The sequence below is a fragment of the Triticum dicoccoides genome, chromosome 7B (genome assembly GCF_002162155.2).
Source record: "Triticum dicoccoides isolate Atlit2015 ecotype Zavitan chromosome 7B, WEW_v2.0, whole genome shotgun sequence".
Taxonomy (NCBI): domain Eukaryota; kingdom Viridiplantae; phylum Streptophyta; class Magnoliopsida; order Poales; family Poaceae; genus Triticum; species Triticum dicoccoides.
Genome location: NC_041393.1, coordinates 286,247,148 through 286,319,236, shown reverse-complemented (window position 1 = coordinate 286,319,236; position 72,089 = coordinate 286,247,148).

Genomic DNA, 72,089 nt, shown 5'->3' with positions numbered 1-72,089 from the left:
TTTATCCTGCCGATTAGGGAGCAGGATAGGCCTGGGACTATGCCATGAAAAACAGTCCAACTTTGCTGGAGTTGCTTGGCCTTGATGCCCAGTCGGTCCATGGTCTCCTTGTAGAGGATATTGATGCTACTCATCTACCAGCACTCGGCTGGAATGGAAGTTCCGCCTCTCTGTCACAAAGGTCGCCTCTAGCACCAGGGCATATGAACCCGGATTGGGCATCACAGCCGGGTGGTCAGCTTGGCTCCAAGTGATAGGCTTCTCGGACCAGTGCATGTGGGTCGGGGCTTCTGTACTGATAGCATTGACCTCTCTATGCTGCTGCCGCCTGCTATACATGTCGCCGGCTTGGCTTGTGAAGACGAAGTAGGCAGTGTGCTCTTCAGGGAACTTGTCTTGAACGGTGCCGACTGTTCGGGCTGCCGGCTGCTGACCGGATGGAGCTAGAGGGCTGGCTGGCGATGGAGGCGGGAGGGCCTCGCCCTTGGCGATCCGAGCTAGTCAGTTGCACTTCCAAGTGGTGTGGTTGGACGGCTTCGTGCCACTGTGGAACTAGCATGGGGCATTAAGGCCTTGCTCAAAGGAAAGGGCGGGCAACCATGCTCCCTTGCTAATTTTCTGCCGCTTGGTGTTGGGCTGACCAGTCGGCTGCTGATCTTCAATTGCTGCTGCCTGCCGGCTGTTGGAAGCCAGCTGCTGGGCCTTGTGCTTGTTGTCATTTTGCTGGCGCCGGCTGGCGTCATCAGCCGGTGTTAGGGAAGCCGGAGGGAGCACCTTTTTGGTCGCGTCCACTCAGAGCTCCGACTTCATGGAGGAGTCAGCTGTGGCGTACTTGTCCGCTATGACTAGTAGTTCGTCTATATTGGCTAGCTTGTCGCAGAGAAGCTTGTGCTTGAGCAAGGTACCCTCTCGACACCCGGTCGTGAAATACTCTATGGCCTGCACCTCGTGCACCCCTTCGCAAGAGTTGTGCAACTCGCCCCGGAGTGTCAGATAGCCACGGGTGGACTCAGTTGGGCCTTGGATGCACAAGGAGAGTTGGAGAGGCTTGGGCGGCCTCTTGTAGGTGTTGTTGAATTTGCGTATGAAGACGTCAGCGAAGTCTAGCCAGCTATTGATGATGTGCGGCTTGAGGCTGTTCAGCCATATCCGGGCTGTGCCTTGGAGCATGAGTGGAACGTACTTCACGGCAACACGCTTGTTGCCATTTGCTATGTTGCTGGCGGTGGAGTAGATGGCCAGCCAATCTTCCATCTTCATGGAGCTGTTGTACTTGGGAGTATCTTGTGGTAATGAGAATCCTTTGGGGAAGGGCTCGTTTCTGATGCGGGGGCGAAGCAAGGCGGGCTGACCATATCTTCTTCTTCTTCCGCCAGGGACAGAACAAGTCGGTCGATCCGGTGGTGGGCATCATTCTCTCCAATTCCCTCACGGTGACCCACCCGGTCTCTAAGAGAGGGGTGCCCAATAGGCAGTGGGGAAGTGCGCCTCTCCTTGCATGGGGGAAGCGGGTAGTCATTGCGCCGTTCTACTGCTCTTGGGAGGCCGTCGATGTCGCGCCCGATCAAGATGTGTGTGCGCCGACTGTGGCTAGCAGACGGCTCTAGGTTGGCCCGGCCTCCTGTCGGGGACCGGGAGGTCGCGCCATGCTCGCGGTGATGAAGGCGGGTCTCATCTGGCCTACCGGGTTCTGCCGTGCAGCGGGCGGCTTCTTGCTGGATGGCGGCCGTGTCGAGGAGCCACTACAAGCGCTCCTTCATGAGGCGCCTCTCCTCGCCCTCTAACTTGTCCAACTCGTATGCTGCCGCCTGGGTGGCGCGCAAGTTCTTGGAGGGCATGGGGTAGACAGGGTGGTCGACCCCAAAGATGTTGGCGATGGTGTCACCGCGTTGCCGGACAACGCCCAACCGGTTGGGATCTCCAGCAGCCGGAGTGCCGCCTGCAGCATGGTCGAGCTCGCCTGATAGGCCTTGGTGAGGTGCTGCACAGCAGCCAGCTACTGGGCGCTGTCGAGGAGCGAAACACGGTGTGACTCTAGGGTTATGCCGTCTGCGCTGCCATCGAGCCCATTGGCAAGGGCTCGAAGGGTCAAACGGATCGGATCCTGGTCCGCTCCGGCCTAGTCTTCATCCTGGCTGATGACCAGCACCTCCGTGATAGTGCTGGTGCTGGTGATGCTGTCCGTGCGGGGGAGCGGATCGTCGATGACCTCTACGTGGCCGGGGTAGACATCTGCTGCATCGGAGTCGATGATCATCTCGACGGGCGGGTCGGTGGAGCTAGCAGACTCCAAGTCGAAGGCAGGCTCGTTAGCGATGTGGATCTTGTCAAGGAGGTGGACAAGGCAGCTCTTGGTGCAAGCTAAACCCGCGTCGGGGGCGGGCTCGTCGGTGAGGTGGACGCCCCCGAGGAGATCAGCGAGGGAGCTCATGGTGCAGGCGGCCTCCACGCCGCGCAGATCATCAGTGCAGACGCTAGTGGGCGAGCGGGGCTGGCTGCGCTCACGGGGAAGGAAACGGTTTCCCGTTCAGAATGTGTCTTCGGACAACGGTGCACCTTGCCCCATGGTGGGCGCCAAATGTCGTGGTATTTCCTCTACATATGCCAACGGTGGCTAATCATATATGGAGTCAATAGAATGTTGCCAGGCTCTAGAAGCAGGAGTAGGCCAGACCGTAAACGACGTCGGGTCTTACCTAGGTTCGGGGCTCTCCATGGAGATAACACCCCTAATCCTGCTTTACGGGCTCTCCGCATCACTATGATCAATAGCTAGTACAAGGGTGCTCCTTCAGCTGTTTGGGCTAGACGAGGAAGAAGGTTGCTTGCTCTACTAGTCTCTAGCTATGGGTGTGTGCGTGTGATCTAAGAAGGCTCAGCCCTTTGCATGGCTGACCCTGGGGGTTTATATAGGCCTACCCCCAGGGGTACAATGGTAATCCAGCTGGTCCTGGGACCTGGCCATTAGTATCTCTGGGCTAAGGCTTCTCCGCCGGCTGCTGGGGCCCGCCGCCTGCCGCTTGCTCCATCGACAAGTAGGGCCCACCGCCTGCGGGCCAGGGGGAGCGGGCTGCACTATAGCCTTACCCTGATGATGATGGCTTGGCCGGGGGCGCATTGCTACAGTGTCGCCACCTGGCGAGCGATCACTATAGCCACACCCCGTCACCTCTGGTTAATTGCGCACAGACTCCAATGGGAGGGGTGGCCGCCTGCTAGGAGCCGGCCTCCTCTCAAGTCCCCCTACTCAGACCTTGCCGTCTTTTGGTGCTTGCGAACAGGTAGGGCCCGTCGTTTGCGGGCTATACCGACCGACCATCGTGGGGGCATGGCCTTGCCTGACGTAGGCACCGTCACGGGCCGTGTGGCTACAGTGTCGTGCCGGGCGGAGGGTGTTCGCCTCGTACATCCACATTGTAGCCACGCTCCCTCCGGGATTCGGGAGTGGCAGGGGCACTGTTGCCACACCCGGTCTTGTCGTAGCAGGTGGGTGCACACTTTGAGGCGGTGTTGGGCCGCCTGCTAGGAGTCGACCCATGCTCTCGCCGCGTTCTAGGAGGCAGCCGATTGGCTCCAGCCGGCCACGGAAGCCGGCCTGGCGACCAGTCGAGATGAGGGGCTAGGCTAGCCCCGATGTCTTCAAATCTGCTAAGGCGTGGATGAGGCTACCCAGGGTCCATTCCCCCGTCACTTTCTATGATTTTACCAAAACCACTATTTTGACCCCTTCCACTATTCTCCATGAGCTCAAGTTTTTACCACAGTAGACCGTGATCATCTTCTACCTCCAGTAATTTTTGCAAGGTCATGGACCAATAATTGGTGGGTGAAAACCCCACTTTCTCTCTCTGTACCCTTCCCTCACTCTAGAGGTCTCCTAGAGCATCCAATACCATTTATCACTTGTTTACAATCCCCAAGAGCTTCTGGACACAAGTGGTCGTGCTCATTACACCTAGGGCATGCCATGGTGCTCTCTCGAGCATGCTACAGTGCACCCATGCACTGTAGATCACCCATTCCGAGGGCATGCAACAACCATGGGCGTCGGAATGAAGTCTCCTAAGGTCGCCTCAACGTGCTCTACACGCCTAGCTGTTGGGCCCTTCCTCCCTCGGCCTCCTCTACCCCTTGTTGAGCTCACCCGAGCACCGCCCGAGCTCACCAGTTGATGCACTCATGCGGGATCACCTTGAGCTCGCTCTACTTCATGTCTCCCCTCCCTGAACCCTACTCCATCCCCACCAACTCTACAGAGGGATCCAGGACCCCTCCCCCGACCACCATGGCGATTTCTGCGGGCACCCGTGAGCTCAGCTCATGGTGCACCTTGGCCTCGCCATATGGAGCCTCCCCGGGCCTCTCCCTCATCTCCATTTACTCCCTCTCCCTCCCCTGGTCCTCCTGGAACGGCTCCCTCTCGCTCTCGCGCCCTCTATCCACTAGCACGTCCAAAGCACCGCTGCCGGCCGCCACCAAAATTTGCGCCACCGAGAGCCCCTCCTCTCCACCTCTTAACTCCGGAGAACCACCACGACAGCCACGCAGCTCCCCTGTTCTCCAGTTGCTCTTCCTGACGGCCGTAGCATCGATATCGTCCTTGCTAGTGCTCCGGCCACTGTGCCTCGACGTTTCTCCCCTTCCTGAGCTTCTTCGCAGGCACGGAGCACATGGGCGGGCGCGGCTCGCTGAGCTGAACAATCTCTTGTGTAGAACGCCACCGGGGACAACCTGGGTCGCTAACACGGTTGGTGGCTGACCCCCTCTGTCTCTGCTCCTGTCGCGGGAGGGTGGAGGGAGACAACCCTACGGGTGGACCCCATAGGTTAGCGACCCTGCCAGCGGACCCCGCCCGTTTAAGTGGAGGCATACCCACAAAAATACGCCTCCCCCAGGCGAAAGTGTACTCGATGGGAGGTGCCATGGACGTGGCCTCCAGCACGCTCATGGCCGTGCAACTGGGTTGGCCGAGTCGCTGTGGCGCTATACTGCGCTCAGGAGGCAGTATAGTTGATGAAGTAGACGGAATACTCGGAGATGAACTAGAATATTTGAAGACTTTGCTGAGCCAGGAAGGCAAACCTTTGACCATGATACCCCTCTCTTGTTCATCGGTAATTTTCTGTATGCATGATGATGAGCTTGTTATACCAATGCATTGATGCCTACCTGTTGATACTTGCATGTTCGTAGCTCTACCTTGTGCCTAGAGATACGATGAATACATGATGTTGACGCATGATGTTGCATCTATGCCATGATCATCACTTGGTTACAATCTTTTGAAAACCCCATCGAGCGCCCCTAATGCCCATGGGTGATGTTGGACTAGGTAACCGCTTGATGAAGAAGTGGTGTAAAGAAGAAGCTTTATGTGTAAAAGATGGATTAGATTTAAGGTGTGTCAACCGTCCCAACCAAACTCGTACGACCACACTACCCCTTATCGGACGGGACGTTATTGATTACCTGGTCCGATACTAGCATTCTCCCCACATTACTAGTGACGGGGGCGACGTGAGTTCACTCTCGAGACGAGGTCATGCTTGGATAGATGGCCATGACTGTTTTTATAGGGCACCGGACACAACATTGGTCCCTTCATGTAGTTGTGACCATAAAAGGGCAGAGACCCAAGATCTTTATGATTATACACGAGGGTTGTGTACCAACGAGTGGCCTCTATGTTAGTGTCACCTAGGGAAATATAGTGATCGGATGCTTACCCCGGGTACTTGAGGTACCGCGGGTCATGGATGACACGTAAGTTTCCCGGATCTTGTGAGTAAAGTGTACAACCTCTACAGAGTGTCAAACTATTCAAATATCTGTGTCCACAGTGAAGGACAATTGGGTGGTGCTACTTAAACTATGTCCAGTGTTTTAAAAACACGGTGTGTGTGTGTGTGTGTGAGAGAGAGAGAGAGAGAGAGAGAGAACTACTTGAGTCAAGACGAATGACTTGAAATGTTGATTAAGCTAGAGTTGATCTAAACTCTGTTTATGTTGATATTTGTAACCTGTTCACATGGATTTTCTGAATTCTTGATGCATGCTTTACAAAGTTGTTAGGACATGTCATTGCACTCAAAATAGCTTTAAAAAAACATTTCCTACTTAGTGCTATATCATGCAATGTCATACCTCATTCCAAAACATGGGTAGCTTGCGAGTACATTCAAAGTACTCATTTGCTTGCCACTGGATATTTTATTGTCCAGCCATGAAAGAACAGGATATAATGAAGAGTACTTTGGAGACGAACATGCGAGCTAGGACACTTCCTAGTCAGAATGCATGTATGGTTAAGGCATATGGTATGGGTTCACGTCATTGTTGAAGATTTGTGCTGCGAGTTTATGAATACGTGGCCATAAAGGTCATATTTGTGTAAAACAATATGTACTGGATGTAAGACTCTTGTTATTCAGTTTCTGTGTGTTCGGTGAGCATTGATCTCTGGGATCATTGTACACGTGCATTCGATGATCACGACTTATGAGTCGGGGTCCCCACAGAGCTGGTATCAGAGCCATCCTGACTGTAGGAAGCCTTAGTTAGCCTAGTCGTTAGTCAGGGTAAAACTGCTTTGAAAACTACCACTAATTTTCAAAAATTATCTATACTTCTCTTCCCTGTTGAGTTTTTCCAAAAACTAAGGTATATTTTCCTTATTGATATCTTCCCCTTCAAAACTTTTGTAAATGGCGCTAGAACCCTTATGCCCCTGACCACTGGATTCCTTGTAATCCTCGTGGGTTACCAAGAAGGAAGACGCCTTGCTAGACATTCGCCCACAAATTTTGAACACAAGTTGCCGACACCACAACAAGACGATACCTTCTCGAGGAATGAGGACATCACGACCCAGAAGATGGTGACACCCTCGAACTACCCAAGGATGATACAACCTTGGCCTACAATGATCCGTGCAAAAGATGTGCAAGATCATGATATACTTCGTTAATAGAGCAACCATGTCCTTACAGTTATTGTATCGACAACCATTGGTGGTTGAGAACCTCGACATTTGGTCCGCCTTACTATAGTGAGTAGGGAAACGGTTCTCTTCATCCACCGCTCTTGGTGTCGACGTTGTCATCAACATAACCGATGGTTTGGACCTCAACCATGCCTTGTCAATGTTATTTCATAAAGGATTACCTACCTGAAACACTCGATGCCTTAGAAGAAAAGAAGGCATTGTCATGATTACAGAGATAATCGAAGACCCAGACAATAGGACCCACGAGGAACCACCTTCGCCCCGTTAGCTTACCATATGAGAAGATGTCCAAGATTCTTCACGCCCAACCCGGACCGTTTTGTCGAACAACTACAAGAGATGTAACGACACCTGAGGGAGACCCAGAAAACTGCAATCCTTTTCTCTGAGACATGAAGCAAATTATGACAACTGAGTCTTAGATCCCCTAGGGTAGGATGAGTCATGTATCCCTTATGTGAAGTCGAGTCCATGTGATGATTCAAAAGGAACCATGTTCTGTGTTGATTGTTTTTATTTGGTTGCGTTTTGACAAAAGTCGCACTTTTGCCTTAGGCAACAAGTACGTGACTATATCACCTACCTTATCTTGTTGTTGTGTTTGGCCCTTTCGACACTTGTCTGATTGCACTTGCACTATTGAACCCCCCTTTAGAAACCTCCTCTATGCTACTCTTATTTCTCACCCTTCGCATCAACTAAAGACCGGCTAGAGTTGCACGACGGATCTACCTCGACAAACAACTAGTACTAAAGACTTTGACTATGACCTACTCAACTAGATGCAACCCCGTAGAGTGGTTCTCTCCCTCAAGATTGGAAACCCTTCCCTAGATAAACCTAGAGCTCATGAGTTACCCCAACCCAAACCTTTAACCAGGTGCTTAACCTATGGATTTGCAAGAGAACCTGTTGGCTTTAACAATCTTTGCTTAGCACTGCATTCAATATGGAACTGGTGGTCATAGTGAACAAACACACCACATCCTTAAGCTAGCACTTGATCTGATGATTCCATGGGGAAGATCATTTTGAGGATATATGTATGATTTGACGAGGCTATAATAGACAACTTGGAGAACTAGATGAGGCTCTTCGGTGGATTACGAGACTTTCATGATGGTAGATAAACTTGATGGATCAAGTTGATAGAGTAGATCACTTACTTATCCCTTGAGTAAATTGGATTTATTAGGACAATTATGATCACAAGATGAGATTCTTGGAGGAATAAGAATTTGACTTGATTAGATGATATTGATAGGAGATAGTTAACATTATGATAATGACTTGGGGTAAACATGTAGGAATTCTCGTAGGACATGAGATTTGGATTAAATAGGTGATCCTAGTGGAGTATAGACGCTGAGTAAGTCAACATGTTTGGAGTAAATTGGATTTAGACTGATGATATCGATTATGATACCATGTTTCTCGATGGACGATAAACTAGGAGATTGGATTAATTGTCAGAGTTGATTTAGGGATCTATATAAGCTTGACGTTGGAGGGTACTTGACCCCAATAATGAAAATTGGTGGACTGACTATGGTAAGGATAGACCTTTCAAGGATTTGGGAGTTATAGGTACTTTAGAAGATCATGTGGGATGCCATAGATGTTGGATTTGTAGAATTAATGGGTCATGTAATGATTGGTGTAGTAGATGGGCCGTTGGAGTTGATTCGTATGAAGGAAACATGATCTTGGCATGGTATAAGACGTGTTTCCTTAGGACAGGGATGCACTATCATGGACCTTGGAAGAATAGGATGAGCACTTAGATTTGTAGTGTTTCATTCAAGCTTAGTAGCTTGTATGCTCCACCCGAGGATTTTACATAAGGATACTAGCGAGATGGTTATTGATGACACATCTGATATCTTCTAGTCCTTCTCTCGATAATAAGGTAGGTATGAGTAGCATGAATGAGATTTGGAGATGAATTATATGAGGCAATGCTTTCGATGGTGTAAGGTGATTTTGTTTGGAAGAGTATATAGAACAATTGGTATCTCAGAATTTGTGCTCAAGGATAACATGATAAACGTTCACTCGCACTCTAGAATCGTTGAAACCCTTAAGCCCTACCAGGCCACAACATGGTCGGATCATGACCTTGGGCCTTGACTCTAGATCAAGAAGACCTTGGCCAGCACTCAACTGTGACAACCACCAATGCCCCAGCCTACCTTATGTACCTTGTGAACAAAGTCTTCATGGAGTACTTGGACAAGTTGGGTGTGATCATTACTTGGGGACCTGCACGTCTACCCCAAGACAGAAGGAGAGTCATTTAGATAGTTAGAGAACATCTGAAGGCCATCATGTCAAGGAGGGAGAACTATACCAACCACCATCGCCAAGAAGTAAACTTCCTCGTCGAAGACCATGTGTATCTACGAGCCACTCCTCTCAAAGGAACCCATCATTTCCATGTCAAGGGAAAACACACACCAAGATTTATCAACCCCCTCCAGGGATCACTACACGACAAAGAGAAGACGGTTACCAGCTGGAGTTGCAACCTGAGTAACCCGATGTGCAAAACTTTCCACACGTCACAACTCCGGAAAAAATTTCAGCTTCATAACTAGCCCGATCTCTACAAGGACATCGATCATCGAGCCATTCACCTCCAGCCTGACCTGACCTACGCGAGATACCCATTTGCAACATGGATCAAGCAGAACGTCATACACGAAGCCGCACCATCAAGTACTTCAAGGTTCAGTGGAGCTACAACACGGAAGCAGAAGCAGCATGAGGACGTGAAGACTACCCAGATCCAAATTTCTGTATTACTTTTCGCGCCTAGTTTGGGAATCTCAGGGATGTGATTCTTGTAAGGGGGGCAGCTCTGTCACACCCTGGTTTTCATACCACAACACTTAAGCTAATAAATCATGATAAAATGTGGTTTGACAAAAACTTTTGTGTTGATCTGGTCTCTGCTTTGATTTGGATTTTTGTTTGTTGTTTGCAAGTGCTCTAAAAATAAAATAAATCCTCCAACTCGTATACTCGTTCTCCTTGATCCAAAACTTTGCCTAATGATCATGCCATGTGTATAGGGAAGAATATTATTTTCTGGCCCAATAATTTGGCCAAAAATTATTTTCTAAATTAGGTTTTTCAAAAACCCATGACTTCAGGCTTCAACTAAAAGTACTTAATTTAGGGCATGAAAAAACTTTAAAATAGTATATTTGAATCCTATTAGATATAGGACTCCCTAAAATGACAAATATATAAGTTTAAAAGTTATTTTTCTATTTTATTTAAAGGATTTTTCTTTAGTCCGGAAATGGTCTTTAATAGGTAAAAATTATTTTAATGTTTCTAAAATATTTGAGAAAATTTAGGGAAGCTCTGTGACATATATTATCCATATATATGAGTTTCAAAACATGGTCATGACCAAATAATTGGACAAAACCCTCCAAAACCATTTCTTCATATTTCATGCATTTGAAATAATTCTGTAAGAAATATTGTAAAATAAATCCAGGAAAATTTTAGCAACTCACATTTTCCTAAAGTGATGATCTTGCAAAGTTCCATTCCAATCAAAGTATGTTTGGTTCACAAAAGTGCCCCAAAATCATTCCTGCCCAGATCCAAATTTGAGCATCTCTACATTACCAACTGTTTCCTTTTGATCCCAATTTTTGTGTACATGCTCAAATACTCAAATGATGAAACTATACCATGTGGTTCATCAACGAGAATAGATCTACATGACTAAATCTTGGGTAACCCATCTCTGCTGATTTCTAGGGTTTGCCAAAGTTACATTTACAAATTTCTCCAAATGGACTCAAACTTGGCGATCAACCTCATTTTCATATGGCATTTGATCCTATTATATCTCATGTCAAGAAGAATTCATTTAATTTCCAAAAACATCATCAAACACATTCTGTGATTTTACCAAAACCATTGTTTTGACCCCTTCCACTATTCTCCATGAGCTCAAGTTTTTACCACAGCTGACCCAAATCATCTTTTACCTCCAGTAATTCTTGCAAGGTCATGGACCAGTAATTGGTGGGTGAAAACCCCACTTTCTCTCTCTGTACAACATATTTTTCTCTCTCTACCCCTCTCTCGCTCCAGTGGTCTCTTAGAGTATCCAATACCATTTATCACTTTTTTACAATCCCCTAGAGCTTCTGGACACAAGTGGTCGTGCTCATTGCACCCAGCGCAAGCCATGGCATGCCAATGGCGTGCTCTGGAGCATGCTATAGTGCACCCATGCATTGTAGCTCACACCATTCCAAGGGCATGCGGCAACCTTGGGCGTTGAGATGAAGTCTCCCGAGGTTGCCTCAACGTCCTCTACACGCCCAGTTGTTGGGCCCTTCCTCCATTGGCCTTCTCTGCCCCCTGTCGAGCAAACCCGAGCGCCGCCCGAGCTCACTAGTTGCTGCACTCGTGCGAGACCTCCTCGATCTCGCTATACTTCATCTGTCCCCTCCCTGAACTCTACTCCATCCCCACCAGTGCCATAGAGGGATCCAGGACCCATCCCCTGACGGCCATGGCGATTTCAATGGGCACCCGTGGGCTTGGCTCATGGTGCACTGTGGCCTCACCATATGGAGCCTCCCGGGCCTCTCCGTCGTCTCCATTTACTCCCTCTCCCTCCCCTAGTCCTCCTGGAATGGCTCTCTCTCGCTCTCGCGCCCTCTATCGACCAGCACGGCCAAAGCACCGCCGGCGGCCGCTGCCCAAATTTGCGCCACCGAGAGCCCCTCCACTCCACCTCTTAACTCTGGAGAATCACTACGACAGCCGCGGACCTCCCCTGCTCTCCAGTTGCTCTTCCCGATGGCTGTAGCATCAATCTCGTCCTTGCTAGCACTCCGGTCGTTGCTCCCCAATGTTTCTCCCCTTCCTAAGCTTCTCCGCAGTTGTGGAGCACATGGGCGAGCGTGGCTCAACGCGCGAAAAACTCCGGTGTGCAGAACGCCGCCGGGGACAACCTGGGTCGCAGCATGGTTAACGGCGGATCCCCTCTGTCTCTGCTCCTATCACGGGCGGGAGGAGGTAGACGACCCCGCAGGTCAGCGACTCTGCCAACGGACCCCGCCAATTTAAGTGGATGGGTACCCATAAAAATTCGCCTCCCCTAGGCAAAAGTGTACTCGATAGAAGGCGCAATCGACGTGGCCTCCAGCATGCTCGTGGCCGTGCAACTGAGTCGGCCGAGTGCGCCATGGCGCTATACTGTGCTCAGGATGTAGTATAGTTGATGAAGTAGACGGAATACTTGGAGATGAACCAGAAGGGTTGAAGACTTTTGTCAGATTTCGGGCTCGGCAGATCCAAGAAAGGTTCGAACTCAGGGGCGTGTGCGAAGAACTCAACCTCTCAAGCCGCTCGATTCGCTGCTCTCAAGACCTAGCTCGATGAACAAGAAGGACAAGTACATGGCAGTTTACCCAGGTTCGGGCCACCTTACGGTGTAAAACCCTACTCCTGCTTTGTGGTGGATTAGCCTCGCAGGGGGCTGAGGATGAACTAGTACAAGTGGAAGTACAGCCTCAGGAGGCTTTCTCTTGTGATGAGCTCTAAGGTATTCGATGAGCTGATCACTCGATGCTTTCTACGGTGGTGGCTAGGCTATATTTATAGTGGCCTTGGTCCTCTTCCCTCAAAACTTAGACGGGAAGGGACCCCACAATGGTCAAATTTGAAAGGGGACAAATAGTACATCTGATCCTGATGAAAGCTGGTCTGCACCTGCAAATATTCTGATCATGAAGTTGTGGTGGGTTTGGCGATGACATACTTCCTGCCGTTCTGGCGGTCCTAGTCTCGTTGCACGCAAATGGCAACCTTTGGCTAATTACTTGGGACTCCACACCTGCGCTTGCCTACATTGCACCGAAGAGAAAACCCGCTGCTCTGCGCCTGCTGGCACGCGCCTGGCCTCGGTCGTCATGGTTGATGTCATTTCAACCTCACAAAGCTGGGTCTTGCATTGATATCTCTGCTCCGTCAGGAGGCTACCTGAGGAGGCCGCTCCCTTAGGAGGTCTTGATGTCGTTCGCCTTGCGAGGCTTAGCCCCTCGCGAGGGTCATGTCTTGCCGTAGTCGAAGATGGGTCGTACCAGGCCGTCGATGGAGTCATGCTATGGGCCGCAGGCAGGCAAGTCTGGGTACCCTGGTTCCTAGAACGGCAACAGAAGCCCACAGGCCCAATGCACGCTCGCACTTGGCTTCGAGGCGAAGCCAAAGGGCAAGTGAGGTGCACCGCAGGCCCCAATCGCCTGCAGAATGGGTCGACGCATGGCGCTTGATGGGAGGTTGGCGTATTTGCTTCCCCATGTTGCCTCGGCAACTGGCGAAGCCTGGCAAGAAAGGCCAACTCCCGCTGCCGAGGCTTCATTGCCTTCCCTTCGCCTTGCCCTAGATCTCATCCATCTCCTACCAAAGGCGCCTCCAGATGCACCAAGCCCTCGCTCCTGAGCATCGCGCCAATGACGGGGAAGAAGGCGAAGCTTGCCGGCACGGCCGCGCTCTCTACTCCTGCCGTCGTAGCGGCCCTCAGCCCATCGTCCACAACCAAAGTCGAGCATCTCACTGACGTGCTCCCGCTGACGCCAGGCAATGAGAACAAGGGGGGAGTGACCGAGATTCGGGTTGGCGCCGCCGAGCTGGGAGCCTTGGCGGGTACGTCCTTCACTTTCTTCCTCCATAGCCTCTTTGCGGGGCTTGTCCCGCCTTTCTCCAAGTTCTTCTTCGCCATCCTCGACCACTACCAGATACACGTGCTTCATCTCTAGCCCAACTCCGTCCTCCTCCTGTTGATCTTTGCCTTCTACTGCAAGGCCTTCATGGGGGTGATGCCCTCAGTCACATTGTTCTGTCATTTATTCTCGATCTGGACGGATTGCTCAAACCAACACTCCGAATGTGTCTGCTTTGTTGTGCTCCATGATAGTAATGTGGTCATGAAGGCAGGGAAGAAGGTGGATGACTTCCGGTGCATGTGGATCTACCTGGACGCCCGGAGCCATCACGCTCGGCTGGAGCTGTCGACTGGGCTGCTGGCGAAGCTGGCTCAGTGGTCTCACGAGAAGCTCACCGACCCATGGGCGGCGCCGGTCTTGAAGAATATGCAGGCAGATATGGGCTCCGTGGAGCTGACGGGGGCCATGATTGTCCGTGAGTTCCTGACACAGTGCCTGACCCCCCTCCAAGCTCACTCGCACCCCATGTGGGACCTCAAGGACGTAGAATATGACCTCCAGCTTCACCAAGGGAATCTGATAGACGAGGAGCTGGGCAAGGTTTTGTAGGTCTTGCTCAGGAAGGATCCAGCTACCTTCCGGCGGACCACCTTCCGCTGTATCACCGTGACGATGGGGCGGCGCTGGCCGTCTCCATGCCACTCTTCAACGAGGGCTCGTACTGCTCGGGTCTCCTGACTCCACAGTGCCGGTGAGCACTCCGCGGAGGAGGAGGAGGTGGAGGGAGACTCGGAGGCAACCCATGTAGGGATGGGGGAGACTTCTCCTCCGCTGTAGAGCAAGCTCCTCCTGGGTCTTCCTAATGACGATGACATTGGGGAAGGCTCGGGCGGTGGGTCCTCATGTCCCGCCGGGGTCGTCATGAGGTCTGGGGGGACCCACCTACGAAGGCTGATCCATGGGGGCCTGAAAGGGGAAACGACGCCGGCACACCCTCAGGGCGGCACCCTCGCCTCGTCACCCGCTGCCGCCGCACCGGAGTCTCGTGTCGCCCGGTCGGCCGGCCTCCAACTGTGGTGAGGCCCTTGCTGCAGAAGCTTGGGGGCACCACCGTCCTTGGCAAGAAAAGAGCATACATTGTTGTAGACGAGTAAGCATCTTACTTCACTCTTACCTTCTGTCGTGTCACCATGCTCATGATGTCATTCTCCTGTTGACCAGGTTGGCCCCTGAGGTGAAGAAGAAGAAGAAGGATGCTGCTCTAGAGACGCAGCGGACTCCGGGGTGCCAGTTCCCGACGAACCCACGGAGGGCGCGAAGGCCACGGGGCCCCCTGCCTCCACTGCCATCGTGACAACGCCAGTCCAGGTGCCGGTGCCATCTCCTCCCCGGGCTCTTGTGCTGGTGGGCCAAGGCTCCTTCGCCAGACCCGGTGCTCTTGAGGAGGCCTACGCCGCACGGGACCGACTCCGGGATGATCTTCAAGGTGCTGACAGCCGTGCGGCGACGGGGCGCCTGGAGCTGATCTCGGTGTGGCTCCAAGCTGACTTGACCGTTAGGACAGCTTGGAGCTAGGCTAAGGCTGGCGTCGCGGATGCCAAGCAGCAGGCCACGGAGGCCACAGCGGCTTGCGATGCTGCGCTGGACGACGCCGCGTCCGCCAGAAGCCACTGCCGCGAGGTGGATCGCGAGCTAAAGACGCTTCACAAGGATTGGACCTCCCAGGCCCGCGGGCTCCATACACGGGAGGAGGAGCTCAGGGACTGAGAGTCCACGCTTGCCGAGCGTGATGCCGAGCTGGAACCGGTAGCCCAAGAGCTGGGTGTGGAGCGTAGCCTGATAATCTCCAAGTGCAGGGAATCATCATAGCAATTCCCAAAGGTGGAAAGGATAAGTACGAAGTGTTTAACCCACAAGGAGCTAAAGGTAAGATCAATATTCTCTCAAGTCCTATCTACCACTGATACGACTCTACGTACACCCAACGTTTGCTTCCAACTAGAAACGAGAAATAAAACTACGTTGCAGGTGTGAAGAGGACAACTTTGCATGTTATCGGAGAGCTAAAATATAAAAGTAGGTGTTGTTATCATAACGTTAGAATATATTACTAAATATTATAAATAGCGAGTATGGAATAATGATGGGTCGGTGTGCGGAATTATCCTAGGCAATTGTTAACAAGACCGGTAGTCGTCATTGCAATTTCATATGAGGGAGAGGCATAAGCTAACATACTTTCTCTTATTGGATCATATGCACGTATGATTGGAACTCTAGCAAGCATCCGCAACTACTAAATATCGTTAAGGTAAAACCCAACCATAGCATTAACATATCAAGTCCCATTTATCCCATACGCAACAACCCCCTTACTTGGGTTTATGCTTCTTTCACTCAAGCAACCCACTATAAGCAAATCATGAACGTATTGCAACACCCTACAACGGGAATCCCTCACGCTTGCCCGACACGGAGGGCACCATAGGACAGCACCAAAATAAAACATACAACTCATACCAATATAGATCATCAATCAACCCAAAGACAAAGGATATCTACTCAAAACATCATAGGATGGCAACACATCATTGGATCATAATATGTGGCATAAAGCACCATGTTCAAGTAGGGATTACAGCGGGGTGCAGGAGAGTGGACCGCGTAAAACAGATGAGGATGGTGATGATGATGGTGATGTTGATGAAGACTATCACCACGGCGATGATTCCCCTCCCGATGGCACTCCGCCACCACTGAGAGAGAGGAGGAGAGGTTCTCCTCCTTGTGCTTCCTCCTCCATGGCCTCCCACCTAGATGGGGAGAGTTCCCCCTCGGGTCCTTGGTCTTCATGGCGATGATGGACCCTCCGAGATCCTTCCCCATGGCCTCCGGTGATGATGGCCCCCTCAGACAGGGTGCCAGAGAGGGCCTAGATTGATTTCTCATGGCTACAGAGGCTTGCGGCGGTGGAACTTCTGATCTAGGTTAATTTCTGGAGGTTTGGGTATTTATAGGGGAGGTTGGCGTCGAGAACAAGTCAGGGGGACCCACGGGTAGTCCACGAGGCACGGGGGCGCGCCCAGGGGGGTGGGCACACCCCCCACCCTCATGGGGCCCACGGGACTCCCCTCTGGTATATTTTTGTTCCAGTAATTTTTATATTTTCCAGAAAAATTCTCTATTGATTTTCAGCGCATTCCGAGAACTTCTATTTCTACACAAAAATAACACCACGGTAGTTCTGCTGAAAACAGCGCCAGTCCGGGTTATTTCTAATCAAATCATACCAAAATCATATTAAACAATAGTAAACATGGCATGAATACTTCCTAAATTATCGATACGTTGGAGACATATCAGCATCCCCAAGCTTACTTCCTACTCATCCTCGAGTAGGTAAATGATGAAAGAAAGAATTTATGAAGTGTGAATGCTACCAAGTTCTTAAGTTTGATCAATGATAGTTTCAAATACTTTTTATGGCATCATTATATATCATAACAGTAGCTCATCTCATAAAACTTTTCATGATCAAGTAACAAGCTATTCACATGTTAAAGTATAGATCATAAACTTTCTTGAAACTGATAAACTATATTCTCAGTCATCAAACAATTGCAATTCATCTTATTTTCGGGAAGGGTCTATGTCAGAGCTTTGATTTAGCAAATTCCACATACTCAACTATCATTTAATCTTTCACAATTGCTAACACTCATGTGATATTTATGGGTTCAAAGTTTGAATCGGACGCAGAGAAAGATAGGGGCTTATAGTTTCGCCTCCCAACCTTTTACCTCAAGGGTAATGTCAACAATAATAATTTATGAAAACCTACATCCAAGTGGATATATATATATCCGGATCGCTCCAACACAAGGTGCTTGCAAAAGGAAAAAGTGTAAAAATAAATGTGAAAATCACCATGACTCTTGTATAAGGGTAGAAGGTAAAAGTAATAGATAGACCCTTCGCAGAGGGAAGCAGAGGTTGTCATGCGATTTTAAGGTTGGATGCACAAAATCTTAATGCAAAAGAACGTCACTTTATATTGCCTGTTGTGATAGAGACATTTATTATGCAATCTGTCACTTTTATTTCTTCCCTATCACAAGTTCGTATAAAGCTTATTTTCTTCGCACTAATAGATCATACATATTTAGAGAGCAATTTTTATTACATGCATCGATGACAATTTACTTGAAGGATCTTACTCAATCCATAGGTAGGTATGGTGGACTCTCATGGCAAAACTATTTTTAAGGGATGTTTGGAAGCACAAGTAGTATCTCTACTTGGTGCAAAGAATTTGGCTAGCATCAGAGGGAAAGGCAAGCTCAACATGTTGGATGATCCAAGACAATATAATGTTTCGAATATAGGAAAACATAGCCCATTAAGTTGTCTTCCTTGTCCAACATCAACCTTTTAGCATGTCATATTTTAATAAGTGCTCACAATTAAAAAAGATGTCGAAGATAGTATATTTATATGTGAAATCTCTCTTCCTTTAATATCCTGTCATGAATTGTTCAAGTGACCAATTCTGCATTTGCTAGCTTTCGATAAGTTTACTACCTATACTTATTATGTGTGAAGTCATTACTCCCCATGTTATAAGCATATGAAACGTATATAAATTAAGATTTATGATATTCAATTCATTCAACCATTTACTCATTGGATATACGTGAAGCACGTGAGTAAATGGCAAACTACTCCACAAAGATATAAGTGAAGAACACTGAGTAGTCAAATAATTAACTAGCCATGGGAGGATTATTTTTAATTAAAGATTTCATATCCAATGATTTATTCAAACAGAAGGTAAAATTGAAAACACGCTCCAAGCAAAACACATATCATGTGATGAATAAAAATATAGCTCCGAGTAAGGTATACCGATAGTTTTGAAGACGAAAGAGGGGATGCCTTCTGGGGCATCCCCAAGCTTTGGCACTTGAGTGTTACTTGAATATTACCTTGGGGTGCCTTGAGCATCGCCAAGCTTAGGGTCTTTCCACTCCTTGTTCTCCTCATATCGATATCTCACTCAAAGCTTGAAAACTTCAATCACACAAAACTTAACGGAACTTCGTGAGATAGGTTAGTATGATAAAGAGTAAACCATTCACTTTGGTACTGTCAAAGACAAGGTTCATAATTATGATAACACAATGCCTACTGTACCATACCATTTCTACAATTTATATTGATAAATATAAGCCATAGAAACTAGAAAACAAGCAAGCGATGCAATGAAAACAGAATCTGTCAGAAACCGAACAGTCTGTAATTATCTTAAAAGCAATCGTACTTCTGCTACTCAAAATATTATGAAATAAATTTTTGGACGTGAGGAATTTGTCTATTAATATTCTTCAAAAAGAGTCAACTCAAAATCCCTCTTATGTAAAAAAATGGCAGCTTATCTCGTGAGTGCAAAGTTTCTGATTTTTTACAGCAAGATCGCATTAACTTTCACCCAAGTCTTCCTAAAGGTCTTACTTGGCACTTTATTGAAACAAAAGTTATTAAACATGATTACTACAGTAGCTTAATCCTGTAAACACACAAAAACAGTAAGGGTAAATATTGGGTTGTGTCCCAACAAGCGCTTTTCTTTAATGCCTTTTAGCTAGGCATGATGATTTCAATGAGGCTCACATAAAAGATAAGAATTGAAACATAAAGAGAGCATCATGAAGAATATTACTAGCACATTTAAGTCTAACCCACTTCCTATGCCTAGGGATTTTGTGAGCACATAATTTATAGGAAGAAGAATCAACTAGCATAGGAAGACAAAACAAGTATAACTTCAAAACTTTAAGCACATAGAGAGGAAACTTGATATTATTGCAACTCCTACAAGCATGTATTCCTCCCTCATAATAATTTTCAGTAGCATCATGAATGAGTTAAACAATATAACCATCACATAAAGCATTCTTTTCATGATCTACAAGCATAGAAATTTTACTACTCTCCACATAAGCAAAATTCTTCTCATTCGGTATAGTGGGATCACTAATTCCTAAAGTTGACACTCTTCCAAACCCGCTTAAGATGATAGTATTATTCATACTCCAAAATATATATGTGAAGTTCATGGAGCATTCTACAATTAATATAGACTAACCAATATCCAAGCTCAAAATATATAAGTGAAGCACACGAAGCATTCTATAAAACCATACTCAAAAAGATTTAAGTGAAGCACAAAGAGCAATTCTATAAGATCATACTAAAAAGATATAAGTGAAGCACATGAAGTATTCTATAAATAAATGAAGGGATATCTCATACTAGCATGGTTAATAAAGGAAAAAACACAAAGGATACAAATCATGTGATCAAAATAAAACCCGAGGTATACTGATAATTGTTGAAGAAGAGAGATGGGATGCCAACTGGGGCATCCCCAAGCTTAGATGCTTGAGTATCCTTGAAATATTTACTTGGGGTTCCTTGGGCATCCCCAAGATTGAACTCTTGCCTCTCTTTATTCTTCTCATATTGATAGCTCCTCGATATTCGAACACTTCATCCACACAAAGCTTTAACAAAAACTTTGTGAGATCCGTTAGTATAATAAAGAAAATCACTACGTTTAGGTACTATTGCAAACTTATTACAAATTCATATTAGAAATATATCTACTGTATTCCAACTTCACCATGGTTCATACCCCCCCCCCCTGATACTACCCATATATTCATCAAAACAAGCGACCAACACATAGAAAATAGAATCTATCAAAAACAGGACAGTCTGTAGTAATCTGGAAGTTTAGTAAACTTCTGTAACTCCAAAAAAATCTAAAAAATATGAATATTTAAACAATTTTTACAGAAGTAATGTGCAAAAATTTTCAGACCCATTTGACTTTCTAGTAAAAAAATGTAAATTCACGCGCTACAGCCAAAGTTTTTGTTTTTGTACTGCACAAAGTAAACAAGCAATCTAATCATCCTAAAACCAAAGCTTGGCACATTATTTTTATAATACAATGGATATATACAAGGGGATAATTATTTTCAGAGAATCTTCCATGAATTTTTTTACATTATTACCATGAGCATGAACACAAGTGTTCAAGGTTGACCCTCACTTCTTCAATGCATAATGTTCCAATCACTTCTCTTATTGAAAAACTTTTTAGGCATGAGAGGCAAGTAATTTTTTGTATTTTCATTCTTTTAATTTTTTTTGTATGTTTCACCCACAACTAAACAGAAACAAAATGGTAAAACAAAATCTACTTAGTGAAGAAAGCAAACAAGCACACACGAGAATATCAACCCCACGCCATTGCTCCCCGGCAACGGTGCCAGAAAAGAGCTTGATAATCCCCAAGTGCAGGAAATCATCGTAGCAATTCCCAAAGGTGGAAGTGATAATATGGAGTGTCGAACCAACAGGGAGCTAAAGGTAAGATCAATATTCTCTCAAGTCCTATCTACCACTGATACGACTCTATGTACACCGAACATTTGCTTCCAACTAGAAACGAGAAATAAAACTACGATGCGGGTGTGAAGAGGATAACTTTGCATTGTATCACAGAGCTAAAATATAAAAGTAGGTGATGTTATCATAAAGTTAGAATATATTACTAAATATTATAAATAGCGAGTGTTGAATAATGATGGGTCGGTGTGCGGAATTATCCTTGACAATTGTTAACAGGACCAGTAGTCGTAATTGCAATTTCATATGAGGGAGAGGCACAAGCTAACATACTTTCTCTTCTTGGATCATATGCACTTATTATTGGAACCCTAGCAAGCATCTGCAACTACTAGAGATCATTAAGGTAAAACCCAACCGTAGCATTAACATATCAAGTCCCCTTTATCCCATACGCAACAACCCCCTTACTCGGGTTTATGGTTCTATCACTCAAGAAACCCACTATAAGTGAATCATGAACGTATGGCAACACCCTACAGCGGGAATACCTCATGCTTGCGCAACACGGAGGGCACCATAGGATAGCACCAAAATAAAACATACAACTCATACCAATCTAGATCATCAATCAACCCAAAGACAAAGGATATCTACTCAAAACATCATAGGATGGCAACACATCATTGGATCATAATATGTGGCATAAAGCACCATGTTGAAGTAGGGATTACAGCGGGGTGTGGGAGAGTGGACCGCGTAAGAGAGATGAGGATGGTGATGATGATGGTGATGTTGATGAAGACGATCACCGCGGTGATGATTCCCCTCCCGATGGAACTCCGGTGCCACCGAGAGAGAGGAGGATGGTTCTCCCCCTTGTGCTTCCTCCTCGATGGCCTCCCCTGGATGGGGAGAGGTTTCCCCTCTGGTCCTTGGCCTTCATGGCGATGATGGCCCCTCCGAGATCCTTCCCCATGGCCTCCGGTGATGATGGCCCCCTCTGGTAGGGTGCCAGAGTGGGCCTAGATTGATTTCTCGTGGCTACAGAGGCTTGCGGCGGCGGAACTTCTGATCTAGGTTAATTTCTGGAGGTTTGGGTATTTATAGGAGAGGTTGGCCTCGAGAACAAGTCAGGGGGCCCCACGGGTAGTCTACGAGGCACAGGGGCATGCCCAGGGGGGTGGCACGCGCCAGGGGGTGGCACGCCCCCACCCTCGTGGGGCCTACGGGACACCCCTCCCGTAGATTTTTGTTCCAGTATTTTTTATATTTTCCAGAAAAATTCTCCATTGATTTTTTGCTGAAAACAACGTCAATCTGGGTTAGTTCTAATCAAATCATACCAAAATCATATAAAACAATAGTAAACATGGCATGAATACTTCATAAATTATCGATACGTTGGAGAGGTATCATAGCCGCCTGGAGAAGCTTAAGGAGGAGGTGGACGCGGTGCAGGCATCCGACACCAAGCACATCTCGGAGGATACGACCAAGCTGGAGGCCAAGGAGAAAATCTTTGCCGCCGCTGAGAAGGCTGGGCACGACGCCTTCACTTCCTTCGAGAAGAAGTGTCGCGAGGCGCTCCACTCCCTTTTATGGAGAAGGGTACGACGAGCGGCTAGCGACCCCAGATGGTGGCCTTCCGGGTCTTCTCACCAAGCTTGTCGAGGAGCTGGGGAACATCCCCGCTGCGGAGGGCTCCATGGTGGTAGGGGGTGCCATGCACGCTTAACTGCGGCTGCGACGCGCGTCTACAGCCATCTCCATCTCCTGTACCCCAATCTAGAATTTGGCACGTGGCCGGAGCCGATGGCACCCGAGTCTCGGGCCGCTGCTGCCGAAGCTATGAAGGAACAGGTGGAACCCTGGTGGTTTCTGCTGCATCGACCGTGAGGCCTTAGCGACTGCTACCGGTGGTGAAGGCAACAGCGGCACCGTCAAGGACGTGCTCCCCAAAGCGGCTGGCCGCAGCAAGCAAGGCTGAAGGTGATGCCTCCCATCTTTATCCTGAAACATTTAACATGCCTCGTGGAGGCGTAAAAACTTCTGCTCTGAATTTGTGAACATTCTCGTTTGTAATAATTTGCTAGGATCCTACGATTTACCTTTCCGTGCTCGATTTCCTTTTATTTTGCCTTCGGTGTTCTGCATCGGCAAGCCCCGGCCCCGCGCATACCTCAGCCTCCGTTGGGTCGTCCGGATTGGTAGGACGAGGACAAGGGGTGAGGGGCTACGTGACTAGTGAGGCCCCGGAGTCACGATGCTCATGGATCCCCCTTGACATACGAACATCCTCATGAAGGAAGTGCGAGCGACGTCTGGGTTTATCTAGAGTCCTCATATCTTTCCTCGCAAGCTTTCTCCTGGGAGGGTCGCGAGATGATCAGGTGCTAAAGACCTGGTAGGGTGGTGTACGCAAGGCGTGGCCTAGACGCAGCCCCCATTCCCAGCCCCCTCGCACGGCTCTCCTGGGGGAAAGTTGGTGCGGTGGGGCCAGTGGACGCGCCCTGGGGCTCTCCTAAGGTTAGTGCAGCCGCTAGGGTGCCCTTGGTTGTTTATCATCAGCCGGAGCATGACGCCTCCACTCTTGCATGGGCATAGCCGCTCCTCGACCATGTCGTCCGCCAGCGCGGAGCATGGGGCTTCCGCTGGTGCGTGGGACAGAGTTCCCTCTGAGGGGAGGCTCCGGGGCGTGTACAGCCCCGTCCTGGCACATGACTTGCATGGCAGGACCTAAGGAGGTGTATATGGGCACCCCGTGAGCCAGCACGGGACTCACTAGGCCCTACCTCAAGGCGGGTTGCGCCCGAATTTTTGGTAAGGATGCTCGTTGGAATCCTGCGAGATGGTTAGGTCACCTGCGCCGAGTGAATATCTAGAGGATATTGCATGAGAAGGCCAAACACAAGCGACCCCAGGAGGTGACGTGAATGGGGCCAGCCCGCCAGATAGAGATCAACCACTAGATTTGTCTATGCTGCAGGGTCGGACCCGAGTAGAGACTCCATGCCCATACTTCTCATGCATCTATCCTAAAGAAAGACAACCGACGCGTGGCTCCCATGGTGGCGAGGCACCGTGCCGCGCGCCCTAACTTATCCACTCGCGATTTAGGACCATGGACCAAGGACCATGGGAGGTGACCTACATGGGTCTGGCCCGCGAGACAAAGCTCGGCCAGTTGGGTTTAGCGACCTTGCAGGGACGGACCTGAGCACAAACGCTATGCCAGTCGTTAATCATGAGGCGGTCGTGGGCGGGTTCGTAAGGGGGCACGGCATTCATGGTGGCAAAGCACCGGACATGCAGGTAATAATATGGCAGCTCATAAAAGGGGCAGAATCAGTTCTGATAGATGCGCAAAATGATATATGCTGCAGGGCGGACCCATAGAGCTTGAGGACAATGCAGCCCGAGGGGCGCCCTCAACTAAACGAACTAAAAAGTCATATGGCACCGTTGGGGTAGAAGTGTTGAAGTTGCCGGAGATGCGTAATGCAATAGTTGCTCCTCATGAGCCAGCAGGCTCCTGAGCCTCGAGGGCTCCTGAGGCTCTAACTCCTCCTCCATCTGGTCTGCCTAGCACCTGGCTTTACTAGACGCTAGGATGCCACGCATGCATCGCTAGAGCAAGGCAGCCGTGCGCGGCAGATCAAACGGCACGCATACGAAGCCGTGGGGGTGGCCTCCACACCGCCGACGCTGGATGGCCAGAAGAGCTCTTGAGATGCAGCTCTGTTGAGGCCCGGGATTTTAACCTAGATGCGCAGATTGCCATTTGTGTCCTGAGTAGCGGCTGCATTGAACGATGCGGGCCATTTCTCGCCTTCCATGGCTCGCGCCTCCTAAAGATCTTCGATTTCCCCGATGATGAACTCTTGCACGCTTGGTGCCATGCGCCCTGTGCCTTGCTCCAGGAAGCGCGCATTGAAGCACGCTTCCACATGGTGCCCGAACGTTTCCCTTGTCAGGTCAGAGGCCAGGTCAAAGGCCTTCCAGAGAAGAGCCGCCGAGCCCAAACTGAGGGGGCGTCGGGCATGCCTTCCTATGCGAGAGGGAAAGGCGCCCCAGCAGAGGGCGAGGGAAATGAGTCACGATCATCAGGCGCGCCAGCCTCCTGAGTGCTCCTGAGGAGGAGATGCTTCTTTTTCTTGGGGTAACCTCAAGGAGAAGGGTGACGCCCTTGCCATCCGAGTTCTCGACCGTCGCGGCCTAGTAGGCACACTCGAGGGAGGACACCGCATCTTTCTCATCGCAGGCGACCATTATGTCGCCACCGCTTCTTGGCATCTTGAAGACGTTGCAGCCGTGGTATGTTGGTGCCATGAACTTGGCGAGGGTTGGGTACCCGAGGATGCCGTTATACGGCAGGCAAATGTGAGCGACGTCGAAGTCGATGAGCTCGGTGCGGTAGTTGTCGCGCTTGCCGAAGGTGGCGAGGAGACGAAACTGTCCAATGGGCTGCATGGAGCCGTCGGTCACTCATGAGAACGGCTTGGTGGGCTGAAGCTAGTCGTATGGCACCTGGAGCCTGTCAAATGTCTCGACAGAGAGGACATTAAGCCCAGCACTGCCATTGATGAGTGTCTTGGTGACGAGAACGTTGCTGATGGTAGGTGAGCAGAGCATGGGGAGCACGCTTGAAGTGGCCGCGCACTTGAGCTGTCCAAAGAGTTGAAAGTGATGGCATACTTGGACCAGCTAAGTGGATGCGACGCCTAGAGCTTGGGGAGGGCCGCGTTCACCTCACAAGTGAACTTCTTGAACATGCGATGGGATGCAGGGGCCTGAGCACCTCCCAGGATGCAGGCGATAGCACGAGGCTCATGGAAGCCCCCAGCCCCATCGTCGTGGCGATGGTCCTCGCTCCTTCTGGGTGGTTGTGGTAGCGGAGGGAGGCCAGCGTTTCCCTTAGGTCAGTCCTCACGAGGCTGCTCCCACCATGGACTGTCATGAGGCTGGTCCTACTAGCAGTCTTCACGAGGTTGATTGCGGCAAACCTGACGGGGGCCACGATCGTCCCAACAGCCTCCGCCGTGACCTCCTCCGCTGCCGTAGCCACGGTCATTGCGCTCGGGGCGATGGCCAAGGCACCCGTCACGTATAGCCCTGAGCTCTTGGTAGTCATTGGTGTTGTGGCTGTGAACATTGTGGAAGACGTAGAATGGGCGGTTGCCTTTTGAAGACTCGGGATGATCACAGCTTCCCTTCATCATGTGAGGCTCGGTCGCGAGCACTGCCGGGCCCTTGCATTTCACGTCCTTCACCTTGGCCTTCTTGTCTTCAGGATCGGGTTTAGGGAGCTCGAGGAGGGAGAGGCGACCTTCTTCTGTTGAACATCTCCAGAGCCGAACACAGGTCCTCGTGTATGGCGAGCTCCTCCTTCATCTTGACGTCTCGGACGCCATCAATGAACGCTGAGATGATGACCTCGTCCGACACCTTAGGAATCTTGAGACGAATGTTGGTGAAGTGTTGGATGTATTTGTGCAAAGTCTCTCCTGGTTGTTGCTTGATGCGCTGCAGGTCACCAGTTGTAGGAGCGCGGTCACGGGTGCCTTGGAAGTTGGCGATGAAGCGCTCTCGCAGCTCGTCACAGGAGGAGATTGACACCACTTGGATGTTCAGGAGCCACGAGCATGCACCATCCTTAAGAGCCATGGAGAACCAGTTCGTCATGATCTTCTCATCACCACTTGCCGGCTTGATGCTCAACTCGTAGAGCTGAAGGAACTTGGCCAGGTCGGGGTGCCATCATAGCGCGGGGGCAGATCCGACTTGAACTTGTCGGGCCAAACGGCACGGTGAAGTTCTGGAGTGAACGCTTGGCATCCCGCCATGTCCATGGGGTCTCACCTCGGAGGGGGATCCAGGTCTTGACGTTTGTGTGCAACCGCCTTGGGCTACACGCGGTCATGACGCGGGAGCGCAGGAGGAGCTGGGAGCGCACGCGCCTCTCCCTCGGGCCGCTGCATGACCCGTCAGCTTTCTTCATCGCGCACGGGCACCCTGCATAGTTGGTCGCGCTGAGAGGCCTCGCGCCTTGGCTCAGGGACAACATCTTGCTAGAGAGGAGGAGGAGGCTCCCCATGAGCTACGTCACCCGCCTGGGGCTGCGGGGGAGGCAGCGAACGGGACAGTGCAGGAGCCTCTCTAGCAGCGCTGACATGCTCGGCGATGCGGCCCACCAATCCTCGTAGAGGTCGTCGGCCGGACGGTAGTGCAGAAGCTCACGCGCTATAATCAGTGCTAACTGCGCGGTCGACGGCCTGTGACGGGCGTGGGAGGATGAAGCAGCAGCCGGGCTCAGTGATGGAGTGGCGGTGCGGCCGCCGCGTCGCACGGAGGGCGGCAGCAACGAATCTTGCTGCTCATGGGCTGCTGGGCCAGTTGCAGCATTCGCCACAAGCGATGGGGAGTGGCGAGGAGCACAGTTGCCCGTGGGCGCCGTCTGGGCGACGTGCGCGGCGAGGGCTGCCCGAGGCTCGGCATGAACTCGATGAGCATCTGCCATGGGAACAGCAGAGCGGTGGCGAAACAACTGACGGAAGAGAAGCTTCGACAGTTTCCCTACCTTGCGCACCCAATGTCGGATTCCGGGCTCCACAGACCCAAGAAAGGTTTGAACTCAGGGGCGTGTGCAAAGAACTCAACCTCTCAAGCCGCTCGAATCCCTTCTCTCAAGACCTATCTTGATGAAAAAGAAGGAGAAGGACACAGCTGTTTACCCAGGTTCGGGCCACCTTGCGGTGTAAAACCCTACTACTGCTTTGTGGTGGATTAGCCTTGCGGGGGGCTGACGATGAACTAGTACACGTGGAAGAACAACCTCAGGAGGCTTGCTCTTGTGATGAGTTCTAGGGGATTCGATGAGCTGATCACCCGATGCTTTCGACGGTGGTGGCTAGGCTATATTTATAATGGCCTTTGTCCTCTTCCCTCAAAACATACGCGGGAAGGGATCCAACAACGACCAAATTTAAATAGTACATATGATCCTGATGAAAGGTGGTCTTTTCCTGCAAACCTTCTAATCATGATGTCGTGGTGGTCTCGGCGATAACATCGTTTCTGCTATTCTAGTGGTCATGGTCTTGTTGCACGCAAATGGCAACCTTTGGTTGATTCCTTGGGACTCCGCACCTGTGCTTGCCTCCTTTGCACCAAAGATAAAACCTGCAGTTCTGCGCCCGCTAGCACGCGCCTGGCATCGGTCGTCATGGCTGATGTCATTTCAACCTCACGAGGCTGGGTCTTGCATTGATATCTCCACTCCGCCAGGAGGCTACATGAGGAGGTCGCTCCCTCAGGAGGTCTTGATGTCGTCCGCCTTGCGAGGCTTGGCCCCTCGCGAGGGTCTTGACTTGCCGTATTCAAAGATGGGTCATACCAAGCTGTCAATGGAGCCACGCTATGGGCCGCAGGCAAGCAAGTCTGGGTACCCTGGTTCCTAGAACGCCGAGAACTTTGCTGAGCTAGGCAAGCAGACCTTTGACAATGGTAGCCCTCTCTTGTTCATTGGTAACTTTCTGTATGCATGATGATGATGTTGATGATGAGCTTTTTATACCGATGCATTGATGCCTACCCATTGATATTTGCATGTTCATAGCTCTACCTTGTGCCTAGATATACGATGAATACTTGATGTTGACGCATGATGTTGCATCTATGCCATGATCATCACTTGGTTACAATTTTTCGAAAAACCATCGGGTGCCCCTAATGCTCGTGGATGATGTTGGACTAGGTCACCACTTGATGAAGAAGTCATGTACCGAAGCATTTTATGTGTAAAAGATGAATTAGATTTAAGGTGTGTTAACCACCCCAACCAAACTCATACAACCACACTACCCCTTATGGGACGGGGCGTCATTGATTACCTGGTCCGATACTAGTATGGTGCCCAGATTACTAGTGATGGAGGTGACGTGAGTTCACTCTCGGGACGGGGTCATGCTTGGATAGGCGGCCATGACTGTTTTTACTGGGCACCGGACACACCGTTGGTCCCTTCGTGTAGTTGTGACAATAAAAAGGGTAGAGACCCAAGATCTTTATGATTATACACGAGGGTTGTGTACCAATGAGTGGACTCTATGTTAGTGTCGCCTAGGGAAAGATGGTGATTTTGTGCTTACCCTGGATACTTGTGGTACCACGGGTCATGGATGACATGGAAGTTTCACGGATCTTGTGGGTAAAGTGTACAACCTCTATAGAGTGTCAAACTATTCGAATAGTTGTGTCCATGTTCAATGACAGTTTGGTGGTGCTACTTAAACTATGTCCAGTGTTTTACAATCCTGGTGTGTGTGAGAGAGAGAGAACTACTTGAGTCAAGACGAATGACTTGACATGTTGATTAAGCTGGAGTTGATCCAAACTCTGTTTATGTTGATATTTGTAACCTGTTCACATGGATATCTGACTTCTTGATGCATGATTTACAAAGTTGTTAGGACATGTCATTGAACACAAAAATGGCTTTTAAAAAAACATTTCCTACTTAGTGCTATATCATGCATTGTCATACCTTGTTCCAAAACATGGGTAGCTTGCGAGTACATTCAAAGTACTCATTGGCTTGCCACTGGTTATTTATTGGCCCAACATGAAAGAACAAGATATAATGAAGAGTACCTTGGAGACAAACATGCAAGCTGGGACACTTCCTAGTCAGAATGCCTATAGGGTTAAGGCAGATGGCATGGGTTCACGCTGTCGTTGAAGATTTACGCTGTGAGTTTATGAAGACGTGACCATAAAGGTCATATTTGAGTAAAATGGTATGTGCTGGATGTAAGACTCGTGTTATTCAGTTTATGTGTGTTTAGTGAGCATTGATCTCTTGGATCACTATACACATGCATTCGGTGATCACGACTTATGAGTCGGTGTCCCCACACCAGAATGAGGCCTTACTTCTCAAATTCCTAGACACGTTTTATAATCGTTGGGACCTTCCTTGGTTGTACTTACTATGGAGCACATACTACACCACCAAGATCCCACACACTACTGAATCATGCGGTTCATTCTGGTGGCGAGATGTCATTAAGCTACTGCCAAACTATAGAGGGGTCAACCAGATAAATGTGAACAATGGATCATATGTCAGATTTCGGGTTCCTAAAACCCTTGAGAGGTTCGAATTCTAGGGTGCTTTCAGAGATCTCAACCTACCCAGCCTGCCAACTCGCTAACCTCATGGCCTATCGCATCGAGCTCGAAGGGAAAGGAAGACACAATAGTTTAGCCAGGTCCGGGCCACCTTGCGGTGTAAAAACCTACTCCTGTTTTGTGGTGGATTTGCCTCGAGGTGCTGAGGAAGAACTAGTACAGTGGAGAACAACCTCAGGAGGCGTGTTCTTGAGATCAAGTGAGCTGGTGAGATGGTGAGGGCGGAATGGATTCGATCCCCCCTGTTGGTGGTGGCTAGGTCCTATTTCTAGTGGCCTTGTTGCTCTTCCCAAATGTTGGCGGGAAGGGATCCCACAAGGTCCAAATTTGAAGGGAGACAACAAGTACGCCCTATACTGACTAAAGTGGTCTTCACCTGCAAAAGCCGCTGGCCGTGACGCTGCGGTGGGCTCGGTGGTGACCTCCGTCCTGCCGTCCTAGAGGTCTTGGTCTTGTTGCACCAGAATGGAAACCTTTGGTTGATTCCTCGGGACTCCGCACCTGCTGCTTGCCTCCTTTGCACTAAAGACGAAACGGGTACTCTACACCCACTGGCGCCCACCTGGCCTTGGACGTCATGGCTCACGTCAGCCAAATCTCATGAGGTGAGCCTTGCATAGAAACCTTTGCTCCTCGGGCGCCACCCTGCTGTGGTAAATCCCCTTGGAGGTCTTGGTGTCGTCTGCCTCGCGCGGCTTGGCCCCTCGCGAGGGTCTGGGTTGTTGATGCTGAAGCTAGGCTGTACCAGGCCATTGATGGAGCCACGCCGTGGGCTGCAACAGGCAAGTCTGGGTACCCCCATATCCTGAACGCCGACAACAGCCCCCGGGCCCAAGGCGCGCTCAGACTTGGCATCTGGGCGAGGCCAAAGGGCAAGTGCGGTGCGCCGCGGGACCTAACCTCCTGCGGCCTTGGATGACGCATGGCGATTGATGGGACGTGGGCGTATCCACTTCCCCATGCTGCCTCGACGACCGTTCCTAGTTGAAAAAAAGGCTGACACCTGCCGCCGAGCCTCACTACAAAAAAAAGACACATCCCTGACATTTTGGGCTGAACGATTTTTTTTCTATCATACTTATGACACTTCTATGACGATAATTGTGACAAACTCGGTATCATCATAGATGTGGTGAGCTCCTACTTCTATGACAAAAAATCATGATAGAAAATGGGCTTTTCGTCCTGGGTGGGCCAGAGACGCAGTTGCGTGACATTCTTTGGGCCGTCCCTGACGGAAAAAACCGTGGTAGAAGCGAGGGCGAGGAAAATTTGGGGAGTTCCCGGTTACGGTGGGTGGTCGGGGGCCGAGTGATGCGCATTTCTCTCGCACACGTACATGCGTGGGTGCGAGGTGTTGGGCTCTAGCTAAACTTGAGCGAGGCGTTCGCCTGACTGAACCTGAGAGATTGCACTGTACGCTATGCCTTATTGAACCCGAGCAATCGAGGGATTCCTTCGCTAGTGCTGCTAACTGAAGTCGATCGATGCTGCCTCTAGATGAACAGCGAGCATTGTTGGGGGGTTTTGGATGAACAGTTCCCGGTGGGGGTTGGATGAACAAGACCTCGTGGTAGTAGAGGCCGTTGCCACTGGATGAACAGGACCCCAATCGAGCCGGTTGGGGGTGGATGAACAGGACCCCTTGGAGCGCTGGATGAACATGACCCCGAGGAGGGCTGCTTGAACAGTAGCCGGTGGAGGGATGGATGAACAGTAGCCCATGGAGGGGTGGTTGAACAGGACACCGTGGAGAGAGCTGGTTGAACAGTTGCCGGTGGAGGAGCACGCGGTGGAGGCTAGATGAACAAGAGCCCGTGGATGAACAGTCGCAGGTGGAGGCTGGAGGAGGTTGACGGTGGAGATGAACAATATCTCGTGGAGTCCGGTTTGCGGTACGCCACACCCGTCCCGATGAATAGGACCCCCATTTCCACCGTAGCGCTCCAACACAAGTCCGTTTCCTCCATTTTGCGGTATGCCACACACCTCCCGATCAACAGGACCCCGTTTCGACCGTAGGAGGTCCAACAGAAGTTCGTTTCCTCCATTTTGCGGTATGCCAGACCCCTCCGGATGAATAGGATCCCATTTCGACCGTGGTCGGTCGAACACAAGGCTATTTCCTCCATTCTGCCATACGCTAGGCCTCGTTTCCATCGGCTGTTCCGTCCAAGCCCTCCCGATGAACACGACGACGCATTCCGTTCCAACCAAGCCGGTTGGCTCTCCATGAACACGACGACGACACAATTTCTCCGCTTTGACCCAGCCATGTACACGAGCCCTGGCCGTGAATATGCGCGAGTAGGCGTTCGAGACCCTGCCCGTATGTACGTACGTTTTCGTATTTACTTTATTGCACCCTTGCCGCTGTACGTACGTGTACATGCTACGTGCGCGCCTCTACTACGACACATGCGCGCCTCTACATCGACTAGTATGTACATACACGTTCGCGACCAGAATGACAACTCTACGTACGCTTCGACCAGGTGGGTCCCGACTGTCAGGCACTTCCTTGCATGCAAAGATGTAGCTGGTGGGTCCCAACAGTCAGGGGGGCGAATCATTTTTTTTGCCCGTAATATGGACGCACTTTCTTGCGTGCGAAGATGTTGTTGGTGGGTCCTAGCAGTCAGGAGGGAAACGTTTTTTTCGCGAAATACGGTGGCCCGTCTGGTGTGTCCCTGCTGTTAGGTGGAGGAACATTTATTTTGCTCGAAATAAGGAGGCACTTCCTTGCGGCTGTCGTGGACCCGGCTGTCAGCCTGTCCACGTGCAGTACTCTTCCGATGGATGTCGTTCCTTGACCACGTTGACCACGTCGCGCCAAGAGAACTAGGGCGATGGACGACGGCGAGGTCTAGGAAGGGGACAACATGGAGCCGGGGAAGATGCGGCAGCGGAAGCCCGCGCGGAGAGGAGTACGAGGGTTCACTGGTTCGGCTGCCGTCGCCGCAGAATAACAGGGGGTGTGGGTGAGTAGAGGGATGGCCTAGCCAGCAGTGAGAGTAGTAGGGGGCAGTGAGGCCTCCACGACATCACAATCGGCCATGGGAGGTAGGAGCATGCGGCACGACCGGCGCTGCTTTGGGGTGTTGGAGCAAGAAGACCAGAGGTTGAAGAAGCACTAAGGCCGTTGGATGGACATCCTACGGTCAATCCAACTAGAATCGTTTATATTGACTAAGTTGACAAAGCCCTTGGTACGCGTCAACTTAGTAGGCCCACAGGTCAGCCTCCAAAACAGCACGCCCCAGATGTCAGGGGGAGGAATCATTTTCTGGGCAGCTGAAGCAAGAATATCCGAGATTGAAGAAGAAGCACGACATCCGTTGGATGGACATCCAACGGCCACAACTGCTAGAACCGTGCATTGTTGACAAAGCCTTGCATACGCGTCAACTTAGTTTTTTAGGGACGCGTCAACTTAGAAGGCCCACAAGTGTGTGGCAGAGAACATATAGCCCATCTGTGATTTGTAAGAATGTACAACCCATTTTTTATTTCTAATGGAATTTACTACAACCCATTTACAGTTTTTTAAAAGAACAACCCATTTTCTAGCTAGGACAATGATTAATAATTTCAACCAACCGCTCAAAACAGAATTCAAAAAAATTCCCACATTTTGATGGGATGCGAAATATTTTTATCCGAAATTTCTAGTCAGATTAAATATAATTTCAAAATTAAGTTGTATTACGTTAAAATCCAATGAAATATTGCACGCGCAAATGAAATTAAAATTTTCAAATTCCGAAAATAATATATTTTTTAAACTAATTACGCGTTTGGTGCATTTTTTTATTTTTACTGGCCAGTTATTATAATTACATCCCATTTATTATTTCTTAAAGTCCATTTTCTTCTTAAGCCTAATGCATACCTCCTAGGAAAGTTTACAGCCCAGCGGGGCGGAGAATAACAAGTTGACTCGGATATTGTGTACAACTGTCGGCCCAGTTGCATTGCTGATGTTGAAAAAAAGGCCTATGTAGTACAGTACAACCTTACATGGCTACACAGCCCACATTAAGCGACGCCGGAAAGGCCCAAGCAAGGCTTCTATACAACTTTTTGAAGTCACTGAGCTCAACTAATAACTTAAGAAAAAAGTTAGATTATAGTGGAACCTAATTAAAAGCTGTCACGAGCAAAGAAATAATACAACAGGTCCCACTTGTGCATGTGTGCGTGTGTGCATGCGTGTGTGTGTGTGAGAGAGAGAGAGATAGAGAGAGAGACCCATCGGTCAATGCTCGTAAATACATCTTTCAGCCATATGTATTGCTGGTGCTCATTAAAAACTTATATAGTTGACACAATCACATAGAACATCATAGCACAATGAACTTGCATACAAACATTTACGCAGGCAACACAATCAGGATGGAAGCAGTGGATCGCTACGGGTAGGGCTATGTTGAAACCAACGAACTCGTACATAACAGTTCATCATCTGTATCAATGACGGGGAAGTATCTTGAATGCTATGCAAAGAAAACAGACAGACAACACAATAAGTTCTGCTAGCACATTAAGTTGATGTACAACCCTTTCTAAAAAAAGTTCAGGTACGAAATTAGAACAGGTCATAATCAAATGTACTAGCACATCAATGCTTCACACCCATAGCTCGGATTTGACTAGTATCTGACAAGATTCAGTTGTTACCTCAAATTAGAGCACATCCAGGCAGCCAGCCCTGCCTCTTCTCCCAAAGAAGCAGTGGCCTCCGCCGCGCGATGGAGTAGGCCCTGTGCCATCCATCATTCCGAGCAACACGGTGAAAGTTTGTCGTTGACTCCTGTAATGGACGTAGTTGATGGACCCTGGCACTAGCAGCGGCGGCAGGACTTCGATTGATGGATTGACCACTTCTTCGACATGCACGAACACTCGATTCAGGTACATCCCTAGCATGGTCCACGGCGGCCTTGGTGGCGACAAATAGTACAGCCCCGGTTCCTGCACCGCTATATCAACATCAATCACCTTCGGTACGGTGGACTGCTTCTTCATCCATGCCATAACCATCAGAGGCCGGCTGTCTGGAGGAACAAACGTACTTACAAGCTCACCTCCAAGTTCCTTGATAAGCTCATTCATGGACTCGTGGTTCCAAGCACGTCGAGGCATGCCGTGGAAGTTAAGCTTTGTTAAAAACTCAAGCTCAGAGGGCACCGAGCCCCATCTTGGGTGCCATCGAACAAAGCTCACCAGCGTGCCATCACAGAACAAACGCTGGGAAGATTCGAACATAGGACTGCAGTAGAAAGTTGTCCGGAACCTGACGAAGAAATCAGTCGGTGGCGGGCATAATTCGATGAGCAAGTCACTTATTTGGACGTCGTGCACAATGCCAAGAGCTTTTACAAGGTCATCCGGCGAGACGGGAGGCCGGTCGCCGTTCATGGTTACCATCAGCACATTCTCGGCAAACTGGTCGTCAAGCGCCACTACAAAAAGAATACACTTCCATGATGATACGTGTTTGTCACAGTAGGTCGCGTTTTTTGTCATGCATGTACATCCATGACAAATTTATGACAGAATCAAGATAGTCCTACCTATGCTGTCATAGAAGTGTTCCATGACATTACCAAAATTATCATCACGGAAGTGTCCACTTCCATGACGATAAATCACGCGTTACAGAAGTGCTTTCGTCAAGGGTGACCGACACGTGGTATCCACCATAATGGAACGCCGTTAAGCTATCGGGTCGGGTTTTGGATCCGATAACCCATTAACAGCCCCGACCAATGGGGATTTTCCATGTGTAAAATCATCATTGGCTGGAGGAAACACGTGTCGGCTCACCGTTGGGACAGATGTCATCCGATGATTGGACAGAAGGCGCCTATGATACGACGACACGTGGCACGGCCCAACAGAGGCCCATTCTTGTTAAAAGGCCGGCCCGTTTGACTTGGTCAAAAGGTGGCGGGCCGGCCCACGGAAAGCCTGTTGACGGCCTGTTCGCATATAGCCCATTTACAGCCCGCTAAGCCAGGGCCCGTTACGCCCTATCCGAATTAGGCCCAGTAGCGTCATCTGGGCCGTCCAATATGATTCAGCCCGTTTTAACTTCCGGCCCATGTGTGGCCCATGACTTCTTTCGGCCCATATGAGGACCTTTGTAACTCTTGGCCCATTAACGGCCCGTGGTGAAACTGGCCCGTAATGAACAGTGTATCACTTTATACCCATTAACGGCCTGTTATTGCATTGGGCCGTTTCTAGCCCAAGTTACCTTTCGGCCTTCTTAGGGCCCATTGATTCTTGGGCTCACTTGCAAAATTCGGTTACATACGGCCCGTTACTGTCATTTTCTGCTTGTGGGCCAAATTCAGCCCGTCGTTACAGTCGGCCCATTTGCGGGCCGTTAATACGTTGGGCCGTTTTCATGTCAAAAAAAACCCCATTGGGCTGTTTTCATAGAGTTATCAAATACGACCTATTAACGTCCCGTTATGGTCCACGAATAGTACGAACCATGATTGGTGAAATGATGATACGCCTCGTAGAAGGCCCATGGATCCTACGGCCCGTATGAGGCTCATGGATAGTACGGCCTGTAGAAGGCCCATGGATCGTACGGCCCATAAAAGGCCCATGGACCCAACGGCCCATAGAAGGCCCATTGATCCCTAAGGCCCATATAGAAGGCCGATGGATCCTACGGCCCGTATAGAAGGCCAATGGTCCTATAGCTGAACGAAGGCGCATGGATCATACGGCCTGCAGGAGGCCCATCAGTCCGTGTGTTGCCATGATTATTTTGGCCTAGTTACCAAAAATAGGCTATTGTGGCCACTAGAAAAACACAGAAAAAGAACTGCAGTGACTACAAGCAAACAACTAAACAAGACAATAAGGAAATAAATAAGCAAGCAATTAAGGCTAGCCTATTACCGCTATTACACATACTACATCCACTGGGCATCAAAGTTCGCCACCAGTGCAAATATAGGGAACAAAGCAGCATATTACATGCACTGGCCATCAAAATTGGCCACCAGTGCAAATAAACGCGGCAGCAAAACAAGAGCATAACTGAAACAACTTCAGAAGAGCTCAAGAAACGTTATCATGGGTATCCACCATGCTGGCAATAAGCTTAGCAAGCTGATTAGCTTTGTCCTGTTTGGCGCTAAAATCCTCCAACGCTTGCTGTTGCACCAGAAAGTATGCATGTGAATGCTCCAGGGACTTCCGTAGTCCTTCTGCTTCTTGTCGTAGCACAGCTGATCGATGTCTTTTAGCTTGTAGTTGAGACTCAAGAAACCGAACTGATTCAGACAGTGAGTTTGAATAGCTTGTGCAAGCGGTAGTGTCCAGTAACTCGAACACTAAACCAAGACAGGACTTTGGGGTTGTCTCGCTGTCTTCAAGATAGTCTTCCTTAGCTGTTTTATCAGCTTTGTTGGAGACCAACAAGGATGTATCACTATCCTGAACCTTATCTGCATTACTTCCTTTACCATTGCTTAATAAGGCACTCTTCCCCAATATTCTGTCAGCATTCTAAAAGAAGAAACAAGCAGGCACATAAGAAGTTTAGCATGTACTAGTGTATGAAACTCATTTCGGTGAACCAATTCATTAGTAAGGTGGACAAGATTAAACTACCAAGTCTTCTATTGCCAAGTACTAGTACATAATAAAAGCATCAAACAAACATATATCTATGTCATATGGTCACTGCATTGTCTTGCCGAATCAAAATAGAGACACGGTTCAAATCATATCAGTTCAAGACAAAGCAGGAGTGAAAGAATACAAAGTGTGGGAAACTACACGGCACAATAAGATTTCAGATGGGTACCACGGGTCTACATGTACAATAACACAATTGGCTCTATTGTGATGCTAGTAATGTGCATGATATGAAAGTCAACTGTATACACAATTGAAATTGAAATCAAAAGAGCTACTGATAAGAGCAAAACTGTTAAAGAAACATGCGTGAACATACCTGCTGTGCCATTGGAGTTTCGATTGGATCCTTCAATTTAAAAATAAGTTTGTATCAGTAAATACAATGATACAATAGCAAAGCAATCATAGTAAAAAAAGGCGCGCCTAAGCGAGCGCTTAAGCGCGCCTAGGCTCTAGGCGTTGGCAAAACGCATTGCGCATAACTACGCTTAATCTGTGCATAACTGTGCATAAGCATTCGCTCTGGTCAGTAAAGTGCAAGGACGTGGCAAAACACACAATTAACGGCTAGCGCTTTCTTGAACTATGATAGAAATGGAATCTTAAATTAGAACAGTTGTTCTTCAGGTTTAGGCACTTGTTCTACATGAACAGAGTACAGTAAGACGCAAGAATATAATACTTAAAAATAGAAAATGAGCTCATAGACCTTACCACATTCTTGGTTCGGGACCAGTCCAGAAGAAGGCATTCCCAGTCATCGTCCAGTAAATGTGTCTCAGGAGAACGTAAGGGAATTTGATGAGTTTCTTTGCCGGTGCAGTATGTTTTCTTCAGGTAATTCCGATACTGCCACCAAGCATTCTTAAAGATAGCAGAGGTACTAGCACAGGTTACCTCATCCTGAGTTTCCAAATCGGTCCTTCTCTATAGAGAAAATGGGAAAATTTGTTGTATTATAACCATCATGGAGGTAGAATGTATGGGACGAAGCAAAGTAATTGCCATGAATAACATTACTTACACATAACTACTGGACAAACACCTGCAACTGGCATTTTCCTTCATCTTTAGTATAATATTTCCAAGATGGGAAGATACGCACATATGATTTAACAACATCAAATGCGATAGATGCTAAACTACGACTGGCTAGTTGTGCTTCCTCCACAGGAATAGGCGTACTAACTGGTGGAGTTGGGGTTCACCGTGATAGTACTGGCCCTTTGGGCACTGGAGCTGCCTTACTAACTGCTCTTGTTTGGGAGCTCTGTGGTGGAGATGGTGTTGTGTCAACAGGAACTAGGTTACTATTGGCTGGGGTTGGGGTTAGATTGGGTGAAGTTGGTTCTCTGTCCATCGCAGTAGGGGTACAATCTGCGAGAGTTTGGGTTATGTGTGGTAGGACGGGTTCTTGTGCATGTACAACCGGGGTGCTATCTCCACCAAGAGGTAGCACTGTTTTATTTGAAGACCGTGTGTTTATTCCGCTAGATACTTGCATCACCCGCTCCAATTGAAATGGCTGATAAACAGGAAACATAGTTGAATGTACAGACATTGTATGAGAGACAGATGAAATAGATAGTGTGGAAAAAAGAGGGCATGAAATAGTTGACATGTATATTGTTTAACTAAAACAGATAGCATGACATAATTTCACATATATGATGTCTATCTAAACTTGATAGCATAGCATAACATAATTCGAAGATATGATGAATAACTAAACAGGATCGCATGACATAATTCACCTACATGTTATCTAAGTAATCAGGATCACATCATTTAATTCACATATGTGATTTATATGCTGAACAGAGGGCATTCGATATGATGTCTGAACTAAGAAAATGGTGTTGAATATTGTGTATATGATGTCTAAACTATGCAATGCAAGACACCTTATGCATGATATGAGCAGTATAACCGTGCCAAGTTAGAACATATACCTCAGTAGGGGAATAGGACTGGTCATCTGTCCCTGAATCCATCTCTGAGGAGCTATCGGGACCCAACAAGAGATCTGCTTCGACAGGTAGCATTGTCTGCTCTGAAGGCCTTGTTTTCACTCCAGATTTTTCCATCTCCCACCCAAATGCCTGATTCACAGGAAGAGTAGTTTAATGTACAAACATTGTCGACAAATGGAAATGTAATAAAGAAAAGGATGGGCAAGATATCATTCAAATATATGATGCCTGGTTAAACATGATGGCATTGCTCATTTCACATATATTATGGATGGCTAAAAGACATGAGACTGCATAATTCCCATATATGATATAGAAACTAAATAGGTGGCATTACAGAACATGTCTAAACTAAGCAGATGACATATATGATGTCAAAAGTAGGCACTGCAAGGCAACATATGCATGATATGACTAACATCATCATGCCAAGGTAGAGCAAACACCTTGGGGGGTAAATAGGAGTGGTCAGCAGCGTCTGAATCCGCCTCAGAACAGATATCTTCCTATGGATTACAATGTGGAGAGGGGTGGGGAGGGTTTGCCATTGAACCCACAATGGTGCGATGTTTGCATGACATTGTATTGCCGCGTAAAACTCTTCTCTTTTTCTCTACATGTTCAGCATGACTGTTTACAATATCTGACATGCATACGAAAAAATATGGTGAGATTATGTAAGGAGAGCATGTAGAAATTTAGAGTGATGGTAACAACCAGTGGATGGATCCATAAAAAATGATAGCAGGCTGATGATTGCTTTAAATTAATAAAAAGACAGATGATGATTGCTTTACTACTTGTTTCCCACCCAAGATGAACAACATAGGCATACCCTAGGTGAACCAGATATTAGAAAGACATACTATTCATTGCTCCCTCGATATGTGCCCCACAACTAATTTAGAACTCAAGTTTGAGCATTAATTTGGACCTGAGTTGGGAGTCCAAGAGCTGAACAGTACGATAAAGTAGCAGGTAAGTTTAAGCAATGCATAACATAAGCAGAAACAAAAGAGTGCGACCTCTCTTGTGGACCCATGTACTCCTCAGGTTCCTCTGCTGAGTCGATGATGGTGATGCCGTTGGGGTGGGTGCTGGCGGCAGGGAAGGAGATCTAAGGCGGCGAAAGACAGCTGGGAGTCGTGATGTCTGGTTTGGTGGATGCTTCTGTCGATGGAGCAGCTCAGGTGAGGTGGACGATGTCACGGCAGGAGCAAGACAAACCACACAAAGTTCCCTTCGACACGTACCTGTAACTGAAGTAATTCTATAGGGGCTCATTTGTCTTGCATGATTCTTAAAACGCAGGGATAGGAAAAACACCGGAATAGGATAGGAAAATGCACATGGTAAATAGAGCATTTGTAAACACAGGATTTCTGTCAACTTGGGTGTTTGGTTTACGGGAATTGGAAGAGCAAAGGAATGCAAAGAAACATGGCCAAAATAAAGAGAAACCATATGAAAGCATGTACAGTTAGAATGTTATTCTGGCACTAATGCACTTGGTCTTGTTTCATGCATAGGATTTTGAAAAGTAGTTCCAGGTGGATGTTTTGCTTCATTCCTTCCAACAAAATGCATGAATAATTGAATAGTAGAGTGCCATTGGAAAACTCCCTGTTGTTATGTTTTCCTTTGAACCAAAATAGCCCTAATGGATTGACGTGAATGTATAGTAATAAGTGATGCAACAAGTGTACAACCTCTTTGCCGTAGTCGTGTCGACCTCAGCATCATTGGGTTGGTCGCTGAAGCAGTTGAGGCAGAGGTGGCTGTCGGAGGTCTGGAGGAAGATCTGAGGAATCTGTAGACGATGTCCAGGGCACTGCTCTGTTGTGATGGATCGTTCTGTTGTTGGAGCAGCTCCGGTGAGCCGTATGACGTCAAGGCTGAAGCAGCACAAGACCGACATCGTCAATCTCAAGTGGGATTCTAATAGCATCTCCAATAGATGATGTAAAATGGATGTAAAATTAACATCACCAAAAACCACCTGACTACAACAGATGAGGTAAAAACTGTTGACTCTGAACTTAACTGTCGAAACTGAAATTTACTGTGGAATCTGAATGCTACTATCGAAACTAAACGCAATGGTAGTAGAGAGGCACTTGACATGTAGTTTAGGGAGGGCCTGCAGTTCATCTTCAACATGCACACCCATGAGCCGCCAGCAGCCACCGGCCGAACCGCCGGCCCCAGCGCCGCCTCGCCGTCGCGAAACAACTCGCCACCGCTGCCCCGGCCAGCCCTCTAGGCCCCCCGCCCCCACCCTGAACCCTAAGATAGATAGTGGGTACCTCTCCGGCGAGCCCCCGTCACCGTTGTGGGTGGTTCTTCCTTAACTCCGGTGAGCCCCCCCCAACCCCTGAAAATTGACTGACCCAAAAGTCGATTCAGTCGAATGAAGTGTGGCTTAATCGGAGCAGAGCAGCAACACGAGCGAGGGGGAGAGCAGCATCAGCAGCAGGGCGAGCGAGCGATCGAGCGAGAGCCGGAGCAGCAGCAGCAGTGCGAGCGATCGAGCAAGAGCTGGAGCAGCAGTAGCAGATCCGGCTGGTATGGATGCCGCCACCGAAGGGGCCTCTCACTGGGGGAGAGCGATCGTGGAGATGTCGCCCGCGGCGCCGGCTTCAAGGTAGCCGCTCCATGGGGGTGTGGGATGGAGCACCGTCGGTGCCGGGAGGTCGAGTTAAGGAGAAGGTGCGATGCGACGAGTGTACAATCTCTTTGGTGGCACCGAGTAGGCCTAGGCTTCGTCCGAGGAGTCGGTGAGGATGTTGTGGTTCCGGTGGAGCAGGTTAAGGCGGCGCTGTGGGGATGGAGCAGCCGCGATAGACGAGGCGATCGTCGGAGCAGCTCCTTGGAGGTGGAGGACGGGGCGGCTGAACTGGCTGGACGGCGAGTTGGACGACGGATCCTCATCCGGGGAGGTGGATGAGGGACGTCGAGCTGTTGCGGTGGACGACATCGTCGAGGAAGAGGCTCCGGCTGGGTAGCGGTGACGTGGCGGATGGAGGAGGGTGGGGTTTCGCGGCTGGAGCGGAGAGGTTATGGCGGCCTGGGATTTCGAATGGCGAAAAGGGGGCGATGGGAGGGGGTGAAGCATGACTTAGGGACGCGCTTGTCCAAAATGTAGTGTGTGTTACAAAAGTACCCCCCACCGATTTGAACTAGCGGCCCTTTCGGCTTAGGGTTAGAAGGGGGATTTCGCATGTCGGGATTTGGCAGCTGGAAGGAGTTTTCGCGCACCTTGTAATTTCGGGATAGCAAGGCGCGGGTTGTGAAGGCGCCAGTTTTGGGCGCACGATATCTAAATTTTTGGGATATAACAAGACGCGGGTTGAATTTTAGGGACAAGTAACGTGTAGTAATATTGTACTTGTACGTACCAAATCAATTCGCACTTCCCTCAACCAAAAAGAAAAAAAAAACTATTCACACCACACAAAGAGAGAGTCTTGCCCCGTTTTACTATACAAATTCTATTCAAAGCTACTCCCTCCTTCCATCTATATAGGGCCTAATGTGTTTTTCGATGCTAACTTTGACCAAATATTAGAGCAATGATATATGACATGCAACTTACACAAAGCACACCGTTAACTTCGTCTGTGAAAGGTTCTTTCAATGATATAATTTTCACATTGTGCATATAATGTACTATTAATTTTGTCAATAGTCAAAGGCGGTCTTAAAAATCTCATTACGCCCTATATAGATGGAAGGAGGGAGTATGAATCCATGTTATGTCCAATTAAATTTTTTCGCTTGCTATATAATGCATGTAACCTACTCGTACCAACATTTTGGTGCATTCCAAATGTCTATACTACCACTACAATTCAAACTAAATTTGAATTTGTTTCTCTGTTTCAATAAGAATCTACAATCATGATTGTTGCCAACTTCAACCATCATAGTTTCCTTGCTATCCGCTAGATATAAATCGGACGGCCTATAATGCAGGATGGGAGGCACACCATCATCAACAACTCCATTTTTTATAAGAGTAGAGATAAAATATATTAAATGTAGTATAACATGTTCATAAACACACCATGTGTATCACCGTTATATATATTCACACATGCGTTGGTTTAAAACACTATGATAAATTCTTCAAATATTCGAATTCACTTTTTATAATGAAGTATATATGATCTCTATTCGTCTTTTACACCCACACAACCCTCTTATCTTTGTAGCTAGCGCTAACTTTCTCTTGTGCATGCACACGCCCCCATCCCTCTCACCCTCCCTCCGCATTCTCTAGCTCCATTGCGCAAATTCGTCTTTTCACTTTAGGTCGTTCACCCATGGTGTGTGTAGGCCCCCCAGCTCCTTCTTTACGGCACACATCGATCGATATTACTCTCTAGCTAGGTGTTCCTAGCACAAACACAAGCTTCCCCTCTTCTCTTGTCACCGTCCATGCCTCACTCCCACCACTCTTTTCATCGTTCTCGTACTCGCACGCTCCTCCCTGCTCGATATAGTATGCCTCTCGTACCACCTCCTACATGCATCCCTCTATCTCTATCCTTCTCCTCGTGCCTCGTTTGCTTCTAACACACACATGCATGTATATTGATCGATCTCCCAACATATACCTGGATCGACTTTAACTACCCCCCCCATCGATCGACGTACCTCACAAGTTATGTCTCACCTTTCTCTAACAAAGGGCGATTGATCTTCCTATGTAGTTATGTCTGCTTACCACAGCGACATCGTCCCCCCTCATCATTCGTGCATGCCTCCTGACCCGTCTCTCACACGCACGTGCACAGACAACAAGCAGCCATCTCCTCTCTTATTGATATTGCGGGCGTGCCCTTCGTTTGTCTAGCAAGCCTATCCCACCATTTGTTAGAAGCAACTCCACTACCACCCCCTCCAACACTCTGGCTCTGTCTCTCTCCCAACCTTATTCCTCTCCTGCACATATGCATGGATGATGATCGATCTCCCTTAATACATGAGGCAGATCGATCTCCTTAATACATGAGGCAGGCCTCTCTCCTCCTCCACACATATACCAGCCATTGTACCTCTATAGTTGATTGGGCCTCCCTCTTCCCCCACCACACACCGATAGTCGAGCACTGCAGGTAGGTATCCATGCCACAGAGACAAACTGCACATGTCCCCTCTCACATTCCAGTAGGCCAGCCACTCTATATATTTGTCGTGGGCACACACAAATTTGATGCACTCTTTATCGATCGCGCACGCACACACACACACACGCACATCACCCCTCTTTTCAATTATATGGACACCTCAAGCCGGTGATACCTCCACTCTCTTCTCGTGGATCGCCCCCTCTATATATATGTTATATCCAGGACTCTATTTCACACACATTGCATATGTTACATTTTTTGGTTGAACCCCCCTCCCCAAAAAAACTCTCAAGAACCCACACACTATATCTCTCTAGGTTTGTATGTCTCGCACACAACCCCATGTAGGTGGTGTACGTATACAAGAAGAGAATAGGTGCACCGTGCACGTACTCATGCTTCGTGCCCAGCCACACCCGTGCGGGTACACGGTGGAGCTCATTTCTTTACGAAATGGCAGCCCACGTGCTAATTTGAATGACTGTAGCGGTTGTTTACCTAGGGAGGTCGTGTACCACGCCTGCACGAAACAAAGTTCGACTTGACGCATTGCCGTGTTATTTTTAAATAAAGTTATAGCGCTCAATGGCACATACACAAAATATAAGATGATTTTTATCGAGAAAAAGGTAGTCCGCTCACTATATACAATGGAGCCTTGCGTGCCTGGTTTGTCCCTCTTCAGAGTATGTCACACAAGGCAGCGGTGGCCTCTCTCTCTCACCGTTGGTCACTAATCCGGCCGCATCCCGTCCGCCGGGGGAAAGGGAGTGCGGTGGCCTCTCTCTCTCTCACCGTTGGTCACTGATTCGGCCGCATCCCGTCCGCCGGTGGAAAGGGAGTGCGGTGGCCTCTCTCTCTCTCTCTCACCATTGGTCACTGATCCGGCTGCATCCCGTCCGCCGAGGGAAAGGGAGGAAGTGCATCGTTTCTCCGTTTGACGGCACCGAGGCAGTACGTCCCGATCAGCGGTACACGCCGTTCTCTCTGACCAAGCTCCGGCGCGGCAGGGCCTACGCCACCTGCTCACAGATTCCGCCCGCCGCCGCTCACCTAGTTACATCCCGACGACCTCCAGGTATCCTATGGGGACCCCGACTCATAAGTCGAGATCACCGAATGCATGTGTACAGTGATCCCAGAGATCAATGCTCATTGATCACACAGAAGCTGAATAACAAGAGTCTTACATCCATACATACCGTTTTACACAAGTAGGACCATTATGGTCAAGTCTTGAGTGTATCATCGCAGCAGAAATCTTCATCGATAACTTGGACCCATGCCATCTGCCTTAACCCTACAGGCATTCTGACTGGGAAACGTCCTAGCTCGCATGTTCGTCGCCAAAGTATTCTTCATCATATCCTGTTCTTTCATGCCTGGTCAATAAAATAACCAGTGGCAAGCCAATGAGTACTTTGAATGTACTCGCAAGCAACCCATGATTTGGCTCAAGATACAACAATGCATGATATAGGTAAATTTTTGCAGAAAGCTAGTTTTGAGTGCAATGACAAGTTCAACAACTTGTAAGACATGCATCAGGAGAATTCAAGTAACCATGAGGGCAGGTTACAGATATCAACATAAATATAGTGGGCACCAACCCAACTCAATCATGTCAAGTCCTTTGACTTGACCCAAGTAGTTTTATCAACACACACACACTGGTTTGCAAAGCTCTGGACGTAGTTTAAGCAGCACCGCCAAACTGTCCTTGACCGTGGACACGGCTATTCGAATAGTTTTACACTCTACAGAGGTTGCACACTTTACCCATAAGATACGGGGAACTTCCGTGTCATCCACGACCCGCGATACCTCAAGTACCCGGGGTAAGCACCCGATCACTACCTTTCCCTAGACGACACTAACAAGGAGTCCACTTGTTGTTCCGTATCCTCACGATGTGCATCATACGAGACTCACTCGAGATCGTAACATCCGAGAGGGGACACAACGGTGTATCCGGTGCCCTGTAAAGAAAGTCATGGTTGCCCTACCTGGCACGACCCCGTCCGAGAGAGAGCACCAACTCTCCCCCGTCAGTAGTAATGCGAGCTCAAAGCTAGTATCGACCTAGGTAATCAATAATGCCCTTTCCCATATAAGGGTAGAGTGGTTGCGCATGTAAGGTTGGGACAGTCATCAAATCTTAAATCTTATCCATTTTCGAAAAGAACACACACACTTGCCTCGGTACACCATTTCGTCATCAAGTGGTTACCCATCTCATCATCTCCCTCGGCCATAAGTGTCACCCGACGGGGTTTTCGAAAAAGTCTTTTGAAAATACTTTGTCTCCATGACCATGCATATTCCCGTCCCTTTTTGCGTAGCACTACTTTAGCATCCTATCTACTCCCACCGTCATAACCCTCATAAGATGGTAGGGTCATGCACAATGCAAGTACAACGAGGAAGTATGATGGCAACCATCAAAGTGGATACCACCTCATCATGATTCCGTTGCAACAACAATATGGTGCTATATGACATGCATAAAAAGGGTTTCATACACATGGTCAAAGGGCTGCTTGCCTGTTTTAACAAAGTCTTCGAGGTCTTCAATATCTATGGTCCAACTCCAAGCATTTCGTCTACTTGGTCAACTATCATCGAAAGCAACCATAATAAGCAACACAACAAGGCAGAAAACAAAAGTGCTCTAAAAATATGAGTTGGACTTTTCTAGGATACCCTGGTCATATGAGGGATGACCAAAGTGGTTTCATTAGGATTTGATCAATGGACATCTCTGAACATTTCAATATGATGGAATCAAGGGATTAATGGGTTTGTAAGAAGTGTACAGAAACATTATTTTAAAAAAATGAGCAGAGGCACTCATTTATCAAAGAATGATTTTTGAAGCATCTAGGAGTTTATTTCACTGGATTTGGAGTTCAAAGGAATTTCCTATGAATTTGCAAAGTTGACAAATATGAAGAAATGGCTCAGTATATTGTGTTGCACAGAAAGTATTAATACAAATTTTCATAACCTAAGTTATGAACTTAGAAGCATCTAGGAATTTGAATCATGGCATTTTGATCAACTTTGAGCTCTCTGTGATTTTCTAAAGTTCATCACAGGAATGGAAAAACAGGATTTGATAAATATTTGCGGAGGAAATGATCCTAGAAAAATGTGCAAATAGCACCATGTGATAGGGAATGATTTTAGGAACTACTAAAAATTTGAATCATCAAATTTGGAGTTGATTTAATTTATTTGTGAATTATTGAAGTTGACTCGAAAAAGAAAAGGACAAAGGATTTGCCGAAACGGGCTGGATCTGGGCGGTGGCGGCGCGCACTGGGCGACGTTTAGCAGCAGGGCAGCACTGGGCCGGCCTAGCGGCTCGCCCGCACGTGCGCAGGGGCCACGTCGGAGGCGTACTAGCGCTAGGGCGTCTTCGCCGCGGGGAAGCGGTGGCGAGGTTGGTACGCTTCCACTTAAACGGGAGGGGCCCACTGGCCGGTCACTGACCTGCGGGGCCCACCCGCAGGGTCGTCGCCCTCCTCCCGCCCGCGACAGAGGAGGCAGAGGAGGCGAGGCCGAGCGCTTGTCGGCGCTCTCCCTGACGGCACCAACCACCCTCAGCGGTGCCCAGCATACTGGAGGGCTCAGGAGGTCACTACGCACCCGCCGAGCTACGCCATGACCGCAGGGGAGGCCGGGTGCAAACGCACCATCGGCCGTGGCGGGCGAGGTCGACGGCAATGGTGGGCACGGTGCTACGGTCACCGAGAGAAGGTCAAGGAGCGTGGGGGAGGACCTCGGTGATGCTGGAGGTACTATAGTGGAGTCTAAAGGGGAGGGGAGAAGCCACGGAGCGCAAATTTAGGAGGAGGCCGACGACGGCACTCCGGCCATGGAGGGAGCAGGAAGGCATGAGAGGAGGTGCAGGTTGGTCCAGGGGGTGTTCGGGAGAGAGGGAGAGCGAATGGGATCCAGAGGGAGGCCTCGGGAGCCCTTAAATAGGCGAACAACGAGGTCCCGTAGACCCGTGCACCGGCGAGCTCACGCTCGTCGCTGCAGGGCTCGGGGGAAGGGGGCGTGGTGTCTGGGGTGTTCCTGGACGTCGACTACGTCGAGAGAGATAGAGAGAGGGAGTGGGGAGAGGTCAGAGCCGCGCGCGTGTGAGCTGCGCCATTGGCACGCTCGGGCGGCCGGTGTTTGCTAGCACGGAGGCGCGGGGTGGAGGAGAGAGGAAGGGGACAGTGCCATGTCGTGACGCGGACATCGAGGGGCGTTGGTTGGCGTGCTGGGGAGGCCCGAGGTGGTCGGAGGCGGTTGGAAGGGGGCGGCTACAGTGCGGGGGCGCACTGTAGCATGCTCCAGAGCATGCATATGGCCGGCATGGCCATTTTAAAAGGTCAGGGGCATGCCCACTTGTGTCCTGGAGCTTCCTTGGATGCTCTAGAGTGGTCAGGAGCTAGGTGGGGCGCTTCAAATAGAAAGAAGAGAGAGAGGAGAAGTTGCCATGGGTAAACAGAGAGAGAAAGAGATGGGTTTTACCCCCAAATAATTGAGCTGTTGAAGGAGGAGAGTTACTGGAGGTAGGAGGTGGCCTGGGGTAGCTGTGGTAAAAAGATAGGGTCATGGAGATTAGTGGAAGTGGTCAAAAAGGTGGTTTTGGAAATTTTGCAGAAGGTGTTTGTTGTTGATTTGGGCAAGAAGATGAACTCTTGTCATAAGGCTTGACAGGGCCAAATGGCATGAGCAAACAAGTGGTTCCACCAAGATTGAGTCCATTTGGGCAAAGTTGCCAATGCAACTTTTGTAAACCCTAGAAATCAGCAGAAATGGACTTTCCAAGATTTAGTCATGCAAATATGTTCTCCTTAATGCACCACTTGGTGTAGTGTCATCATTTGAGGTTATGAACATTTCCACAAAAGTTTAGATCAAAAGGAGAAAGTTTCCAATGTAGAGTTGTTCAAATTTGGTTCTGGACAGGAAGGGTTTTGGGGCACTTTGATCAATATAACATGTTCTCCAACTTGTGCCACTTGGCCTATATGTATAATTAGAACATTTGAGAATGTTCACAAGGTTTGAGAATATTTGGGAATGTTTGGCAATGTAAAGTTGCTCAAACTTCAAAATGGACAGAAATGGTTTTGAGGGGATTTCATGGGGTTATACTATTCTCCAGGACATGATACTTGTCAAGATCATCAAACATGTCATATGTGATATGACAGAATTTTCTTGGAATTTATGGAGAATATTTCCTTTGTAAATATTTCAAAAGCTTGAAATATCCAGAAAGGGTTTTTGAGGTATTTAACCAATATGTTGAACATGACCATGTGTTGAAACTCCTATATATGGACAATATATGTCCACTGAGTTTCCCTGATTTTTGTCAAATATTTTTAAAACAATAGAATAATTTTTTCTCTATTAAAGACCATTTCTGGGCTTAAGAAAAAGCTTTTAAATAAAATAGTAAAATAACTTTCAAAATTATATCTTTGTGGTTTATGGGAGTCCTACGTCTAATAGGATTCAAATATATTTTTGGAAAGATTTTTACTGCCCTTAATTAAGTACTTGCAGTGCAAACCTCAATTCAGGGGTTTTTGAAAAACTAATTTTAGAAAATACTTTTTGGCCAAATTAATTTTGTAAGAAAATACTATATTGCTCTATACACATGGCATGATCATTGGGCAGAAGTTTGGGGCAAGGAAATGAAGTATCGAAGTTGGAGGATTTATTTGATTTTTAGAGCACTTGCAAACAGCAGACAAAACCAATCAAGGCAAGGTCCAAAACACTCAAAAGTTTTTGTCAAACCACATTTTATCATGATTGTTAGCTTAAGTGTAGTGGCATGAAAATCAGGGTGTGACAGACCTACCCCCCATACAAGAATCTCGTCCCCGAGATTCCCAAACTAGGCGCGGAAAGGGATACAGAAACTTGGATCTGGGGTAGTCTTCAAGTCCTCATGTTGCTTCTGCTTCCGTGTAGTGCTCCATTGAGCTGGAAGTACTTGATGGTGTGGCCTCGTGTATGACACTCTTCTTGATCCAGGTTGCTAATGGGTAGCTTGTGGTAGGTTAAATTGGGCTAGGGGTCGATGGCTCGGTGGTCAATGCCCTCGTAGAGATCGGGCAAGTTAGGAAGTTGGAAACACTTCCGTGGTTGTGATGCATGGAAAGCGTTGTGCACAATGGGTAACTCAGGTGGTAACTCCAGCTGGTAATTGTCTTCTGTTCGTCTCGTAGTGATCTCAGAGGAGGGTTGTTAAATCTTGGAGTGATCTCGAAGGGGGCTGACGAATCTGGGTGTGGGTCTCCTTGTCATGGAAATGCTTGGTTCCTTAGAGAGGAGTGGCTTGCAGATACACCTGGTCTTCGACGCGGATGTTTACTTCTTGATGATGGTGGTAGTCCTTCCTCCTTGGCATGACGATCTTCAGATGTTCCTTGACCAGCTCAACGATTCTTCTTACGTCTTCGGGTAGACAAGTATGTAATAAAAGAAAGATGGCAACTAACTTGTCCAAGAACTCCATGAAGTCTATGGGGTACGTAAAGTGAGCTGAGGCATTGGTGATGGTCACGGTTGAGTATTGGCCAAGGTCTTATCGATCTAGAGCCAAAGCCCAAGGTCAGGATCCAACTATGTTATGGCTTGGTAGGGCGTAAGGGTTTCAAGGATTCTAGTGTGCGAGTGAATGTTTATCATCCCATCCTTGAGCACAGTTTCTGAGATGCCAATAGTTCTACCTAGTCTTCACCTCATATTACCAAAAGAATCATCTCATATAGGTCAACTCCAATCATCACTCATGTTATTCATATCCTCATGGCTCCCGAGGGGAGGTCTAACAAAATCATATACGTCTACGATCCCCAAACTCATATGTATGTCTACCCCTAAAAATCCATGGGTAGAACACATAAGCTGCTAAGCTTGAACATGACAATCCATGTGCTCAGCCTATTCTTCCAAGGTCTAAGATAAAGCACCTCTATCCTAAGGAAACACGTCGCATGCCACTCCAAGATCCTGTTTCCTTCCTATGAATCAACCCCAACAGTCCATTAACTTCCATTAACAACTACCTAATCCATTAATTCTACAAATCCAATGTCTATGGTGTTCCATATGATCTTCTAATGTCTTATAATCCCTAAGTACTTGAAAGAGCTATATTTACTATAGTCAGTCCACCAATACCCGTTATTGTGATCTAGCAATACTCCAAGGTCAAGCTCACAAAGATGCCTATATAAACTTCGACAATTAGTCCAATCTCCTAGTTTATCGTCCACCAAGAAACATGGTATCATGATCGAGATCATCAGTCTAAATCCAATTTACTCCGAACCATGTAGACATACTCAACATCTATATTCAACTAGAATCACCTACTTAAATCCAAACCTCTTGTCCAACGAGAATTCCTACATGTTCCCCCAAGTCATTTACGTAATATCAACTGTCTCCTATCAATATCCCATGGCTAAGTTAAATCCAAATACTTCCAAGAATTTCATCTTGCGACCGTAATTGTCCTACTAAATCCAATTTACTCAGGGGTACTGAAAGCTATGCTAATCTATACTCATGATCCCACCAAGTTCTTTCATCAACATGAAAACCTCATAATCCACCAAAGAGTCTCAAATAATTCCTCAAGGTCACTGATATAAACTCATCAAGTCATTTGTCCTCTGTTCCTATATCCTCAAATTGGTCTTCCCTCTGGCATCGTCAGTTTTGGTGCTATCTTAGGATGATAATGTGCTCGTTCACTATGTCCACTAGTTCCATAATGAACCCAGTGATAAGCAAGGTTACGGAGGCTTAACAGGTTCTCTTGCAATTTTGTGGGTTAAGCACATGGTTAAGGATTCGAGTTGGGGTATCTTATGAATTCTCGTAGGGTCTAGGAATGGGTTTCTAATCTTGAGGGGCAACCATAACTCTAAGGGGCTGCACTTGGTCGAGGAGGTTGTAGCAAAAGTCTTTAGTGCTTGTTGGTCGCCGAGGTGGAATCCTTGGTGCATATTGTCTTGCTCGTCTTCAGTTGAGGAGAGAGATGAGAGGGAAAAGTAGCATAGAGGAGGGGAATGCCTAAAGGGGGTTCTATAGTGCAAGTGCAAACAAACAGGTGCAAAAAGGGCCAAACATAAGAAGCAAGGTAAGGAAGGTGATATAGTTGCATACTTGTCGCCTAGGGCAAAAGTACGACCTATATCAAAACACAAACAAATAAAAACAAGCAACACACAGTCATGGTTCTATTCGAACTATCATACATACTCGACTGCGCACAGGGGGTACACGACTCATCCTACCCTAGGGGTTCTCGGACTAAGTACTCGTGCTTTACTTCGTGCCTCGTGCAGTCTTCTGAGCTTTCCTCCGGTGTTGCTACGTCTCTTGTAGTTGTTCGATGAAACGATCCAGGTTGAGCCTGAAGATTCTTCAACAACTTTTTGCCTATTGAAGTGATGGGGTGAAGGTGGCTCCTCGTAGCTGGCATTGACTCGGCCTTCTGTTGTCTTCTTAATCATGACGATCCCTTTTGCCTTTTAAGGCGCCAAGGGTTTCGGGTAAGCAATCATTTATGCAATGACATTAACAAGGCATAATAGAGGTCCAACCTATCAGTTACGTTGATGACAACATCGATACCAAGAGCGGGGGACGAAGAGAACCGTTCTCCTGCTCACTATAGTGAGGCGGACCAAATGGCTAGGTTCTCATCCACCGGTGGTTGCCGTTACAATAACGATAGTGACAGGGTTACCCTATTAGCGATGTATATCATGATCTTGCATATCCTATGCCCTGATCGTCGTAGGCTAAGGTTGCATCGTCTTGGGGCAGTGTCAAGGGTGTCACCATCTCCTGGGTCTTAAGGTCCTTATTCCTTGAGGATGTATCTTCTGTTGGTATCGTCTTGTTGTGATGTCGCCAATCTTGTGTTTAGGACATGTGGGTGAACTTCTGGCAAGGCATCTTCCTTCTATATTATCCACGAGGATTTCAAGGAATCCAGTGGTCAAGGCATAAGGATTCTAGCGACCATTAAATTTTGAAAGGGAAGAGGAAAGTATATCTTAGTTTTCGAAAACCTGAGAAGGGAAGAGAAGTATAGATAGTTTTGGAAAACTAGTAGTAGTTTTGGAAATAGTTTTACCCTAACTAACAACCATGCTAACTAAGGCTTCCTACAGACAGGATGGCTCTGATACCAGCTCTGTGGGGACCCCGACTTATAAGTCGAGATCACCGAATGCACGTGTATAGTGATCCCAGAGATCAATGCTCACTAAACACACAGAAGCTAAATAACAAGAGTCTTACATCCATACATACCGTTTTACACAAGTAGGACCATTATGGTCAAGTCTTAAGTGTATCATCGTAGTGGAAATCTTCGTCGATAACTTGGACCCATGCCATCTGCCTTAACCCTACAGGCATTCTGACTGGGAAACGTCCTAGCTCGCATGTTCGTCGCCGAAGTATTCTTCATCATATCCTGTTCTTTCATGCCTGGTCAATAAAATAACCAGTGGCAAGCCAATGAGTACTTTGAATGTACTCGCAAGCAACCCATGTTTTGGTTCAAGATACAACAATGCATGATATAGGTAAATTTTTGCAGAAAGCTAGTTTTGAGTGCAATGACATGTTCAACAACTTGTAAGACATGCATCAGGAGAATTCAAGTAACCATGAGGACAGGTTACAGATATCAACATAAATAGAGTGGGCACCAACCCAACTCAATCATGTCAAGTCCTTTGACTTGACCCAAGTAGTTTTATCAACACACACACTGGTTTGCAAAGCTCTGGACGTAGTTTAAGCAGCACCGCCCAACTGTCCTTGACTATGGACACGGCTATTCGAATAGTTTTACACTCTGTAGAGGTTGCACACTTTACCCACAAGATCCGGGGAACTTCCGTGTCATCCACGACCCGCGAAACCTCAAGTACCCGGGGTAAGCACCCGATCACTACCTTTCCCTAGACGACACTAACAAGGAGTCCACTCGTTGTTCCGTATCCTCACGATGTACATCATACGAGACTCACTCGAGATCGTAACATCCGAGAGGGGACACAACGGTGTATCCGGTGCCCTGTAAAGACAGTCATGGCCGCCCTACCTGGCACGACTCCGTCCTGAGAGAGAGCACCAACTCTCCCCCGTCACTAGTAATGCGGGCTCCAAGCTAGTATCGACCTAGGTAATCAATAATGCCCTTTCCCACATAAGGGTAGAGTGGTTGCGCATGTAAGGTTGGGACAGTCATCAAATCTTAAATCTAATTCGTTTTCGAAAACAACACACACACTTGCCTCGGTACACCACTTCGTCATCAAGTGGTTACCCATCTCATCATCTCCCTCGGGCATAAGTGTCACCCGACGGGGTTTTCGAAAAAGTCTTTTGAAAATACTTTGTCTCCATCACCATGCATATTCCCGTCCCTTTTTGCGTAGCACTACTTTAGCATCCTATCTACTCCCACCGTCATAACCCTCATAAGAAGGTAGGGTCATGCACAATGCAAGTATCAACGAGGAAGTACGGTGGCAACCATCAAAGTGGATACCACCTAATCATGATTCCGTTGCAACAACAATATGGTGCTATATGACATGCATAAAAAGGGTTTCATAGACATGGTCAAAGGGCTGCTTGCCTATTTTACCAAAGTCTTCGAGGTCTTCAATATATCTCGTCCAACTCCGAGCATTTCCTCTACTTCATCAACTATCGTCGAAAGCAACCATAATAAGCAACACAACAAGGCAGAAAATAAAAGTGCTCTAAAAATATGAGTTGGACTTTTCTAGGATACCTCTGGTCATATGAGGGATGACCAAAGTGGTTTCATTAGGATTTGATCAATGGACATCTCTGAACATTTCAATATGATGGAATCAAGGGATTAATGGGTTTGCAAGAAGTGTACAGAAACATTATTTTAAAAAGTGAGCAGAGGCACCCATTTATCAAAGAATGATTTTTGAAGCATCTAGGAGTTGGTTTCACTGGATTTGGAGTTCTAAGGAATTTCCTATGAATTTGCAAAGTTGACAAATATGAAGAAATGGCTCAGTATATTTTGTTGCACAGAAAGTATTAATACAAATTTTCATAACCTAAGTTATGAACTTAGAAGCATCTAGGAATTTGAATCATGGCATTTGGATCAACTTTGAGCTCTCTGTGATTTTCTAAAGTTCATCACAGGAATGGAAAAACAGGATTTCATAAATATTTCTGGAGGAAATGATCCTGGAAAAATGTGCAAATAGCACCATGTGATAGGGAATGATTTTAGGAACTACTAGAAATTTGAATCATCAAATTTGGAGTTGATTTAATTTATTTGTGAATTATTGAAGTTGACTGGAAAAAGAAAAAGACAAAGGATTTACTGAAACGGGCTGGATCTGGGCGGCGGCGGCGCGCACTGGGCGAGGTTTAGCAGCAGGGCGCCACTGGGCCGGCCCAGCAGCTCGCCCACATGCGCGCAGGGGCCACGTCGGAGGCGTACTAGCGCTAGGGCGTCTTCGCCGCGGGGAAGCGGTGGCGAGGTTGGTACGCTTCCACTTAAACGGGAGGGGCCCGCTGGCCAGTCACTGACCTGCGGGGCCCACCCGTAGGGTCGTCGCCCTCCTCCCTCCCGCGACAGAGGAGGCAGAGGAGGCGGGGCCGAGCGCCTAGCATACTGGAGGGCTCAGGAGGTCACTACGCACCCGCCGAGCTACGCCATGACCGCAGGGGAGGCCGGGTGCGAACACACCATCGGCCGTGGCGGGCGAGGTCGACGGCAATGGTGGGCACGGCGCTACGGTCACCGAGAGAAGGTCAAGGAGCGCGGCGGAGGACCTCGGTGGTGCTGGAGGTACTATAGTGGAGTCTAATGGGGAGGGGAGAGGCCACGGAGCGCGAATTTAGGAGGAGGCCGATGACGGCACTCCGGCCATGGAGGGAGTAGGAGGGCATGAGAGGAGGTGCAGGTTGGTCCAGTGGGTGTTCGGGAGAGAGGGAGAGCGAATGGGATCCAGAGGGAGGCCTCGGGAGCCCTTAAATAGGCGAACGGCGAGGTCCCGTAGACCCGTGCCCCGGCGAGCTCACACTCGTCGCTGCAGGGCTCGGGGGAAGGGGGCGTGGTGTCTGGGGTGTTCCTGGACGTCGACTACATCGGGAGTGATAGAGAGAGGGAGTGGGGAGAGGTCAGAGGCGCGCGCGTGTGAGCCGCTCCATTGGCGCGCTCGGGCGGCTGGTGTTTGCTAGCGCGGAGGCGCAGGGTGGAGGAGAGAGGAAGGGGATAGCGCCGTGTTGTGACGCGGACGTCGAGGGGCGTTGGTTGGCGTGCTGGGGAGGCCCGAGGTGGCCGGAGGCGGTTGGAAGGGGGCGGCTACAGTGCGGGGGCACACCGTAGCGCGCTCCAGAGCGTGCATATGGCCGGCATGGCCATTTTAGAAGGTCAGGGGCATGTCCACTTGTGTCCTGGAGCTTCCTTGGATGCTCTAGAGTGGTCAGGAGCTAGGTGGGGTGCTTCATATAGAAAGAAGAGAGAGAGAAGAAGTTGCCATGGGTAAACAGAGAGAGAAAGAGATGGGTTTTACCCCCAAATAATTGAGATGTTGAAGGAGGAGAGTTACTGGAGGTAGGAGGTGGCCCGGGGCAGCTGTCGTAAAAAGATAGGGTCTTGGAGATTAGTGGAAGTGGTCAAAAGGGGGTTTTGGAAATTTTGCAGAAGGCGTTTGTTGTTGATTTGGGCAAGAAGATAAAATCCTCTTGTCATAAGGCTTGACAGGGCCAAATGGCATGAGCAAACAAGTGGTTCCACCAAGATTGAGTCCATTTGGGCAAAGTTGCCAATGCAACTTTTGTAAACCCTAGAAATCAGCAAAAAATGGACTTTCCAAGATTTAGTCATGCAAATCTGTTCTTCTTGATGCACCACTTGGTGTAGTGTCATCATTTGAGGTTATGAACATGTCCACAAAAGTTTAGATCAAAAGGAGAAAGTTTCCAATGTGGAGTTGTTCAAATTTGGTTCTGGACAGGAAGGGTTTTGGGGCACTTTAATCAATATAACATGTTCTCCAACTTGTGCCACTTGGCGTATATGTATAATTAGAACATTTGATAATGTTCACAAGGTTTGAGAACATTTGGGAATGTTTGGCAATGTAAGGTTGCTCAAACTACAAAATGGACAGAAATGGTTTTGAGGGGATTTCATGGGGTTATACTATTCTCCATGACATGATACTTGTCAAGATCATCAAACATGTCATATGTGACATGATAGAATTTTCTTGGAATTTATGGAGAATATTTCCTTTATAAATATTTCAAAAGCTTGAAATATCCAGAAAGGGTTTTTGAGGGATTTGACCAATATGTTGAACATGACCATGTGTGAAACTCTTATATATGGACAATATATGTCCACTGAGTTTCCCTGATTTTTGTCAAATATTTTTAAAACAATAGAATAATTCTTTCCCTATTAAAGACCATTTCTGGGCTTAAGAAAAAGCTTAAATAAAATAGTAAAATAACTTTCAAAATTATATCTTTGTGGTTTATGGGAGTCCTACGTCTAATAGGATTCAAATATATTTTTGGAAAGATTTTTACTGCCCTTAATTAAGTACTTGCAGTGCAAACCTCAATTTAGGGGTTTTTGAAAAACTAATTTAAAAAAATACTTTTTGGCCAAATTAATTTTGTAAGAAAATACTATATTGCTCTATACACATGGCATGATCATTGGGCAGAAGTTTGGGGCAAGGAAATGAAGTATCGAAGTTGGAGGATTTATTTGATTTTTAGAGCACTTGCAAACAGCAGACAAAACCAATCAAGGCAAGGTCCAAAACACTCAAAAGTTTTTGTCAAACCACATTTTATCATTATTGTTAGCTTAAGTGTAGTGGCACGAAAATCAGGGTGTGACATATCCCCTCCGGCCTTGCTCCACTGCCCGTATTCCCACGTCGCTGCATGTGGATCTTCCATATTTCTTTGCCCAAAACGTAGCTCGTCCAGCGTACTTTCCATATTGCATTCTCGTCCTCACACCATTTTTGACAAACACAACCGTGTTGTTATCTTCCCTTAGGGCAAGGAATATGCTTCTTTTTTGTCATCGCATGTGTCATCAACTGTTATTGGCCAGTAATTGTTTCCTTTCTACCTCTTTTTTGCAAACAGGGCTATCCATTTCACCTCGTTGCTATTGCGACCTTTTGGTGAACTGCACAAATCACTTTTTTTCTTAAGAGTGTTTTGTGCAGTTGTACTAAAATGTCACACAGGCAACGTCTACATTTCAGTGCGACTGCACAAAGGGAGATTGGTTTTGCTCTATCCTCCTCATCCAACTCCGAGCCTAATCTTCTCCAACTAGTTTGTCTTAAGAGAGACTGCAAAGGTGACCGGCTTCTATTTGTGTGTTTATTGTTTCATCAGCAGTCCTCTATTATCATAATTACACTTAATATCTTTGGAACAGGGATGCTCAGCTCTATTTTCGTGGAACTGCACAAAATGATCGGAATGTTGCATGCTCCAGACAACTACTTTTTTCCCAACATGCCTTGTTGATTTAGACAGAGCTGGAGGGACGTTGCTGCCAATGAAAGCATGGATCAATTTTAATTTAACACCTTCTCACAACTCTATTTTCAGTTGTGATGTAATTATTAGCTCTGATCTGCTAATAATTAACATGCAGTAGCAAGGAAGTTAGTTTTTTATTGTTTCCGAAAGAGCATTGATGGCAAGACACGCGAAACAAAAGCTGAAAGCTCACACCATTGTAAAATTTTATGTCGCTGGAAAATTATTTGTATAGTACGTCAATTATGTAAACAAATGAAGGAAGCTTGATAGCATTGCCAGAAGCCTCTTCATCATCCGGGTCCATGTACCATGCACAAAATTATACTCCTTCGTTCCTAAATATTTATCTTTTTACAAATTTCAAACGGGCATATTTTAGAGTGTAGATTCACTCATTTTGCTTCGTATGTGTACTCCCTCCGTTCCTAAATATTCTATTCATCTTTCTAGAGATTTCAACAAGTGACTACATACGAAGCAAAATGAGTGAATCTACACTCTAACATATGTCTATATACATCCGTATGTGCTAGTCCATTTGAAATCTCTAAAAAGACATATATTTGAGTAGTCACTCGTTGAAATCTCTAGAAAGACAAATACTCCAGAGTATATTTAAGAACATAGGGGGTAGTGCACAACCGCATGGGAGACTCAGCCCGGTCGTTGTGCCGCATTAATAGTGAGTAATGAGCAGTCAAATCATAAGCCCCACCTTTCCCACTGTAAGTTGCTCTGAAGAAGCAACCATCAATACACTCTTCTTTGAATCCGCTCATACTACTCCATCTGTCACTGTTAATACAACGCGCCTCAGAAAAAAGAAAACGAATCTGTGGGACCAAGGCGACTAGCGATCGGCCTGAAAAATAGCATTAGTAGTTAGGCTGGTTGTAATGGGGAGTATCATATACTAGTATCATGCATATGATACTAGTGTATGATACAACCTTCCTAATGCATAGTATCATATATTAATATCATGTTGTACTCTATTTATTGCCATGCATGACACAAAGTAGCATAGCATTTAATATGATACGGTATCATGATATGATACTACACCCTCTTTTTCTTCATTTAATGCTATGACACATCATCAAAATTGCCTAGTTGGCATGCATGATACTAGCTATGATACTATCATTACAACCAGCCTTATAGCACGGCGTCTATTACTAGAGGAATAATGCATACACACATGCATGTAGTGCTTCCACCCCGGGTACACACATGCATGCACGTACTCCACTCCGTAGTAGTACAGAGTACATGGAGAGAAAATTGTGGACTTGATTGCGGTTACGACGCCCTAATTAATTGAGCATTAAACCAAACACATCTAAAGTCTCTCTGGTGCTGGAAATGCATTGAGAGAAATGCATCATAATGAAGCGCGCCCGATAAACTGTGATGGAGGGAGGAGTAGTATGAAGGTGCAAAACCAAGTACGCGTATGGCCAGTTAGTCAACGCACCTCCTCTTGGCATATCACTGACATGTGGGACAGGAGTGTGAGAAAACCGATCTCAATTGACGGCAAAGAGCCAACCTGCCGTTACTTGAGAGAGACGAGGAGCTAGAACACACTGACGGGCTCGCACGAAGGCCAAGATATATTCGAGCATGGTTGGTTGATCGATATCATTCATTACATGTTGGGCTGCCGTTTTCCGCCCTTCTCCGGAATAAACGTGTACTTTATCAGAGATAAAAAAATAAGAGTACAGACGCTCCACCATGCGGTTCTAGTAGTAGTACAACTCGTACTACTGTGCTTGGCTCTTCACCTCTTTGTGAAGACGAACAATGATGGTACTCCGCATGTTGGGTACTACAGTGTATGCCTCTGACAATCTGACACCGAGTGGACTGATGCATGTCCACCGAGGGTAGGTTGCATTAGTCAAAAGGCATAAGCGAGCTTCACCTTGTCCTGCAAGCTTCTCCTCGTTCTGCGAGTTGACGGGACACACCAAAAAGTAGTGCTAGTCCATACTCCCTCCTTTCCGGTTAATATGGCTTAATCTTTTTTGCGGGTAAATGAGAGAGCTTTATTCATATATAAGCATTCTTAGGACGATCAGCCAAGACACTTGTCACTAGGAAGCGAGGTACCCCGCAAAAAAAGAAGTAGGAAGTGAGGTGTTTCATCAAGCCAGCTCTTGGCCACATTCAAAGTGCAGCAAGCACGATTCGCACGAAGATGTGCCACAAGGTTTGTTGACCTGTTTACATGCTGAATAACAAAAAAAGAGGAAATATTACCAAGCACTACTATTTGTAACAGGATATGAGCCAGAATTAAGCGAGAATTGTGGCGAGTGTTCCATGCAATCAACTTCCATTATCACATGCGAGAACCCTCGAAGAGAACCAAATGTGTTGAAGATTGCTTTATCACATTTTAAAATTATAATAAAAGTGCAGACACTCCTCCATCCGGTTCCTAGTACTCCCTCCGGTCCTTTTTGGTTTGTGCCTAAGAAAATTCAGTTTTTCTCTCAAAGCTCTGCGCCTTAGCTTCTTTACCCTGCTCTTTCCACTAGTACACCTCCCATCTGTTCCGCTTTGACTGCATGTGCAGCCGCAGTAACTCCCAACTCTCTCTCCCATACCAATCGCCCCTTACCAAGGCGTGCGCATGAAGATAGAGTGACACACATGCAGGCATGGAAGAGTGAGATGCATGCAGACTTGAAAGAGAGAGAGAGATGCATGCAGTGCGAGAATTCCAGTGTGGGGCAGGCTCAACCAATGGTATGCATGCCTAGAAAAACTAACCCCAGCTTCTCTCGGTAGCACATCAGGGATAAACTGTCCAATTTCAAATGAAACAATCGCTCCTTGGTATCCTGGCTTCACCTTAGACGCAAAAAAGGAGGACCGGAGGGAGTACTAGTACGTACCTTTATAGACTATATTAGTAGTACTAGTACTAGTAACCTTTGCGCTTGGCTGTTTGCCTATTCGGGAACTCGAACAATAGTAGCACTAGTAGTATAGTGTATGCTTCTGGCAATCTGACACCGAATTAATTGTTGCACATCCACTACCTGAGCGAGGGAGAGCTTGCATTAGTCAAAAGTTTCTCCTTGTCCTACGAGCCACCGTGCGCAAGTAATGCTAGTCCATACTGCCTCCTCTCCGGTTAATATGGATTAATTTCAAACGAGATAAATACACTGTCTGTTACTGTATATTTGTAAAAATACGGTCAGTGGACTTCATAATACGCTCATTGCGCTCTATATATATATATATATATATATTCCGGTGTTTATATGGTCACTAGCTCACCCTGACTGAGTATGCGTGTGCATGCACGCGTAGGTTGAGCACTTAGCGTGACCGTGTGTGTTCCGTCGTGTGCTCGGACATGCATGTATTAGGGCGTTGCGCACGTTTTTGTGTCCATGTGTACGTGTGACTGTTGCATACACGTAGAGGGAGTACGTGTAGGGGCCACTAAGGATCAGTCAAATCACACAGTAAGTTAGTTGGAAGAAGCAACCATCATTTGACTCTTGAATGACACGTACACAATATAAAGTGGTTGATATGGAGAGAAAAAGAAAACCACTATATATACACTAGCAGGAGCCTAAGCTACAAGCCTGCTTGCTAAGGTTGCTCTCTTCACAAGCATAGAACGACGGGCCTGATCCCGCAGCTGGGGGAAGGGAACAATGTTCTGCGTAGACGCCGCCGACATTGGTGAGGGAGAAAACCCATAGTCGGTGCGTCCCAATCGGGGGTCACCGCGGTATGGGCCGATGCCGCGTCCCAACCGCCCTTCTAGGTACAGCACAACGTCCCAGGTAGTCCATCTTCCTTTTGGAGCCAGCTTGCTCCACTGCCGTAGCTCCATCTCCATGTTGATCTTTCTCTACTTCTACTGGCTTCTACTTGTGATGAGTTTTTGTCTCATGAACTAGTGCCAGTACTATTATTCTAATCACACATCTTCAATATCTTTGCCATCAGGGATGCTCGGGTCGATTTTAGTGGAACTGCACAAAAGCATCGTATGATCCGAGGGTGCCAGCCGTCTTTCCTTCGACAGTTTCTACCTAGCTAGGGAATTAAATCATGTTTAGGGTTTAGGGTTTAAGTCGTAGTGACCCCATCAATAGTTTTTTTTTTCGTACACGCTCTCACAACTTTTTTTCTTTAGTTGTGAAGTAAATATTGGCTATGATCTGTGAATCATTGAGATGCATCAGCATGCGTGTTAGTTTTCCTTTGTATTTGATGGAATGTTGTAACGGGGCAACCTTGGAATAGGAATGAAAATGGAGTGGAAAGTTTCCGTTTTTTTAGAGAAAAAACGGAAACGGAGAGAAACCAACATTTCGTTTTGTTGGATCGCGCCATCGAGGAAAACCAACGTTTAAATCACGTATGTTGTGTTCGTGTCTCACCCTCCTCCACTGCTCGACCCCACACAGTCGCTCAACATGCCACTCACCGCAAACCAAGTATACGATAACTTTACCGTCTTCTTGTCGATGGATCGCGCCATGGAGTACTACTAGCACTACTGGAAGAGATTTACGAGTTGGGGGAGGATAGCTAGCTGTAGCACGGACTCCCAAGAACTTTTTACATGCATGTTGTAGCCGGCTATTGCGACCTTTGAACGCGGAGCAGCCACGTGCACCCGGAAGCAGTGCGGGTGACGCTCTCTCGGCCGGTGCGCCGCTTCAATGCCGGTGCTAGTGAGAGGTCGCGTCCGCTCTGGCCGGCCATGAATGCGGCACTGACTGTTTCGGGCGGAAAGCATGCGCAGGTGATGAAGAGGGTTCGGGTTGGTCAGGACCGGACGTGCGCAAACAAGAGATGTTGTTCGTTAATATTGCTGTGCATGTAATTAACAACGTAAATAATGTGCCAATTGGACAAATATGATTGGAGATGGAGATGGAAATGGAATTTTACATAAACACAGATATGCATGTCTATGTCTATGTGTGTGTGCGCGAAAACTCTCGCGACCTGGAAGCGGGGGCATGTTTTTGATCGAGTTTTCTTTCTTGGTACATTAGAAAATCAGTTTGTCTAATTCACATCTAGATGTTATTTAAGGATATCACATCTAAGCTCCCACAAGTATATAATGTAGCAACAAGAAACAAAAAAACTAGGACAAAAAAATAGACCACAAACAGAGTGGACATCAACTTAGACATCTAGATGTGTCCTAGACAGACCCTTAAAAAATTGTCCTGATTTATGCCTTGGTGGAGGTATACATGTTGTTTCGACAAAAAGTACATGGTGGTTGTGCGGTCATTGTCCATATGGTGGTAGTACTATCACTGGTTAAATGAAGAAACGCTTTTTTTCTCGGGTATCCTGGTTTAGTTCCCATCAAGATAGGGTTTGCACTCTCCACACGCTTGCCGCAATACATATATGTTACACGCTGGAGGCTCAGCGTTCATTTGCTAGGGTTTGCTATATTCACAGTCTCTCACCCTCTCGTCACCAGATCTAAACAAGACTGTGTTGGCCTCTTGTCTCTCTCTCCCCCCTCACAGCTAGTGAAGGAGGCGTCTGTATCCCTTCGCACCGGGAAGGGGAGGAGGTGCAGCATTAACTCTATCGCCTTCGGCGAGGGAGGCAATCCACTGCCGGCTGCGCTGTTCTCTTTCACCCAGCGCCTGTGCGGGAGGGCCACCGACCCCTTCTTCCTCGTTGTTGTACGTAGTGTGGGCAGATCCGGCCTCCCGCCGCAGGCCTTGCCACATCCCGATGACCCTAAGGTATAAGTTTCTCTGAAACCGTCGTTGCTCCTGCATGTGGATCTTTTTTGATCTGTAGTCGAATCTAGGTCTTGGTTCAAAGAGGAAAGAAAGGTGCGGTGGGGTGGAGCATGAATCTAGGACATGGTTCAATGAGGAAAGGAGGGAGAAAAAGTAGTATAGACTGGCTATCCAGCTGCTTTGTTGGTTGAAAAGGGAAAAAGGGGGTAACCCAGTACACACATCTGTAAGGGACCGATCTCTTTGTTGAAAAGGGAAAGAAACTGGGGGGTCGGGTAGTTTGTGCAGGACTAGATTTGCTGCCCTCACATAGGAAAAAAGCTCAAAGAGAACAAATATGGGACCAACACAGATATGCTTCTTGGCTACATACTCTGCATCACCCATTTATACGTGTGGACGCACATGGTGCTAGCATGTCCCATACAACTATTTTGCTATTGTTAATCTAAGAATGCCACCGGAAAATTGAAGTAATGCCACTGTTAAAAGTGAATTACATTTTTTAACGAATGTTATTTCAAGAGAGTGTCTCTGTTAATATGAATCAATGCAACCATTTTAGAAATGCTACTATCCTACTTTGTTTTCCATCCAAGATAAGTTAGATGCTTCTTTCTGTCACCGTTTGTTTCATCCTCCTTTATCGGCAAGTAATTGTTTCCTTTTTTGCCTCTGTTAAAACAGGGGTATCGATTCAACTTGTTGCTATTGTGACATTTTGCTTCACTACTCGAAACACTTATGTTTTAAGAGTGTTTTGTGCAGTTCAACTTGAATGTCACACCGGTGACTTTGCTTAATTTTGGTGGAACTGCACAAAAGGAGATCCGAGATTTGTTTCCAGTGTTCCTGTCAAGTTGTTTCAAATCTTGGTCTCAACCACATGATATCTATTCAACTTGTTGCTATTGCGTCATTTTGCTTCGCTACGCGAAACACTTTGCTTGATTTCAGTGCAACTGCACAAAAAGAGATTGCATTTCCTATTCATGTTAGCTGATTCGTATTTTATCCTGGTGTTCTCATGAAAGGTTAGTACAAGCCTTCATCCACATGATTGTGCAGTGTGCTTTGAGATGTTGTGCTACCTGTATTGGTACTGTTTTAGATAAATGTTGAATTGAAGCTATTGTATTGCTGTCTTATCCCATTAAGTAGTGAAAAAAATGGGACCAACCCAAACATGATGCTTGTTGCTTTGTTAGAACAAACTCTGCATCACCCCCTTTATAAGTAGATGGAAGCACATATTGGTGTTGCGCCCACTCTCCCCTAGAACTGTTTATGCTTTTTGTTAATCTAATGTCGCTGGTAAAATTAAGCAATGCCACTCCCAGAATTAATTAACTACTGAATCTTAGTTCAAAACTGCAACACTTGTTTGGAATGGTACTATCCTGCTTTGTAGTTCTTTCTACATGTTTAACCAAGGTATTGTTAAGATAATGTATCTTTAAAAATAAATTAGTTGCATCGTTTTAGGAATGGTACTTTTCTGCTTTGTCGTTCTTTATACATGTTGATACAAGGCATTGTTAAGATAATGTCTCAGTCAATATGAATGAATCACACTGATGGAGAATTGCTACTCTCCTGCTTTGTTTCCCATTAAGACAAGTCATCAACCATTATTTCTCAGTAATTCTTTCCCTTATACCTATTGTTGCTTACAGGGATATCAAAATTAAAGCTCGGTTTTATTCCGACTTCGATTTTAGTTGAACAGCACAAAAGGAGCCAATGTGTCCAAGGCAACTGTTGCGTTACTGGGTCGAGTTGGTCATTCCACTTTGCAGAAAGAAGCAGCCACTGGCTGCGGTACATTACAGAAGGAATGACTGAGAAGCTTTACAGAGTATTATTAGACACCGGTGACATGACTATTCTGCAGAGACCATTGGCAATTTAACAACACGTGGAGTGCCCTGGGCAAAAAGTGCCCAAACAAGTACAAGAAGCTACGACAGGACACGATCATAGGCATTACATATTTTGAATGGGAAAAGCTTGTCAAAGTTTAATCATTGATGTTAGCAAGAAGACGTTAGTTTAATATATTGGAATTGGAAAACCATGTCAAAATTTGCTCATTGATGTTAGCCAGAAGACATGCATTTGATATTTTTGAGTGGGACGCCCTTGCTGTGAGCAGCGTCGAGTGTTTTTTCCTATTCCTGTGTTCAGTTTAGAAGTAAATAGTTACTCTGCTGAGATATTCCTGTGTTAAGACTTTGTTCTGAATATTGTCTATGTAATGCTAGGCCTTGTGTTTGATTGCAAAGTTGAGCTTGGAATGTTATGGCATGCGGCATCACGAGCTGTTCACCATGCCTCCTGAGAATAATGCTTCGTATTGTTTTGCATGTCGATCTAATGCCAGTGATTTGCTTGTTAAGAAGATCATCCTCTTCTGTTGTTTCCATGCGTAAGAAGTTCATCGTCTGATGTTTCATTCATAGCCTATACGACATGTCGGGTAGGTTAGACGTGAAACCATATGATCTTCCGACCAGCTCATGATATTAGGCCGTGATTGGATCATTGTTTTCCAACCAAAACCGCTTGTAAAACTGACGCTTGTAAATTAAAGCAGATGGTCTCGGGCGAAGGCGCTTGGTTGGTCGATTTCGACTAGTAAAATATCAGAAGTACTTCACACACGATAAAAACGCTGAACGACACTCGGACGATTGCTAATCCAGCTGTTAGCTATTGTTTCAGCCTTGCCCATGGATGGCATGATACGCACGTCGTGCATGTATCGTCTGGTAATGTCGTCAATATAGCAGTGCTCCTAAAATATACACTGGTCTCTCAAATTACACGCGTAACCCGCCGGTTTTACTTACAGACCTCGGGCCTTCTGATGATGAGTAAATTACACTTGTATGTTAATACAGGTTTTAAATAAACCAGAGCTCCCAAGCACGGCATTACCGTTTCATGCCGTCTCAGTTTCTCGAAGGTGCTCATAGGTGTCCGATGATCCTGGCTTCCTGAATGAGCAACGGGCACTGTATCAGACCTCCGTAGGGCCCGCGAGGCCCTCTCCATTGTCCTTCGAGTTGTTGCGCTCGTCGTGGCGCCGAGCATTGTTAACATGGTCAACGAACATGAGGATTCAAGAGATGACTTTATTTTGACTGGATGACACTAGGGACCCACTAGGGCCATAGCGGTACATACGCAAGTGCCTCCTTATTATGTACAACTATATTTTTTTGCTTTCTCCTGGTTTCCTGACATCACGGTCCCACACCATTGTCAACCTATGTAGTCAATATAAACGAGAGAATTTCACAAGGTGCGGCCGACAGTTGGGACCAAGCAGCTCGAGCAGTATTTGTGTTTTTGAGGCGTGAGCACTGTAGAGTTTTTCTTGGCGATGATTTCATTGTTGTTCAGAGGAGAGCATGGTATTAACTGGGCGGGCTGTGGCCCATCTAGCCCAGGCCAGATATCCAGCCCAGATACTACTTTTTTCAAGCTGAAAATGGCTAGCCCAGCTATACGTCTTTTGGAGGAATACCCAGGCAAGGTCAACTTGTTATTCTCCACCCCGCTGGGCTGCAAATCTTTCCTAGGAGGGATGCATTAGGCTTAACAGGAAAATGTGCTTTAAAAATAATAAATGGGATGTAATTATAAAAACTGGGCAGTAACTATAAAAAATGCACCAAACATGAAATTAGTTTATAAAATATTATTTATGGATTTTGAAAATCTTAAATTTTCATTATTGCGCGCCAATGTTTCGTTGGATTTTTACGTAATACAAATTTATATTTAATCTGACTAGAAATTTCGGGATAAAAATATTTCGGATCCCATCAAAATGTGGGAAATTTTATTGAATTCTGTCTTCAACTGTTGGTTGAAATTATTAATCGTTGCCCTAGCTAGAAAATGGGTTGTACTTTTAACAAACTGTAAATGGGCTGTTGTAAATTTCATTAGAATTCGAAAATGGGCTATACATTCTCACAAAACACAAATGGGCTATAAGTTCTCTGCCACACACTTGTGGGCCTACTGAGTGATGCGTCCCCTAAAAAAATAAGTTGGCGCATATGCAAGGATTTGTCAACTTATTATAGTTAACACACGGTTCTAGCAGCAGTGGCCGTTGGATATCTATCCAACGGATGTCGTGCTTCTTCTTCAATCTCGGATATTCTTAGCTTCGGTCGCCCAAAAAATGATTCCTCCCCCTGACATCTGGGGCGCACCGTTCTGGAGGCTGACCTGTGGGCCTACTAAGTTGGAGCATACCATGGGCTTTGTCAACTTAGTCAATATAAACGATTCTAGCTTCAGTGACCGTACGATGTCCATCCAACGGCCGTAGTGCCTCTTCAACCTCTGGTCTTCTTGGTCCAGCCGCCCAAAGCAGCGTCGGTCGTGCCGCCTGCTCCTGCCTCCCTTGGCCGGCTGTGCTACCGCGGAGGCCTCACCACCCCCATACTACTCCCACCGCTGGCCAGGCCATCCCTCCACTCACCCACACCCCCTGTTATTCCGCGGCGACGGCAGCCTCACACCGCAGCCGAACCAGTGAACCCTCATACACCTCCCCGCGCGGGCTTCCACTGTTGCGTCTTCCCCGGCTCTGCGTCGTCCCCTTCCTAGGTGTCGTCGTCATCCACCGCCCTGGTGCTCTCGGTGCGGCATGGTCAACATGGTCAACGACCGACTTCCATCGGAAGAGTACTGCACGTGGAGAGGCTGACAGCTGGGTCCACGACGACCGCAAGTAAGTCCCTCCTTATTACGTGCAAAATAAGTATTCCTCCACCTGACAAGTGGGACCCACCAGACGGGCCACCTTATTTCGCAAAAAAAAAATTCCCCCGTAACTGCTGGGACCCACCGGACGGGCGACCGTATTTCGCGAAAAAAATGTTCCCCCCGTTGTTAGCTCGGACCCACCGGAAGTGCCTCTTTATTACGCACAAAAAAATGAATACTCCCCCTGCTAGTTTGGACTCACCTTGGTGGGAAGCTGACTTGTGGGCCTACTAAGTTTACGGGGATGGAGGGCTTTGTCAACTTAGTCAATATGAACGATTCTAGCTCCAGTGACCGTACGATGTCCATCCAACGTCCGTAGTGCTTCTTCAACCTCTGGTCTTCTTGCTCCAGCCGCCCAAAGCAGCGCCTGTCGTGCCGCCTGCTCCTGCCTCCCGTGGCCGGCTGTGCCGCCGCAGAGGCCTCACCGCCCCCTACTATTCCTACCTTAGGCCACGCCCTGCAACGACCGCAGCCTCACACCGTAGCCGAACGAGTGAATACTCATACTCCTCTCTGCGTGGGCATCCATTGCCGTGTCTTCACCGGCTCTGTGTCATCCCCTTCCTAGGCCTCGCCGTCGTCCACCGCCTGGGTGCTCTCGGCACGGCGTGGTCAACATGGTCAAGGAAGGACTTCCATCGGACGTGGACTGTACGTCGAGAGGCTGACAGCTGGGTCCACGGCCACAGCAAGGAAGTGCCTCCTTATTACGCGGAAAATAATGATTCCTCCACCTGACAGCAGGGACCCACCGGACGGGCCACCGTATTTCACGAAAAAAATGTTTCCCTCCTGACTGCTGGGACCAACCAGCTACACCTTCGCACGCACGGAAGTGCGTCCGGGCAAAAAAAAACGATTCTCCCCCCTGACTGCTGGGACCCACTAGCTACATCTTCGTAGGCAAGGAAGTGCCTGACAGTCGGGACCCACCTGGTCGAAGCGTACGTAGCGTTGTCATTCTGGTCGTGAAAGTGTACGTACATACTGGTCGATGTAGAGGCACGCACGTGTCGTAGTAGAGGCGCGCACGTGTCGTAGTAGAGGTGCGCACGTAGCATGTACACGTACGTACAGCGGCGAGGGTGCAAGAAAGAAAATACGGCCACGTACGTACATACGGGCAGGGTCTCGAATGCCTACTCGCGCATACCTACATGGCTGGGCCGGAACAGAGAAACAGCGTTGTCGTCATGTTCATGGGGAGCCAACCGGCTGGGTCAGGACAAAATGCGTGGTCGTGTTCATCGGGAGGGCTTGGAAGGAACAGGCGATGGAAACAGACCTCCTACGTTCGTAACGCGGTACTGTTGATCGGGAGGGGTGTGGCGTACCGCAAAACGGAGGAAACGGACCTCCTATGGTCGAAACGGGGGTCCTGTTGATCGGGAGGGGTGTGGCGTACCGCAAAACGGACGAAATGGACCTCCTACGGTCGAAACGGGGCTCCTGTTGATCGGGAGGGGTGTGGCGTACCACAAAACGGACGAAACGGACCTCCTACGGTCGAAACAGGGGTCCTGTTCATCGGGAGGGGTGTGGCGTACCGCAAAACGGGACTCCACGGGATACTGTTCATCTCCACCGTCGACCTCCTCCAGCCTCCACGGGCTACCGTCGACCTCCTCCAGCCTCCACGGGCTCCTGTTCATCCAGCCTCCACCACGCGCTACTCCACCGGCTACTGTTCAACCACCCCTCCACCATCTACTATTCATCCACACCTCCACCGTCTACTGTTCATCCAGCTCTCCACACCATGGGGTCCTGTTCAACCACCC